The 72,089-nt window shown below is 31.7% G+C and overlaps 2 protein-coding genes and 1 long non-coding RNA gene across 3 annotated transcripts; 2 read left to right on the top strand and 1 right to left on the bottom strand.

Annotated features, from left to right (window-relative positions):
* The first annotated feature begins 2,185 nt into the window (after positions 1-2,185).
* Positions 2,186-4,400, top strand: LOC131607050 (uncharacterized). The gene is made up of 2 exons (XR_009285185.1): positions 2,186-4,101; positions 4,246-4,400. It is a non-coding gene; the product is annotated as an uncharacterized LOC131607050 (long non-coding RNA).
* Positions 4,401-31,700: 27,300 nt separating this feature from the next.
* Positions 31,701-37,932, top strand: LOC131607049 (aldehyde dehydrogenase family 3 member F1-like). Its single transcript, XM_058879099.1, has 10 exons — positions 31,701-32,089; positions 35,431-35,499; positions 35,711-35,807; positions 35,918-36,124; positions 36,275-36,399; positions 36,490-36,594; positions 36,691-36,863; positions 37,036-37,126; positions 37,205-37,354; positions 37,448-37,932. Exons 1-10 carry the CDS (start codon positions 31,901-31,903, stop codon positions 37,709-37,711), a joined length of 1,470 nt encoding a protein of 489 aa, XP_058735082.1. The 5' UTR covers positions 31,701-31,900; the 3' UTR covers positions 37,712-37,932.
* Positions 37,933-63,441: 25,509 nt separating this feature from the next.
* LOC131607048 (extensin-2-like) lies at positions 63,442-64,664 on the bottom strand. The gene has a single exon (XM_058879098.1). The coding sequence runs from the start codon at positions 64,593-64,595 to the stop codon at positions 63,552-63,554; it is 1,044 nt and encodes a 347-aa protein (XP_058735081.1). The 5' UTR covers positions 64,596-64,664; the 3' UTR covers positions 63,442-63,551.
* Between the last annotated feature and the right edge of the window lie 7,425 nt (positions 64,665-72,089).

Genomic DNA, 72,089 nt, shown 5'->3' with positions numbered 1-72,089 from the left:
GACCATTTATAATGAGGGTGTTGAAAAAAGTATTCAATAGTTGAATAGGTGCAATGAGGTGTTGAATAAAGAGTTGAAAGTGATGTGGATAAATGTGTTGAAAACATTCAACATGTTGAATGAGAAAGTGTGGGCCCACGTATATTACTTTGCAAAATTTTATTGGTTGTTGTGATTGTTTAAAATGGTGGGATTGGGTGTTGAATTTTATTAAACAAAATCATTGTAGTTAGTAAAAATTAAATGAGTGTTGAATTACTATGTGGAAGAAAGAGAAGATGATGTGGAGAATAAAAAGTGAAAAAAGAGGGTGTTGAATAATTCAACCATTGTTGATAGCCTAATAACCGAAGGAAAATTGGTAACTTTTCATGACACCCTTAGTTATGTCGCTTCTGTAGCTTAAATGTGGTTTTTGTAGTAGTGTAAAGACATTGGTTCATTAATTCTTTTGGGGTGGTTGTGAGTTATTGTCATTCATTCATATAAAAATAGAGAGTAACTTTTCTATCCATCACAAAAAATTAGGTAGTGTAATTTCAATCAATAAACTCATATCATTATATTATATTTAATTATTTATTTAATAGTTAAAACTTTGAAAATTTTTAATGCACTTTATATAACTCTACCAAACTTTTTTGAGGTGAGTAAATAAAATTTTCTATTAAAATAACATACATCAATGCTACCTTGATAGCACTTTTTTACCAAAATATTTACACCCAAACACTTTTTATCATATTTATATGGTGAATAATATAATTTTTTTTATAAATTATTTTAAAATAAAACACGCTATTTATAAAAAGACATTTCTTTTAATTATTTTTATAGCATAAATATAAGATTTTTCGTTAAACAATTTTATTATCATATTAACCACAACAATGTATGTTATTAATCACATATTTTACTTATAATTTATTAATCAACTTCACTATTTTATTAACTAATAAAATAAATTATACTAACCAAGTTCTGACATTAAATTATGAAATATAAAAATTAGTCTTTACACTTCATTAACTAATTTTATTTTACTACTTATTTTTTTATTTTTAAATTTTGAGAATCTATTAACCAAATTATAAATTATATTAACAATTACCCCATATATATATATATATATATATATATATATATATATATATATATATATATATGAGAATGCCTTTTTTATATGAGAATGTGAGAATGAATTTCAATCATTAAATTTTAAAATAAATGGTGGAGATTATGTGTGAATCCTTTTTTCTCTCTCCTCCATTATTAATATATATATATATATATATATATATATATATATATATATATATATATATATATATATATATATATATATATATATATATATATAGGCATAACCAAAATTGATTTACCGCGTAAGACTACTTTTTGATGTTAGATATTGAATAAACAAGCTATATGTTATATTAAAGAGTTTATTATACCCAATTAACCAACTTTATTTTTCCACTTCAAATTATTGTTTAGGATATGTTTGGTTCAAATGAAAGGGAAAGGAGAAGAGAGATTTTAATGGAGGGAGAGGAGGGTAGGTGAGGTGATGAATTATTTTTTTTTTAATTATATATATGTTTGGTTCCAAAGAGATGAGGAGAAGGGAAGAGGGAGATTTTAATTATAAATATGTTTGGTTCACAAGGGGAGAGAATGAATTTTATTAATAATTTACATTTTTATCCTTATGATCTTATATAAGTTATATGATATTCAAAGGTGAAAAATTCGTAAATATATTTTGGTAATAAAATATGCATAAATAACTAAACACAATTTTTAATGTTGATTGATTATAAAATTATGATTTACCACGTCAAGTTACAAAAATTTAGTATATTTGGTTCAGATAATAACTCTTCGACAACTAAGTGTTGATAACATTTTTTAAATCGTGATGAACCGTCTAACAAAATTACAATGTAATAGACAAATGTAAAATAAAATAGTGGCAATTTTGTAATTAAAATAGAAAAGTTAATTTTAGTGTTAACCAATAACACCAAATTTTTAGAAAAACAGGTAACTAAATAATTAGATTTAAAATAAATAAACTTTAAGGAATATTATACTACCGGATTTTATAAAAAACAAGTATAAAATAAAAAATCACAAAACATGTAAACATAAATTCATACCTGATTTTAAGAAAAATAAATGTGAAAAATATATAAATTTTGTTCTGGCCCTTTGAAAATACTTTTGCTTCCTCGATAACCCGTGCTTCAAACCCAAAACCTCAAACGTGCTCAAAATTGTGAAACCCTTCTCTCTTGATTCATGATTCTGCCTCCTCTATCTTGATTCACGATTCCGCCTCCTCTCTCATTTTCTCTACCAATCAATCAAACACAAAAACCTTCTCGTCACTAGAAACGTGTATGAATCAAAAACCCTTTTGAAACTTGTTTCGAATCACAAATGTGTTCATAATCTCTATTTTAGGAATCATTCATTCTCCAAATCATAATTTGTTGATTAATTTCACTCTTAATTTAGAATTTCTCTCAAATTGATTTCTTGATTTATTCACTCTCAAAATCGGCGCCCCCTTCTTATTGCAATGCATGTTGCGTTGTCGTGTTCAACGAAACAAGTCAGGGAGATCCTCATACGCCGATGTATCATGTTCATCAAAACAAATCAACGAGATCCTTGTGGTATGGACTTTTAGTATTATTATTATTATTAAACTCTCACTCTAATTTTGGGAATTTGGTTTATCTTGTATTTTCTTTGGATATGAAATTGTGTATAATTTTGATTCAAGTTTATAAGATGATAATTATAATTATATACTTTGATGGGTATGAAATTTGATTGCTTAATTGTTTATTTGGTTAGATTTTGTGTATCATTTTGGTTTATCTTTTGATTTTGATTGTTAACAGATGACTACAAATCTAGTAGCATACAACATGAGTCATTTCATAACAGATTGACAGCTTCATAAACATGTTTATGAAATTATTCCTATGCAAAAGTTATTTTATTTACTTGGCATGTTGTGAAGACATGTGTTGACTATTTTAGTACCAATTAACCTTTTTGACATTCAGGTAGAACTGATCTGGTAGTAAAAGAAAAGAAAGCAAACATTGGAACAAAATGATGAGTTATGCTTGCTCAATGCAGAGCGCTTGTGGATAAATATAAATTACGACAATTACAAAATCAATTACCTTAATTAAATTTATCATATCTAAATTAATATCATGTCCTATTTCCTTATCTACTTTGTCAGGAAAGCTGGTGGAATGTTGGAGTTATAATCTTGATGATATTGATCTTTGCAACTACTCCGACATTCATGGATAAATATAATCATTGGAGTTGTATGTCTCTTATTTCTTATGTACCAAGATGTTTCTTTTCACACTAGTAATCACTCTCTTATCTCTATTTACTAAGATTTTATTTCACTGATATGTTAAAAGGGGAGTTTTTTTAACCTGATTTATAAAAGTATTACATATTATTTGGTGCTTTTTTTGTGACACTATATCAAAGATTTTCATTGACAATAAGCTTCCTTCAATATTGCGTCATGTGTTTTTCTTGTTCTTTGCAGCTCTTAGCATAATTACTTTGTCATGGAACTCCATCTCGACTACTTTAATACTGCATCCATGATGCTCTTCGTCCTATCCCTCTTTCTTTTCATGTCCTTGGATATTTTCTTGTATTTTGTCTTTAGGCCATATAGAAATGGTTTAAACTTTAAACAAGGCTATAATGTTTACATTAAGTAATTGCTTCCTTAACATTTAATCTCAATAGTGTTTGAGAATGCATACATACTCTATTGTAGAACATATGCAAAGTGGGAAGTTTGATATTAAGATTTTTTGAATGTTTGATATTTTAAGTGCTCAGTGGAAAGAGCTTAACAGCAGAGGCATCGTTTATTAAAAATGGTATAAATATAAATCTTATATTTTTTTCAGTAGTTTTATTAATTCATTTTTGAGTGAGAATCTTTGCAGCCAAGAATATATAGTAAGATATTCATTGAAGGACATTGATCAAATTTGTAAAAGCTCATTTCCTTTGGGCATGTGTCACCTATTTTATAAGGTTGGATATCACTCATAAACTATGATCTATATATTGTGTTTCTCAATTTGATTCATTTTTTTGTTATTCAACTAGTCTACCTATTGATCTTTTGTTATCTCATACGTCTTGACATCTGGTTTTTTTTCGACGTTTATGTTGCAGGAAAAGGACAATCATTTAAAGCAATGTGGAAAGATGCATCAGCATGTTGGACATCTAAGCATAATAATAAGAAATTATTTTATGTGTGAACCTAAGTGAATGTACTATATTTAGCTTTAACCTTATTAATTGAAGAATTTATCTATTTTGAATTATGTTCGTTGTTGTCCTAGTTTGTTTATACTAGGATGAGCTAGAAACTATAAATCATACTTATCTAATATTTTTCAGTTATGAATTAGCTGTTTCAACATAAACATATATGTATTGTTTGTATTTGTATTCATATTGTTTAATATGTATAATTAATTTATTGTCTAAATTGTAAATTTATGGATACGTTTGGTGGCAATAATGGCCAAAATGTGGTTTTCTTAATTTATGAAACAAAAAAGTAATTTATTAATTAAAAAGTGATTCTTACACCGGTTTTATATTAAAACTCAGTGTTAAAGGAAAGTATTTGACACCTGTTATATTATTAACTGGAATTAAATGTTGGAGTATAATTTAAAATTGGCCTTTATTATAACGGTCCAATTAAATTCAATACCGGTTTAAAATAGGTGTAAAATGGGATTCGTTACACCTGTTTTAAAATAGGTGTTAAAAATTATACTTACAATACCGGTAGATGCAACACCGGTACAAAAACAGGTGTTAAAAGTCTAAAAAATTGGTGTTAAAAGTTCTTTTTGCACTAGTGTGATTTAAAATTTGAGGTAAAAAAATACAATAGAATACATAACAAAATTAGAAAAAAAATAAACATAAATAAAAATAAAAATAAAAAACTTAAAAAACAGTGATTATAATGTCTATTCAGTATAAAAATACAAAATTAATTTGAAGGCGGAAAATAATTATAATAAAGTAATGGAAGCTACTCGAAAAATTACATAAAAGAGAAACATATTAAGATAAAATTGTGGATAATTTAGTAAATGTAAAAGAAATTTAAACAATAAAAATCATATTACCTCACCTCCCTTCCAAATCCCCCCGATTTGGAGGAATATAAAAAGTGTGTTTTTGAGGAATTTAGCTCTCTTCCCCTCCTAAAATTTGAAGTAAACACATTTAATTATAAATATTCTCTCATCTCCCCTCCATCTACCACGAACCAAACACACCCTTAGACTATGTTTGAATATGAAAAAATGAACAGAGTGGAATGGAGCGGAACTGAGTGGAATGAAGTGGAGCGGAGAAGAACGAAATAAATATATCATTCCGTTGTTTGGATATTTCATGATGGAACATAGCAATTTTATCATTCCGCCAAAATTGGAGGGTAAATAAAATGATGGAAAGAGATGTAATGCATTCCTTCAAGTTCCGCTCCATTCCATCTATTTTTAATGAATTCAAACAACGGAACTGAAGTTTATTCCATTCCAATTCATCTCATTTCATTGCATTCCATCAATCCAAACATACCCTTAATGCTAAGACACATATCTACCAAATTACAAATTATATTCACTACTACAAAAAGTGCTTCTAACATCGAATGCAAAATGCATTTTACCTCGACCAAAGAGTCGAGGTAACGAAGAACGTCATGAAAAGTAATGACTTAACAAATCGGTTTTTAAAATACCGAGGTAAAGGTTTATTATGGCATGGGTTCAACCCATAGTTTCTGCATTTTTATTATTTACAAAAACTTGCGCATTTTTATCCTGGTTTATCATAAAAATCGAGGGGTCATTAATTTTAAAAAAAATAAAACTCTTTACAGTATTTACAAAGAATATTACATTAATTATCCATGAAGATCATATGTTGGATCTTCAATTCCTTGATATTCTGGGCAAGATCAAATACTGGGAATCTCTTTTCTCGAAACAAAACAAAAGAGTTTGTTAAAGGATATTCTCTACTAATCATCTTGCATAAATTTGTTTCTGTTGAAAAAAATGGGTAAGATAATTAATATCAATAATTAAAAATATTTTCGATATAAATAAAGATTTAATAAAATAAACCTTGAATCCAGTTGATTTTCTGCTCTTGCAATCCATCGAAGAGAACTTTTCCAAGTTTCTTTATGTTTCAAGTGCTTCATATGTTTCATTTATATTTCTAATTTCGTAAGCGAACTTATATAATGGATGTCCCTTAGGTTTCACGTGGATCACTAATGGTGGATTCTTGAGTGTTGAGAACCTTTATATGGATGATAAAGATTTGTTTAAGGCTGTTGAATGAAAATAGTGAAATAAACACTTAACTATCATCTCAGTTTTAAAACCACCGAGTGGTTAGAGTTAAATAATTTTTTTCCAAAAATGATTACATTGTTTACACAAAATATCAAAAATACATTGTATGCAACAAATCTTTGTAGAATATCAAGATTGTTTACCCATAATATAAAAAATATAGCATGTCCAGGTCCCATACAAGGTGGTAGAGATCTGTCTTGAATGTCAGACATGTCTTCCCCAAGATTAATTATTGATGCTATGGTTATCACTGCTTTCACTAGCGTATATACAATTTGCATGCTTGGAATGCATCCAACTTCTAATAAGGTGTTTGTTCCAAAAGAATGGAAAATATTTTTTAGCACTTGCAATTCATCAGTGAAGAATTTTAGGAATAAATCATAGTTGTTAAAAACCTTAAACAACAAAAACAACACCATTGTTTGAGATGGATTGCAAAAGCTGAAAAAATTATTTTGTTCAAGGTCGAAAAACATTTTTTCCGTTTTGCAATCCATCCTAAAAAAATGATGCATTCAACGGTGGGGCGACTAGAAATAAGATAGTATTAGGATAAAATATGTTCAACAAGTGTTTTATTATTATCGATTAATATTATTATTATCATTAACGCCCTAACTGCTCTGGTATCAGAGCCTAGTTGGTGGTGAATATAGTTTACTTGCATTATATTTTCTTAAAAGAGTTAAAAAAAGAGTTATTTTGAAGATTTTCCTATTTTACTGTTTATTTTCAACCATAACCATGAACTTTGATTTTTAGGGGTACCTGCTGGTAGTGTGTGGTCCAGGTCGTAAGTCATGAGAGGTGAGGCAGTAAAACTGTTGGTTTAGCATACTGTAGTTACCATTAAGAAACAAACAATAAGAGGAAGGTTAGAGATAAAGAGTAAAAGAAAAAACTAAAAGATAACCAGTTTGTGAAAAGCTAGTAACTATTTCTCAAATCATCAAGGCTTTTAGTGAGTTAGGGTGCAGTTCTCGTAGGAACATTAGTAACTGTTCCTTAGTTCTGGCTACCTTAAATAATGATAAAACTGAATTAGATCAAGATACTTTCCAAAACCAAGAATTAGAAATTCAGGAGATGGAAAATAGATTAGTTAACTGGTCTATGCTAGAAATGAAATTAAAAAGATATATATATATATATATATATATATATATATATATATATATATATATATATATATATATATATATATATATATATATATATATATATATTGAATCCGCTGCTTCGGTTAGTAACAAACATGAAACTATTAATTTGTTAAATAAAAAGTTATTAGAAACCCATTATAGAGAAGGTTATCGTTATATCCACCTTGGATTAATTCAGATAGCTTTAAAATCGTTACATAAATTAGGGTTAAACACCCCTATATTGATAGTTTTACGTGACACGAGAATTAAAGACTTCCATAACTCAACTATTGCTATATTTGAATCAAATATTAATGTTGGTCCAACCTATTTTAACTCTCATCCCAATTACTCTATGAGCTTAGCTGATGAATTCACTAAGAACTCATTGGTTTAATATGTTCAAGGTCTAAGTGATAATTTTAATCCTGGAGTTGCTAACATAGATGTTATTAGTAGAATTACCTACAAAGTCTCTAATGTTAATTATGATTTTAAATCACTTAAAACTACTCCAAGGAATGAAACTTGTATTATTGAAGCAAATCTTAGTAGGTCTAATGTTATGACCTTAAAAGATACTAACTTCTTTAGAAATTATAGAAAAATTTCCCCAAGAATGGACATTACAAGACGTGGTTAAATCTGATAATTAAGACTAAGGCCAGAACTATTAGAGATTTTGTTCAAGATATTGATGGATCAGTCAGAATTAGGATGAATAGAAGCCAATCTTATCGCTATCATCAGTCTAGCAGCATTGGGTCGATGTCCAGTGCAAGACATTCAGTTGATTCGACAATTAGGGTTAATCTGGCGGGAGTAAACTTTGCTCCTACCATTCCTCAACTAATATACTCGGAGAGAACCTCTAGGTCACCTTCTCCAACTGAATCACAAATATTAGGTGTAATTACAAAAGATGAACATTTTGTCATAGAGAAAGCTTGGATTAAAGCTGATTTTGAGGCAATATACAATTTAGAGAAGAGAAACTAGTATTTCTCAACTTTCCCTAAAGATCAGACTCAAATGTATTTGCAAAAATTTTATAGGTTTTTAGAAGCACATGAAATTAATATTTATTTCTTTACTTGGTTTGAATTAATGTGTTTAGAAGAAGAGATAAAAAAACCCTTTTGCTGTTAAGATGTACTTAGATGCTAATGCTAGAATAAGTACCGAATGGATGACTTCTAGAAAAGAAATTATAGAGTCAATTCATCCACCTTTAGAAGCTATAAAAATTACTACTTCTAAAGAAAACATAGAAATAAAGGCTTCGCCATTTAAATCTATAGCTAACCCAATAGATCAGAGAAAACACATTAATAACCTTCATAGTCAGATAAATTACTCAAATAAATACTTCACATTGTGTCTCAACAATTAGAAAGAATAGAAAACTCTATCCCTCGACGTAAGGATGTTAAAGGCTATAAATTAGATCCTACCAAACCTATTTATCAATACCATACTCCTTCTAACCAAGAGTTGAAAGGAATGGGTTTAGGTCATGATGCCAATCATAAGATAGAAGAATTAGTTACTAAATTAAAAACTTTAAACATTGGAACTTTTTCCAAAGAGATAAATACTTTATCTCGAGATGAGGAATACAACAACATGGTAAGCAAAATAGGCGGTAGATCCCCAAGACCTAAAACCTGGAACTATTATCCTTGGTCTTTATTTGCTGATGTACAATTTGAAGAAAGACGTAGTTTTATAGAGAATAATTATTTAGCATAATCCATTGCTGAATGGAACATCGATGGTGCGTCCAAACAACAAGTTTTAGATACAATACAGAACATGACAATGGCTGCCACTGCCTTTAAACTCAAAGGGAATTCAGAAAAAAAATACTAAAGAGATATTAGTTATGGGCTTGACAGGACAATTAAAAGAATGGTGCGATAATCTCCTTAGTCCAGAAGATGAACACAAAATAGATTCAACTTTAAAAACATAATCTAACGAAGAGATTTGTGTACAACCCTATTATATGCTATTACCTAGTTCTTTGTAGGAAAGCCTTTAAAGCTCCAACAAAGGGCACACTACAACACGGAAGGCCTACGAAAGCACTTATTTTGGGCTTTAAAAGCGCTGTGAAAGCCAGCGCTGGCGTAGGTAACAAAAGCGCTTCTGAAAGCGCTCTGGTAGACCCCCCCTATAAGAGCGCTTTTCTGGAAAAAGCGCTCTGGTAGACCCCCCCTATAAGAGTGCTTTTTCCAGAAAAGCGCTCTGGTATCCCCCCCTATGAGAGCGCTTTTTCTGGAAAAAGCGCTCTGATAGCCCCCCTATAAGAGCGCTTTTGGAAAAGCGCTTTCGTAGGTTGCGTTTTTTTTTTATTTTTATGCTTTTTTTTAATCTTTGGCAGCGCTTTTACTAAAAAGCGCTTTCGTAGGTGGACCTTTAAGAGCGCTTTTTAAAAGCGATGTCGTTGCTAAATGAGGTATTTTAATGTGCAGCCTGTAATTTAAGCCTCCCAGTCGACCTGTAATATTTTCGACCTGTAATATGTTTTCAACCTGTAATATTTTCGACCTGTAATATATTTTCGACGATATATTTTAAACCATAGGTAGGACAATATATATATACTAATATAATACCATTATAATATCCAAAATTATATATATACATCATTACAAACTAAATCAGTAACATCAACAATATTATACTTCAAATCGACACAAATGCTACATGAAAAGTTGCTGAATATAAAATTGACACAAATTCTCTTTGATTTCTTCCAACTTAAGTCTCGGGTACGAAGCAGCACGGAATTCGTCAAAGTACTACAAAACAAAAACATAATATGAATGATTTAGTTAAATGTAATAAATTATATGAAATTATCTTAAGTTATAAATTCATACCGTGAGCGGAATCTCTAATTGATTCGCCTGAAGGATTTCTTTCATAAACCTCAAAACATAATATCCGCAATCTGAACTGTTTCGCTGTTGCGGACACTACATAGAAAAACAAATAAGATTTTATAGTTGTCTTGTTTTATCAAGTAGCATAAATATTATAAGCAAAATTGTGATAAATAATGTACCTGCACTTTGATCCAAGTAATGTTGTTTGATTTAGTCCGAGATACCTGTGCGTCTCGTTGACTTCGGAACACTTGTATTGATCTAACAAATATATAAAAGCATATGTTTAGATCAATATCACAAATAATTAAATATATAAATATACACGAATATTTAGAACGATCCCACTAACAAATCAATCATTTCCTTCATAGCCGGATAATTGGTCCAATCACCATTTACCGAATTCAGATAATACACCACTTCTCTTATAGGGTTGATAGCAAGCAACAACCAGTGTGCTCTATAAATTAAAACAATAGGTTATATGAAAATTTTGCTATACACAAAAGAAACAAAGATTAGATGAACCAAGAATGACAAACTAACCCTACTGGTCGGGTATTATACGCCCAAAGATGCAGACTTTCTGTATTGCCGGTGGACATGAATCTATCGACTAAGCGCTGTCTAACTGATTCCGGTTCCGAAGCAATTGCCATTCCGCTGCAATGGACGGAAGACACGAAACGGAATCTGTTTGACAATGGAGTCCCGCGCAATACTCTGTCATACAACAACCTTAAATAAAAATATAATAAACATTAGATTATTTTCATTGAAATGTGTAAATAAATTGTGGGACTAATTAAATAATATATCGGATGAGTGAATATTACCGGATGTATGAGTGCATATTACCGACGCCTAGTTGTTCATGCGTAAAAATCTCTTCCAAGTCATCAATTCCAATATTTGACATGAATTCAATACCGAAGACACCTTCATCCATATTGATTTCACGTAAAGCACCATCCTTCAAATCGGACATATCAACAATTGTTCCGAGCGTCGTCTGGTATCGAGGCACAAAAGCACCGCCTTTTTTTGCCGCTGGCTTCGGAGGACCAGTGGGTGGTACGCTACGAACTGGCTGCGTCACTTGTTATGACCCCCGAGCAGATGCCTAAAAATCATATAAGTTAGGTAAAATATAAAATCATGCAGTTTTAGATTCAAATTATATATTAACACTTTAAATGTACCTCTTTTAGTGATGCAACAGACTCCTCCTCCTGTAAAATCCCTTTACCCTTAATTGCGGGTTTTGTAGGAGCAGTCTAAAATTAAAATGTAAAAAATAATTAATAAACGGTGCAGAATTGACATTCGAAAACTAAATGATTCATAATCGTTTTCAATATACCTCATCACTAATGGTAATGAGCTTCGAGGGCCATGCAACAAATGATCCTATTGCATCTCGCAGCAATGTCGTCTCTGAGACCATGTCAGGTACCGGTAGCATCGCATCATGATCTAATACAACATCCACCGATACTTTCAGGTGTCCATCCGGGAGCGGTCTATGGTGAAGTAAATCTCCCAAAGTGTTGTGCACTTTTCCCTTGCCAACTAGGCGATAATTCGGTGACAATAAGTATAGTTGGCAAGATGAAATGCCCTAAACCAATAGTAAATATAAAGTCATTATCATTAATAAAATAGAACAATTTGTAAGGAAAAAAATTTATAATTACCTCGGGAAATTTCCTTTGACAGTTGATACTAGCCTTATCACTAGTTTCTTTCACCGATGAAGTGTTGCACTTTTCTCTCATATACATATCTTTATCTCTTTGCAATTCAGAGACTTGTGCTTACAATTCCTGCAATTTTTGCAACACTTCTTCATTGGTAGGATTTGATCTTCTCCTAGGATGCTTGTAAAAAGAGGTTGGAGTCACACCATGACCCTTACCCCTCACCCGACCGGGATACTCAAGAGCATCTAGTGCTCTACTAAGTACGCTCCTATCATCCTGGTCCTCACCGGTGGATACCGATTGCGACAAGGTCTCCTGTAATTTATTTACATTTCAATAATTATTAGTGGAGATAAAAAATCATTTATATATTAAAAAACATTTGATTTAATTAAAGACACAATGTTATACTTACACATTCAGCATAAACTCTTTGAACATCGGGATCGACAGCTTGATTCTTGCCCACACGAGCTTCCTTCCATAACACATGTACTGGAAATGAGGTTTCCTCACTTTTCGTCTCCTCTAACTATGCATTGACACAAATAAAATCGTCAAATAAAACACATTTAGACAATTAATTAAAACGCATTTCTATTTACTTACAATTTTTTCCTCTAAGCGTGCATATCCCAAACGCCCTTTTTTGTATGGATACGCGGCTTTTGATGCTCTCGCACTATTTGTGGCACTCCTTTTCCGAAAAGATTCATCTCTTTGCTCTACAAACTTAGCCCAATCATTATCATTAATGAACATCTCATACTTTTTTGGACGTCCCGGGGCCTCTTCAAGAACGTTTCCTTCTTTATCCTTAAGATAGCTGTTTGTTAGATAAGCTTTCCACCCTCTATATCTTTTTCCGGCCAAACTAAGAATGAAGCGTTTACGCTCATCTGGTATGGTAAAAGACCTCTGCAAACAAACATACGCATATAGTGTGTTAGTATAAGTAATTTAATCAAATTATCGTCAAGATAATAACAACAACCATATATGATACCTTAAGCTCGTCCCAAATCATGTCTTTTTTCTCGTCCAACTCTTTGCTTTTCAGATTCCATTTAGCTACGGAGACTGGAATATGCAAACGAACAAGTGTACCAATATAGCTTGTCAACTTTGCAGAATTAGGACCAATTGGTTGGTTATCAGAATTCCATTCCAAATTATATATCAATCCTTGGTCTCTATGTCGAATGATTCCCTTCATAAGGGACACACCTCATGCAACTTCTTTTGATGATGTATCCGGAGCATCTATATCTTGTGAGTTTTCTTGTGGCTTATCTTGTGAGTTTTCTTGTGGGTTCTCTTGTGGGTTTTCTTGATTACTAGCCATTGAACCTGTATCAAACAAACTAAAGCACATTAGTACACTATTAATAAGCTAACAATCTATACAAGTCAAATGGAAGTCAAACCATGCATGTACAAGTAAATCGGAATCGAAATCGGTGAAATCAGAATAAGCGTAAAAAAAAGAAAGTTGTCGGAATTGAACGAAATTTACATGGCTATGGTAAAACGTCCTCACGGACTCAAAATTGAAGTCAGTTTTCCGAAATTCAGACCCTAAGCCCGACTTTTGATCACGGACAGAACCAAAACCGATAAAAAAACAGTCCCGAAATGTAAAGATAAGCGAATGAGCAGCTCCGGAATTGTCAAAATAGTATAGTTACATGTAAAGAAGTCGACAAACGGATACATGGTTCAAAAGTTATGTACAAAACGAAAATATGCACCAAATTGAAAATGTATTGTAACAATCGGAATACAAATTGAAAAAACTATACAAATTGAATATATAACAATCGGTACAAATTGAATAACGCACATTAGTCGGAATATGTATACTATTACCTTTTTCACTAATGTCTCTTTCTTTTCTTGGTAGGATTGTGTGCTACGCGTCTCTTAACCACGTGGACGGTTGGATTAATCCAAATACCCTCATTATGATCATTTCTAGTACAAGATTCGTTCTCATCTTGACCGTTTCTTGTACAAGATTCAATGCCAACACCAATATCACCTTGATCTCCAATGTTTTCATCAACTATTTTGTTTGATAAAAGCACTATAGACATAGACCATTTCGTACTTGTCGGATCATTGACATAGAACACTTGTTTAGCTTGAGAGGCTAGAATGAAAGGCTCATCTTTGTACCCCACCCTGTTGAGATCCACTTGCAAAAATCCTGACTTATCCATTCGTATGCCACTATTATTTTCAACCCACTTGCAACCAAATACAGGAATTTGAAACTTTGCGTAATCAAACACCAAAATACGCTCGATAACCCCAAAATATGACAAATTTGCAAATTTTGGATTTAAGTCATTCGCACTTGATATGTGTATTGCTTCAGCTACCAAGGTAACACCACTATTTTGCATAGTACTTTTATCATCCTGTTCTTTGGTATAAAATGTGTATCCATTAATTGCGTATGCGCTATAAGAAAACACAATTATACTTGGACCATAGGCTAAACATCTCAACCTTTCTGTTACTGAAGCAGGATCTGAACGATACTTTGAATAAATTTGTTCCCTAAACCACGGTATGAAACTTCGATTGTGCTCTCGTACTATCCATTTCTCATTTCTATTCGGATTTAAATCTCGGAGAACAACCTTGTGCATTTCAACATACGGCTCAACCTCAATCTCATTGTGCAGAACATACAAGTGCGCTTGATCCCGTTCGACCATTGATACTGTCACAACTTTATTTCCAATTAGCCTTTTTCCTTCTTTTTTTCCGACAATATGAGATTTGGGGAGTCCAATTGATTGAACATTTGACAGATATTCAGTACAAAACTCAACCGCTTCTTCAACAACGTATCGTTTGGCAATACAACTCTCCGGTCGACTTCTGTTTTTCACGTACCCTTTTAATATTTTCATATAACGTTTAGCAGGGTACATCCATCTCATATAAGCTGGTCCGCACAATTGTGTCTCTTTCACAAGATGAACGACTAGATGAACCATTATGTCAAAAAACGAGGGAGGAAAATACATTTCAAGATCACATAAAGTAACAACTATCTCCTTTTGCAATGTTGGTAAGATCGCGGGATCGACCACCTTACTGCAAATTGACCTGAAGAAGAAACACAGCTTAGTTATTGCGCTTCTTACTTTTTCTGGCAGAATAGAACGTATACCTATTGGTAAAAAATGTTCCATTATAACATGGCAATCATGCGTCTTCAAACTCTTTAACTTGAGGTCTTTCATGGACACAAGTCTTCTAATATCTGAAGAGTAGCCTTCTGGAACTTTAACTTCACTGAGGAACTTACACAATGTTTTCTTCTCCTTTCTAGATAGAGTGTAAACAACAGGTGGCAGATATGTTCGTCTTCCTTTCGTCACGGGTCCCAGTTCAGTTCTCATTCACATGTTTACCATGTCCTTCCTTATGTTAAGGTCATCCTTAGACTTTCCTTGTATATTGAGTAACGTACCTATGACGCTGTCAAATACATTTTTTTCAATATGCATAACATCCAGGAAATGTCTTACGTACAACGACTTCCAATATGGAAGTTAAAAAAAATGGACTTCTTCTTCCACCCACCCTTGACAAGTGAATGTGCAAAAGGCTTGCCAAACTGAGTGCTCACATCTTTCACCTTTTCAAAAATTCGATCACCTGACAAAAAAGGCGGGGCTGTACGATGTTCGGCCTTTCCATTGAATGCTTTTCTCCACCCACGGTAGTGATGATTAGAATTTAAGAATCTACGATGGCCGAGAAAGACATTCTTCTGACAAAGCTCCAATCGTGTCGTATCGGTTTCATCTTCACAAACAGGACACGCCTTTTGACCTTTATTGCTGTACCCGGATAGATTTCCGTATGCTGGAAAATCATTAATTGTTCCAAACAACATCGCCCTCAAGTTGAAACTTTCTTTCCTATACCCATCGTAAACCTCCACACCGTTCTCCAACAAAAACTTTAAATCTTCGATTAAGGGTGCCAAGTATACGTCTATGTCATTCCCTGGTTGTTTAGGCCCAGAAATTAGCATAGATAACATCATGTACTTACGCTTCATACATAGCCACGGAGGTAGGTTATAAATCATAAGAATCACAGGCCATGTGCTATGCGAGATACTTTGAATACCATGCGGGTTCATTCCATCAGTAGACAATGACAAGCGAAGGTTTCTTGCTTCTTTTCCAAATTCAAGATAATCAGTATCAACTTTCATCCACTGTGGTGAGTCTGCCGGATGTCGCAACTTCCCATCAATAATTCTTTCATCTGCATTCCAAGTCAAGTGTCTTGAATCCGTTTCACTACGATACATGCATCTAAATCTCAGAATTATAGGAAAATACCATAAGACTTTGGCCGGAGACAACTTTTTCTTATATCGAGGGGCACCACATTTAGGACAATCATTCAACGCTGCATACTCGTTTCGAAACAAAACGCAATCGTTTGGACATGCATGTATCTTATCATAGCTCATGCCAATAGAGGACAACATCTTTTTGGCCTCATACGTTCGATTGGGAAGAACATTATCATCTGGTAGCATATCTTTCATAAGGGCTAATAACTCTGTGAAACTTTTATCCGACCATCCATTGTCCGCCTTTAAGTTGTACAACTTTAACACCGCAGACAATCTTGTGAATTTTGTACAACCCTCATACAACGGTTTCTCTGCATCGCTTACCAACCTCTCGAACATTTTGGGACAATCCTCAAGATCTTCTTCAAGCGCTTCTGCAATCTCTTCGACTCGATCATAATCATATGTGTCTGTGCAATCGTCGTTTGAAGCATACTTCGTATTACACCTCGACTCAACATTCCCGTTACTTTTCTCACCATGCATTGTCCAACATGTATAACTTCTATCAATTCCAAACCGTAGTAAATGCGATGCCAACTTATTCCCGTCAACCTTACCCCCATAACAGCAACCCAAGCAAGGACACGACATTCAAATCGGGTCTTCGGAGTGCGCAACCGCAAACTTAACAAATTCCCATACCCCTTTCTCGTACTCTTTCGACAATCGGTTTGAATTCATCCATGTTTTATCCATGTCTTAATTAAGCTAAACAAATGCTTTTGCTTCCTGGTTTCTCTATCAGGTACTAAGGAATTCTGTCAAGATAAGAAATAGCTATCATCATTATGTCTTGATCAGAATACCTAATGAGATCCTATAAAGTGTGAATAATAGAAATAAATCTTGTCAAACCACTCAAGTCTTGAAATATAATGTAACTACTGGGAATAAGCAACACTTAAGCAATACCTAATGAGATCCTATAGCTTTCATATTGGTTAAGTTGGTAGTTAGCTAAAGATAGGAAGTTACAGTTGTCTCGATTGTTTGAGTCTCTAAAAGAAGACAATACCTTATTTCAGCCTACCCCCAATTTCTTAAAGAAGACATTACCTTATTTCAAGGTAATATAAGTCCACAAACCAAAAAACTGGTTGAGAGACACTAAATTGAAATTAAATAGAACCATAAACAATAAACTATAAGCAGAAAACAACAAACTATAAGCAAGAAAAAAGGGCTAGTAACCTGAGTTGGACTTGATGTGGGAGACGGGTAGGTTTGAATCGGCGTTGTACAAGTAGAAACCAGAGCCTTCAAAGTAACTGTAAAATTAAACATACACGATGCAGTTAAATACACCACTACTAACACAATATAAAAAAAACCCCAATCTAGAACTCAATTATTTAAAATGATATGAAATCAATTATCAATTAGCTAGAAACTACAAACACCCGAATTTACAAAACCGAAATGCTCAAATATGATCTCCAACAAGCAAAATTGGCGACTTCAGAAGGACCATAATGAGTTGATATAGATGTATTGCGTTGATTGGAGCTTGTACCAATTACCTTGACACATATTCTCTTATGGAAAAAATGACTACATTCAGACTTGTCATTGCTTTAACAACCAACAGTTATTGGTTCATCCATTAATTAGACTTTTCAATGCTTTCTTAGATGCAAAATTAGATGAAAATGTTTATATGACAAAACCACCATGAAATTCCCTATCTATAAACCTAGCCAAGTGTACAAGCTAATAAAACCTTTGTACAACTTTAAGCAAGCACAGATGTTCCTGCATATAAGCGTCTTACTTCAATACTAGTAAACACTAATGTTATCTTATAAAAAATCACTAACAAAACAGCCACAATTGCAGCATCTTAAACACCAATAATCAAAAATGAAATTCCATGTACTAAATCCATACAGAATCTGAACTTTCAAACTACATTCCATGTACTACATTCCAATTTCAGCTACAATTTTTGTTTCATAAAAATCTATCAAACTCAAATCAATCTCATTATCACTTAAACAAAATCTGAACTTTCAAACTAAATTGACTCAGTGACTGACTCCTAACCTCTGAACCTAAGCTACTAAATCCATACAAAGAGAAAGAACCTTTACCTGTATGTGTCTCTCGATTAATCGCTTCTTGAACAAAAGCCCAGAGTTGAACAAGCGACGAGCAGAAGCCGTTGAGAAGAAGACGATGAGAACAAGCGAAGATCAGAAGACGATGAGAAGAAGACGATTGAGAACGGAGAATGGTGGCTCACGATTTTCTGAGATGGTGAGTTTTCTGAGTTGAAATGGTGGGCAACGATGGAAACGATGGCACGATGTTTTCTGAGTTGAAATGCTGAGAAAGAGGAATTAGGGATTTCAAAGATTTTCTAAGTTTTCTGTGGGCAGCAATGGCAGAGAAAGAGGAATTAGGGATTTGGAAACAATGAAGCGCGTTTAGTATAATTTGTTTTTAAAAATTTTAATTTTAAAAAAAGGTATGACAGCGCTTTTGAAAAGCGCTTTCGTAACTAAGGCTATACCAGCGCTTTTTAGGATAAAAGCGCTCTTGTACCCCCACCCCCTATAGCAGCGCTTTTGAAAGCGCTTTCATATCCCCCCTATAAGAGCGCTTTTGAAAAGCGCTTTCGTACCCCTGCCTTTACCAGCGCTTTTTGAAAGCGCTTTCGTAACCCCCCTATAAGAGCGCTTTTTTTGCGTGTTTTTTACTTTTGTTTTTAGCGAAACCTATACCAGCGCTTTTTCCTAAAAGCGCTTTCGTAGGGGTGCTGCTAAAAGACAAATTTGGCATAGTGGCAGCAGACCAATTACTAAATCTTTATTGTCCAACCATGTCTGATTATAGGTGGTATAGAGATATGTTTTTTTCTAAACTATGCCTTAGGTCGGATGGTGCAGCATATTAGTGGAAAAAAAAGGTTTATTAGTGGTCTACCTAGGTTATTTGCAGAAAAGGTAAGAATTAATATTAAACAAAATTTTAATGGAACCCTCCCATACCAGTCATTAACCTTAGGAGAATTATAAAGTTATGTTATTAAAACTGGTATACAAATTTGCATAGACTATAAATTACAAAATAAGATAAAAAAATGAAAAAGGCTAATAATAGGCGCGAAATGGGATCATTTTGCAAACAATATGAAGCTACTCCTTTAAGAGCTCCTAGTAACCCAAAGAGTTAAAAAATTGTCAGTAAAGGAAGAAAAAACTTTCATTATCATAAGAAACAATCTTATAAAGAGAATTAAGAATTCTATAAAAAACCTTACAAGAAAAATCATGGTAATTTTTTTAAATAAAAAACACAATAATAAACCTAAACCTAAATATAAAGATATTAAATGTTACAAGTGTTGACGGTTTGGTCATTATGCTAATAAATACAAAGTTCAAGAAAAAATTAATCAACTAAGTAACTTAGACATTTATGAAGAATTAAAAGAAATTTTGATAACTTCTTTGAGTAATATCTTATTAAACTCAGGGGAAGAAATCTCTTTATCCTCTGAAGAATCATCTTATGAGAAAATACATCAAATTAATAATTCAGAAAATTCTGATTCAGATTCTGATGAATGTTTAGGTCTAGATTTATGCAGTTGTGATAATTGTAACAAAAGAATTAATGTTTTAACAAATAATCAAGCTAATATTTTAATAGGAATATTAGACAAAACGGAAGACTCTAAAAGCAAGAATGCTTTCATGAGACAAGTTAAAAATATCATAGACGAGAATGATATTTCTAAAAAGAATATTCATAAAATAGAATTTAAAAATGTTATGGATCTATTTAAGAAACCAGTTGAAAAGGCTGTTTCTATTAAATAGTTACAAGAAGAAATTATTAATTTAAAAAATGAAATTAGAACTCTAAAAACTCAGGATGATGAGATAGAAATTAAAATTTTAGAGTTACAAGGAAATATGATTATTCAAAATCAACTTAATTAAAATTTATTAGCCTCATCTAGTTCAATAAAAAATAATGAAGAAACTATTGTTTTAAATGACGAAGAAGACTATATTAACAAATTAGAAAAATTAATATCACATAAATGGTATAGTAAAATAAATCTAATTGTTAAAGGTAAAACTTATGAATTAACTGCGTTGATAGATTCTGGAGCAGATTTAAACTGCATCCAAAAAGGGTTGATACCAACCCAATATTATGAAAAAAAACTAAAGAATCCTTACGAGGAGCCAATGATAATAAACTACAAGTTTCTTATAAATTATCTAGTGCTAAAATCTGTAAAGATCAAATTTGTTATCGAACCTCTTTTCTTTTAGTAAGAAATATTCATGAGTCCATCATTTTAGAAATCCCTTAACCTAACTTTACTCTACCATTTCACCGTTAATAATAATGCTATAACCACTAACGTCGTAGGGCCCGAAGTTAAATTTGAATTCTTAAAACAACCTAAGATTAGAGATCTCAACTCTGTCTAAAGTAAGGTTATATCGTTTATTAATCAAATTAACAATAAAAGAAAACATATTAATTTTATTAATAAGGAAATACACTATAAAAAGATAGAAGATCAACTTCAATCTCCAAGTATTCAAGAGAAAATTAAAGATATACATAATAAATTTATAAAGGATTTTTTTTTAGAACAACCTAATGCTTTATGGAAAAGAAAAGTGCATACTATTTTTTTGCCACATGAACCTGACTTTAAGGAAGTAAATATCCTTACTAAAGCTAGGCCAATACAAATGAATAAACAACATTTAGATTACTGTAAAAAAGAAATAAAAGATTTCTTAGACAAGGGCTTGACTAGGCCTAGTAAGTCTCCTTGGAGCTGCTCAGCTTTTTATGTTCTTAATGCTTTTGAATTAGAAAGAAGAAGTCCTAGGTTAGTAATAAATTACAACCCTTTAAACAAAACATTACAATGGGTTAGGTATCCCATACCTAATAAAAAGGGTTTGATAAACCGATTACATAATAAAACTATTTTTTTTCAAAGTTTGATCTTAAATCTGGATATTATCAAATACAATTAAAAGAAAAAGATAAATATATAAAACCGCTTTTGTGAGATATTGGATCGAACTCTAGTATGGTCGAAGGGTATCTTATTGGTTTGACAGGATTAAGCATGAAGTCAAAGGTTGTTCACATGCTTGTGTCGAAGATGATAGGGTTGTTAGCATGTTAAATTAGGTTTTAGTGTTTAAACCCTAATTTGTTAAGTTAGCTTGTTTATTAAGTTGGCTTGTGTAATGGGCCTTGTGGAAAAAGCCCATTAGTTAGTATGTTAGGTTTTATTATAAATAGCATACTAGTCTCTCATCATTGCTAAGCTGCAAATCCTAATTTAGGGTGAGAGAGGTTATTTGTTATTCTTGTAAACTTGTAATCTTGTTTTAAGAGAAAGTAAAAGAATAACAGTTATAACCAATTCTTCCCTAATTCCTATTATATTTTGTTCTTGACAACGTTTTTCCACAACAACTTTTATGGTGCCCTTTGGTCACTATGAATGGAATGTCGTGCCTTTAGGATTAAAAAAATGCTCCTTCTGAGTTTCAAAACATTAGAAATACTATATTTAATGATTATTTTCACTTCACCATAATTTATTTAGATAACATATTAGTATTTTTAGATTCTATAAACCAGCATATACTACATATGAACCAATTTTATGAGATAATTAAGGATAAGGTTTTGTATTATCAGAAAAGAACCTTAAAATATTTCAATCTAAGGTAAATTTTTTGGGTTTTGATATTTCCCAGGACATGTATACCCCCATTAGTAGATCTTTAAATTTATTAGTAAATTTCCAGATGAATTAAAAGATAAAACCCAATTGCAAAGATTCTTAAGTTGTATAAATTATGTGACGGTCTTTATACCCAACTTAAGAACCATTTGTATACCATTATTCAAGAGACTTAAGAAGAATCCTCCTTCTTGGGAGGATTCAATGACCAAAAGTGTTTTACAATTAAAGAAAATAGTTAAAAAATTAACATGTTTAGGAATACCTGATCCTAGAGCCAACCTTATTGTTGAAACGGATGCCTCACACATAGGTTTTGGGGGAATCTTAAAACAAATACTTCCGGGCATGGAAAAGGAACAAGTTGTCAGATATTATTCTAGACTTAGAACCCACCTCAATTAAAATATAGTACTATTAAAAAAAGAAATTTTATCCATTCTTTTGTGCATTACAAAATTTTAGGATGATTTGTTTTCAAAAACATTTTTATTAAAAACAGATTGCAAAGCTGCACAAAGTGTTTTACAAAAAGATGTTAAAAATTTAGTTTCAAAACATATTTTTGATAGATGGAAAGAATTTATTTTTTGTTTTGATTTTGAAATCAAGCATATTCAAGGTATTAAAAACTCATTACCAGATTTTCTAACCGGAGAATTTTTACAGGAAAACACGAGTAAAAAATCTGTTGACCTCAGAGATGATTACGGTCCTTCTATTAAAGATAAAAAAGATAAGGAAATAATTTTAGGTTCTTCTTTTATTTCCAAAGTTACCTCCTATTCCTCCTACTCCTCTGACAACTATTAATCCCACTTTATTAACTCATTAGACTTTACCTCTCAAATTACCATCCCATTAACCCTTCAGAAAGCTTCCCCATCTAAATTAGCCTATTATACTCCTCCTCCTTCTTTACCAAAATCAAATTCATTACTAAAGATTTGTCTATACCAATATTACCTTTAGAAACAAATTACGGTACTCCGAATTCGTCGTTATTACAAAATATTTCAAGAATTTTCCCTCTGGGGTTTTTCTTCATTCCTAAAGATCCATCTAAGACTAGAAAATTCTACGAATTTATCTTGGTTGATTCTGAGTCTATTATTCTTAACCAGCAGCAAGTCAGGTTGATAAATCTAAAATTAAGTTCTCTAAATTCAAAATTAATAAGGTTTTATCTCCTTCTGATTAGAAACAACCTCCACCAGAATTGATTTTTTTTTCTAGAACCTTTACTCCACAATATTATTCTTACTTTGATTATAAGGATGCTTGGTTTAATTTTTTGTCTGTTGAACCTTTTAACCACACTTGGTTATATGGTTTAAGAAAGATATTTCATTAAGCTTCCCTAATTGGTTTATTCAGTGGTTCCAAATTGTTGGACCAATTTTAGAAATATTTCTTGATTATGCCTCTAAGGCCTTCAACAATTTAACAAAAAAAAACACTTGTCCTTATTATAATTCTTTATCATGCTTTTGTGTTGTTTATGGAATTACGTGAATTTCATGATAGACCTTTTCAACTGAACTATTAAGGGAACTTCCACTCAATTAGTAAAAAAAATATCTGTTAAATGGTGGTCAAAGTTTAACCCATAATTGCTTTCTCTATCAAGATTAGATACTTGGTTCAAGTCTCATCCTCGTGTTTGTAAAGAATATGCCATCTCCCCAGAAGATACATCTTTCTTGTTAGATCGATCAAAATTACTTGCCTCTTTATCTGCTGCTTCGAGCCATAAAGAATTTTTAAGCAAGATTAAGGAAGCTATGACTGTATTATCTGAAAGTGATAGTGCTTCTAGCACTTGTGAAAATATTAATGAAGATGACTATTATAGAATTATAGACCTTAAATGATTCAGATTCCATAAAGCATTCAATTATTTTGAAGATAAGTTCAAGATAAGATTATGGAGATTACTCTTGTCAGCATTATTTGAAGATAGGATCAATTATATTGAAGATAAAAGAAAAAGGACAACTTCGGCCCCCTTGTTGGCTTTCATTATCTCCCATTCAGACTCACTTTTGAATTATTGACTCTACTTTATTAAAGGTTTTTGTTTTATTTAAATTATTCAGGCCACGTGGGCCATCATCTGTTGTAAAATATTATGCTTAAGTTTATAATAGTTTCCAGTCCGTGTGGATTATTGCCTATAAAAGGATCATTTGTGTGTTGTAATAGGCATTCGAGTTTTTAGTCTCAGAACTTGAATTTCTTGATTTTCCATCCTTTGTAGGTATTTTTGCATAAAAAAATCACGTCTTTCAATATTTTCAACACTTCTTCCGCATCTATCATTATATTTATGTTTACCATTATCTCTAATATTATGTTTATGTTTTACACTATTTTAACCTTTATTATATTTTTCGTCAATATTATTATTATCATTATTTTCACCTTTATTAAATTTTCCATTGATATTATTATTATTCTCATTAACGCCCTAACTGCTCTGGTATTAGAGCCTAGTTGGTGGTGAATATACGCCTTGGAATAAAACTTCAGTTTTTTTTCTGGATGTCGTGAAAGATTCGACATAAAAATCGTTATTTGTTATAGTGATTAACCAAATTTTAATATACCTTTAACAAAATTTGTTTTAGGAAGGGAGAGAGAGAGAGAGGGAGAGATAGATAGATAGATAGATAGAGAGAGAGGGGTGTCAAAATTATAAATATCACTATTCACCGTATTTGTCAGCAGTGCATTTGATGTAGATGTAACATATTGATGTCAAAATAACAATCGACCACAAAATTACAATAAAATTACGAGACAAATAATTGCTGAAGAGAAATCAATCGACCACAAAATTACAATAAAATTACGAGACAAATAATTGATCATCCAAAAAAATAAGATTGCACTTAACTCCTCAACCAACAATTATATTTCATTTTTTAATTTAATATTTTTTCAAAATATATATAATATATCATAAATACTTTTCTTTTTATAAAAATTTAACTATGCACATCAAAAATTGAAGAATCTACCTTTTAAAAAATCACCAAATTTGGGTTATATCCAACAAGTGTGGGATACTATGCTAATCGATAGTAAATTTAAGATGACGGATGTTTATAAGGTACTGTGTAATGATACGCCTCGTGTTAGTTGGAGGAAAATATTCCGTCATAACGTTGCTAGACCGAGGGCCCTGATGACTATGTGGCTTGCTTGTCATGGTAGATTGGCTACGGGACAACGTCTCTTTCGGTATGGGATTGTTTCTGATAATAGGTGTTGTCTTTGTAAGAGTGAGGAGGAGTCTATTAACTATCTACTTTTTATTTGTCCTGAAATAGTTTGTATTTGGGCCAAAATCCTTGCTTGGATTCAGGTTAGTATACTCCGCAAGGGATGCAGAAATTTTATGGTTGAACAAGAATACTAATGGTAAAGGGTGGAGAGCATCCATCCTGAAGCTAGCTGTTGCGGAGACTGTTTATAGCGTGTGGAAATATCGTAACGATATTTGTTTTGGTAATGCAGTTGATAAGGCTAAAATCGTGGATAATATTATAGATATGATTGTTTATAGGGGTTGGTATAGCAGAAATCTCAGGCCACATATAGCAAAGCTGATGGCTTTTTAGCTTTTATCTTCTTTTTGTCTTCCTTGAGGGCTGGATCCGAGCGATCGCCTTGTATTCCATTACTTTTAAATTAATTCAATCTTCATTTGATTAAAAAAAATCACCAAATTTATGTTTAATTCAATGATTATTATTAGGGTTAAATATGTTTTTGGTCCCTATAAAATTATAAAATTTTATTTTTGGTCTCTATTAATAAAATGACATGTTTTGGTCCCCATAAAATTATTATGCACGTAGTTTTAGTCCCTACTATTAAACCGATGTGTACTTTTAAATGATTATTTTACAGAAATGTTTAAAACGTTATAAAAAGTTCCTCGAAAAAAAGGAACTCAAAATTTGATTTCTAAATCTAAATTTACATTACTTTTATCATTATCTTTTGAAATTTAAAAAATTCATATTTAATTCTTCTTATTTTAAAAAATTCTATAATTTGGTACTGAAATATTTTACAATATTTTAAACACGTATGGAAAAATTTATTCAAAAATTTAAAAGTTTAAGGGTAATTAAGCAGTTTTCAAAATTTTAAAAAATAACAGGAACTAAAACTGTTTGCATAAAAATTTTATAGGGACTAAAATATGTCATTTTTTTAATAGAAGTTAAAAATAAAATTTAAGATATTTATAGGGAAAAAAATTACTTAACCCTTATTATTATTCTAAATATATAATTTAAAATAAAATATTATAAATATAAATTGAAAAATAAAAAATATTCTAATTATAATTAAAATTTTAATATAAAAATAAGAGTTTAAAGGTAGTGCATTGACAGTGTAAACAAATTTTACACATACATCCAATCAAAATCCTTACACTTGCCATGTCATATTAATATTTTTAAATTAAAATTGTGTTTTAATTGGATGCTGGTTGACAGTGTAAAAATATTTTACACTGTCAGTGCATATCTCTTTTTCTCTAAAAATAAATTATTCTGAATATATAATTTAATATAAAATATTATAAACATAAATTTGAAAAATAAAATATATTCTAATTATAATTAAAATTTTAATATAAAAATAAATTGTCGAACTCCCGCACAACGCGCAGGTTAAAATCTAATTAGTATTTAAAGGTGTACTATTTATTTTTTATTGAAAAAAATTAACGATGCAAGATAAAGTATATAATTGTGTGAGTTTCCTTAGTCATATTAACATTTCGTAGGTAAAATAAAAAAATCTGTAAAAATCTGTTAAACATATTACATTTATTACATCAAAACTGTTTTGGAAAGTAGTTGAATTTTTTTTCCTGGTGAAATCTAATAGAATTAATAAGGGTACTTGTTTTCTGCCATATAAATTACCTTCCAGTTTCACTTTGACATGTACAGTTCCACATATTGAAACAGAAATTTCAGTTGAAAGTAAGCAGTGACACTATCCATACATTTAACCAATGTCAGTATCACTGTTGCATGATAAGGAGAGGACAACCGCAATTAAATAAGTACCATAACTTCAGAATCTCCATGGAGGTTATGATGAAAGTTGTTACTGAACAACAACAAAATTAATACTGTATACATATAATGGGATAATAAAAACGATTATATATATATATATATATATATATATATATATATATATATATATATATATATATATGATTATATATATATATATATATATATATATATATATATATATATATATATATATATATATATAATCAAATTACACTCGATGAGTTACACTACGAGTTACACTCGTTCAACAATTTCATTTTGAATAATATTTTTTTAAATAAACCGTTAGATTGTAACATAATATCATATAGATCATACCTATGAAATTTGAGATTAATTTATTAACTGGTTGAAAGTTTAAACAGAATGATGTAACAAATAAGACATATGAAAACTAAATTAAAAACCTATTTAATGAAATCCTTATTACATTCGGTATATGATATTAACATAGTTGCTATACCAAATGGTTAGGAGTTAGGACATAGTTGGATTTAATATTAAGAAATATAGATATAAAACACTAACATATAGAAAATGGATTGTAACAAGTTTTCTGGTGAACTTTTGTTCCCTTAATCAATATATTCTTGCTTACAATTTTTTTTTATAGAAAATGGATTTCAATAACCACTTATTAAGATACTTCTTATTTATAGCATAGAAGTCCTTAAAGTACCTTGATATTAAGAATGGTTTGAACATGTTGTAGAAATTTTGAGGTCATATGAGTTGGGTTATTTTGAGGTCATATGATTAAGATGGATATACTAATTGTGTTAATGTAATGCAGTGAAATAGCAAGTTGAAAAAAACATGTGAATGAGAAATGTCATATCTTAAAGGTGTGTATAAGTTGATGTAAAGTAATGCATTATTTCCTTACCATTTTTCTCACTTTCTGCATTGTCTCAGGTTGTACTTAAGCTTTAACAAAATTCAAAGTTGTTATTGTTACTTGCAAGTTTTTTTACATGATAAATGTATTCAAAAGGGAATAAAACTTATTGCAAAAATGTATAGACAGATGAACATTTCAACAGACACATGAACATTTTGAATTTGAAGTGTATAGACAGATAAATACTAAGGGGGTGTATGCATTAAGAAAGAAGAGAAATAAAAAGTATGAAAGAATCAAAGTTTCGGCAGAAAATCAACACAACAACAATGCTATAGCGTAAAACAAAGAAAACATAAGAGAAAGAATCAAGAAACTGGCAGAAGCATTTCATCTAACACTTTGTAAGTAAGATTGAAAGCGAAATTTTCTTCTCCTCGTCGCTTCAACATGTAAGTAATCCTCCAATTCAGATTCATAATTGCTTCTTGTGTATATAATTCAAACCAAAACAAGCTCAGAATCAAAAGCTAAAGTAAAACCGTAATTATGTCAAAATCGCAAAAACGAAGCTTACCGTGTTTAAACTGTAAAACCAACGTTGTAACTTAATCATGAACCAAATTCGAATGCTGTAATGAAACATACACAATAATATAAAGAATTTAGTAAAGTTCATAGTAATATACCCCATCAAAGAGTGACACAACACGATAACTGTTAAAAACATACACAAATGGCAGAGAGACATTTACACTGTTATTGAAATAAAGGAAGTAACTGTAAAAACAAACTATGTAACCATAGATAATATTACAATGAATCTCAAAAGTCATAAAGTTTTGTAAAGATTGAATTTTTCCTCTCATAAACTCGGACTAATAGGTAAAAGTCATGAAAAATCGGTCAAGAATATACTATGTAACCATATACTATTGCAGTGAAGAGAAAAAGTCAGAAAAGTATGAAAAGAAATAATTTTTCCCCTCATAAACTCAGAGTAATTGTTAAAAGGCATGGAAAATCGGTAAACAACAAAGTATGCTACCATATAATATTACAGTTAATATGAAAAGTCTAACAAGTATGTAAACATCCATTTTCTATCTCATAAACTGGGTGTAATAGATTAAAGCCATGAACAATCCTTCTAAAAGGCATGAGAACTCTGTAAAGATAATAAATGGAAGACTTTTTTAAACGAAACAATTTTATGGAGAAAGCCTAAAAAGAGGAACTTAACAAAATATGAATTTTATGAAGAAAAAAGTCAGAAAAGTATGAAAAGTCAAGGATTAATAGTTAAAAGGCAAGGAAAATGGTAAACAACAAAATATGCAGCAATACAACATTACAGTTAATATGAAAAGTCAGAAAAATATTTAAAACATCCATTTTCTATCTCATAAACTGGGTAAACGACATTAGAACTCTGTATGTTAAAGCCATGAACAATCCTTATAAAAGCCATGAACTCTGTATGCATTTTTATGAAGCAAAACTAAATATGAGGAAGAAAGTTAAATGCATTTACAACTGGAAAATAAAGGATGAGGGATGTTACCTTAGATGCAAAGATGAGGAAGAGTCTTACCCGAGTTTTCGATAAAGATGAACACGTTGTGTAGAGAAACAATGAGTAGTTTCAAATGGGTTATGAGAGAGAGAAGTGTTGACAATGTTTGAAAGTGTACGAACCAAAGCTTTGTTATGTTGGAAGGAAATTGAATGAAAAATTATGGATCAATGAGATTTCCAATCCTTGTTTTTAGGTTATATTTTTATATTACTATTATATTCATTTCTTTTTTTTCAATATCCTTTTTTCTCAACATGACAAAACATGGCGTCTCCAATTTAGGTTTATAATGTAAGAATCATAACTTTCAATTCAACCCAATTTTTTAAAAATTGTACCGGGCATCAAACTAGTGAGGATATTGAGTCAGTAGTTTATTGGTCAAACCGTATGACTAAAGTAGATTAAACTGGATAACTCAATTGAATAAACTAGTCTCAACAATTAAATTATAATATTTATTAAATCGGTCGAACCAGATGATTCGGTTTCTAAAAAATATCACTACACTTATAAAATTTTAAATGTTCTGGACTAGCCCAATTGTCTTAATTGGCCCAATCCACTTGTTAGTGTGAAGAAGTCCAATAAACGTTGGCCCACTCTCCGGAGCAAGGAGAGGACAAACCTCCCCCTCGATCGAGCAGGACTCAGCAACAGGTTTCCTACAACACATGACTATCTGAGCACGCTGGACCTCCGTCCCTGCCAACGAATAGTTCCCCCTTGCTCGGCTAACCAAGACCTTTTCCACTCATTTCTATATTTTGGGCTCAAAAATCACGCCCTAGCCCATAAAGAAAGGACGGCCTAGTCCACCACAAAGAGAACATTATAAATAGCCCTGTACTCCTAGAGGGCAAGGTAATCCAAAGTTTACCCAAACTTCATACTTTCTGTTGTACCATTGTTCTCTTTCTTACTTTTGCATCGGAGTATCTTGTAGGTACAACCCCTTTTTTCTCAACCATCAGTGAAGATCAAACCGTCGTTGCTGGCCATCTGTTCCGACACATATCCCGAACATTAAAATATCATAATATTATATGTTCATTTTTTAAATTTAAATTCTAAATAAAATGATCACTCCCAACAAAATAATACAAAATATAAATTTAAATAAATTTTGAAATAGGTTTAATAAAAAACGAGAAAAAATTATTCAAAATAAGTTTTGAATAAAGTCTAATTATATTTTAATTATATATATTTTTTAAAAATTCTAAAAATGACGTCGATTTTTTGAGGAAAGAAGCATCCATTTGACCCGCGGTTTTCCAAAACCGCCGATTCATCGATTTTTATTGATTTTTTACGGTTCCCACATGTTCAATATCATACTTGATCCAACAATCCAACAAAATCGGCGACCCTTCTGATTTCTAATTTGACCGGTCAGTTCAATCCGATTTTTAAAATCCTGTCTCAATCTGTTATTACTTTTATATCTAGAAATTTGGCAGGTATTTAAAACTTAGTCGATAAAAGATAAAGAAAAAAAATAGAAAAGATATTTAATTATATATTACTCCATCCCATAATTAAAAATGGACTAATTGTAGTACTCATCTCCCATCCCCTATTTTTACTTTTTAAGAAAGACAAGTCTATACTCATCTCCCATATTTTTACTTTTTAAGAAAGGCAATTGTAATACTCATTTCCCATCCCATATTTTTACTTCCTTCTCAAATTTCTAACCAAAGGTGCTTCACAAAGTCATAAATAAAGGATAGAAGGTGGGTTCTAGACTTCTAGTTTGGTATTTAATGTTAGTTGTAGGTATCAATATGAAAAGATGTGAGTAGTAATTAATTAACACAGCTAGCTGCATAGTAATGGTTAAAAACATGTGGACAAGAAATAGAATAGGCCCATCTCACTTTTATGAAACCGAACCAGGCAACGAATTTAGTTAGCCAAGAGAGGTATATAAATATGAGAGAATATATTATGATGGTAAGATAGAGTTGTGTTGTGGCCATAACATAACCATTCCAAAGATGGGAAGTGTGGAAAGAGAGATGAAAAATATGAGAGAATATTTTAGGAGTGGAGTAACAAAGGAAGCATCTTGGAGAGAATCACAACTAAAAGGGTTGCGTCGTTTTCTTATAGAAAAAGAGAGTGATATCTTCAAAGCTCTCATGCAAGATTTAGGGAAACATAGAGTTGAAGCTTTTAGAGATGAGGTATGCATGTCTAAACTTTAATTTTTTTTGTCAACTAGTCTATCGGCTAGAATCCGTTCTCTAAAAATAAACAAGTAAAATATCGCAGATTCAAATTTACGAATCTACTGCAACTCATATTTCTATGTAACTATCGATTGATTTAATTTAACATGACAGTTTTTATACCTTTAAAATATATCCGAATAGATATATTTTCATATTTTGTCACTAAAAATTAAGTAAAATGTTTGGTGAACATGCATGTAAGTGCATCCACAGTTTTGAATTTTTAAGTAGGTTTCATGTTTTATTTCTTATTAATTTATATTTTTTTAATGTCAATATATAATAAGTATTACTTTCGAATCTACACCATTCAAGTTTTGTTTTTCATTTGACTTTGATCATATGTTAAAAGATAAATGGATGAGATCTCAATGTAGAAAAATGTATATATTATATAGAGAGTAAGTTATATTTCTTTTATTAATAACTAACTTAAAAGTATATTATATATTTTTTTTATTTTAAAATGTTTGCAAATGAAAAAAAAGAGGGTTTCTACATGTTTTTCCCTCACTTATCTAATTAATATTCATAATTTATTATTTCTTTCACATTAATTATTATTAGAATACTTCAAAAACTAACATGGATAACTTAGTAAAATTGTTATCTTTCCTCTTTCATTTATCATATTTTCTTAATCTTTGTAAATATATTAAATATATATACTTGTGTTCTGCATAGGGGTGACAAACAAGCATACCCATTCCGTTTAAATCTGCATCACAAAAAACTCACAAAAAAATAAGATGCAGTGAGACGAACATAGTTGAAGATGCAGATGTAAAACTTAGGTCCGTCCTAACATAAAATGCGGGTGGGACGGAATGGATCCGAGAACACTGCACATTTTAAGCTTAAAAATGTAAAAATTTATATTAATGTTTGTATGGACAAAATTAGAGGGTGCAAGCGTAAACGTTTGACACACCCCACACTAAAGTATGGACAAAACGAATATACCACGGGATTCGTTTTGCCACCCATATAGTCCTTTCAATTTCTCTTATCACTTAATTTAAATGTTTCAATTGAACACAGGCAAAGTATTCTTTATTCGAAATGATATAATATAAACTATGATAAACTCAAAAAATATGAAAAATTAAAACCATTTTTATTAAATATAAAATAATATATTAATGATAAATGGTGAAATCCCCAAATAAAGTACAAAGGAATAAAACAGATAGCACAAGATATATATCATAAGTGAAGTGCCTAAAAAAACAAACAAATGAAAAAGTAAAGTACATGAACCAAAGCATAATAATTTTGATTAATCCAATAAATTGAGTTATGAAGTAGTTGAAAGAAAGAAGTCAAAGTTTCGTAACTTATAAATTCAATCTACTCTACTATCTACTATCTACTTCTACTATCTACCATATATTAAAAGATTGGCCAAACTCCCTAAATTGCCCTTTCCTCAAAAATAATTTACACTACAAAATGGACATTTTAGTAACTAACAAAATAACCCTTCACCTTTTTATCTTTTGCACCAAGTGTTCCACTCTCATTGGTCCACCAACTTTCTACAACATAATACACTACCTCATTTTCTCTCTCCTTATAAAGTACAATTTCAATTGAAAATATAATATAGTTGCTTAATTATGATTATTATTCATTTATAATTGAATCATTCATTTTAAATTTACATGTTTTTAAATATATTTTATACAATATTAAATAAATTTACATGATATTAGGCTTTAGTTTACGGGTCACTATCAACATAATACATATTTTATTTATTTTTTCAAATGTTATATTTTTTTTATTCTTTTTCTGTCTCATGGATCAATTTTTTTCTTTGCTTAATTATTTAATAATTAAGTTATTTATTTTAAATTTATTTGTATAATGTATTTTTTTAAAAAATTTTAAAAACATAATACACTATCTCATTTTCTTTCTCTTTATAAAGTACAATTTCAATTGAAAATATAATATAGTTGCATATTTATAATTATTATTCATTTATAATTGAATCATTCATTTTAAATTTGCATGTTTTTAAATATATTTAATATAATATTAAATAAATTTACAGATATTATGCTGTAGTTTACGGGTCACTATCAACATAATTCATATTTTATTTATTTTTTCAAATGTTAAAATTCTTTTTATTTTCTTTCCGTCTCATGGATCAATTTTTTTGTTTGTATAATTATTTAATAATTAAGTAATTCATTTTAGATTTATTTGTATAATGTATTTTTTTAATTTTAATAACATAAAAAATGTATTTATCTCACGGGTCACTAGACAATATTTATTTTAATTTAATCAATCATTATTTTAATTCAAGAGACAAAATCTTTATTTTTAAATATTAATTTTTTCTCCATCTCATAATTATATTTTTTTTCTTCTTTGTGTATGATTATTTAATATAAGTAAATCTATATGATTATTGTTCATTTTAAAATAAGTAAATCTTTCAAATTTTGCATTTATATCTAAAATTTTACGTTTGTATTTGATACTATCTATATGATTATTGTTATTTTTTTTATTTCATGATTATTATTTGAAGATTCTAAATTACTACATATTTTTTATTTATTTACATAATATCATAATTAAATTACCCATCCTCAAAATATATATTGTTGCAATTGCAAAGCATTGTCAAATTGACTATGAAAATCTTATTAATAAAAATTTATTCTAATTGTTAATTTTTATTTTATATATACAATTTGGTCAAACTTTTTTACTTCATATTTTTTTGTATCATTCAAAAAATACTACACTATAAATAATGCACCCGTGCGACAGCACGGGTCTCTGACTAGTTTCTAAAACAAGTACAAATATACCGTAAATACTGACATCTTAACCAGATATATATAGTTGATTTATAGCCTATTTTTCATGTGTTGCAATTCTAAGCGCTCAAAGAAAAGTTGCATATAAATTGGACGATTTAAATTCTAATACTAATATTTTTAATTTTTTAATTTTAAAATTAAACATGTTAAATCATAATTCAAATTTTGATCCAACGTATCATAATCATAAATATTGTAAATGCAGTAAAATTCGGACCTAGGGATTTCAATTTCAATTTTTTTCTGTAAAGCCTTTAACTAGGGATAAGCTTTAAGTATGCCACAAATGTGCATGGGACCCTCTACTGCCCTCTGAAAATAAATGTGTGAAATGAGAAAAAAATTGAAATAAATGAGAAAAATCAACTTTTTATTAATTGTATGCACCAAAATAATTGTACTTGATATAATGAATGAACTTTTATTTTTGCAATTTTGTATTTACAGATAGGAACATTGGTGAAGACTTTAAATCTAGCAATAAAGTGTCTGAAAGATTGGATGTCAAGCAAGAATGTAAGATCTTTGCTCTGTTGCCACAAATTTGTCATAATAATTTCAATCAACTATCAGCATACTTTATGAACCATTATGGTCTTAAGTTTTTTTTTTTTTTTAGGCTTTGCGTATATAGCAATTCTATTTTATTATGATTTAACGGTGACAAATATTTTATGAAATTATTTTTAACTACGGTTTAACTGTATCAAAAATTTTTTTGATACAGGCTAACCTACCAGCATTAGCATTGCTAACAAGTGCAGAAATTGTTCATGAGCCTCTTGGTCTTGTCCTCATTATTTCTTCTTGGAATTTCCCATTTGGTAAGTTTGCAAATTCAAACTCTTACCACTGAGCTCGAACTCGTATGCATAATCCGCGCAATATTTGTTTTAGTAGTATAATGATATTATGATACCAAACAAAAACACAGGATTGTCTTTGGAGCCATTGATAGGAGCAATAGCTGCTGGAAACACAGCAGTGTTGAAACCTTCCGAGTTGTCTGCATCATGTTCCTCTTTACTTGCTTCTGGTATTGCTACTTACTTAGATAATAAAGCCATTAAAGTTATTGAAGGGGGACCAGAGGAATCCCAGCTGTTATTACAACAAAAATGGGACAAAATCTTCTTTACAGGTCAACATCTTCATTTAAGTTTTGAGCAGGGTTTTAAATATCTGTTGCGGTGTGCGCGGTCACATATCTTTATTTAAAACTTGATTATGAGTTTGTGATTGTCAAAAATTTCGATGAAGAATTATTTAAAATTTTAAATACTAATATTAGGTAGTGCACGCGTGGGGCGCATTGTGATGTCTGCTGCTGCGACGCACCTGACCCCTGTAACGCTGGAGCTGGGCGGAAAATGCCCTGCAGTTGTGGACTCACTTTCATCTTCTTGGGACTTAGAGGTGATTGAGTTAATTCATTTTAAATTTTATTAAGTTATTATTAATTCTAATTAGTAATGTAGTTAACACTTTCTGGTGATTGATTATAAGGTTACTGTGAAGAGGATTATTGTGGGAAAATATGGGACTTGTGCTGGTCAAGCATGCATAGCAATTGATTATGTTATTGTGGAAAAGAGTTACTGTTCAAAACTGGTAAATCTCTTAAATTTAAGTTTTTAGGTTCACTATTCTTTTGAATATTATATGTATTTCATTAAGCTTAATCTTATTTTATTTTATTTTTATAAGGTGGAATTGATGAAGGTGTGGATCAAGAAAATGTTTGGAGATAACCCAAAACATTCCAATACTATAGCAAGGATAGTTAATAAACAACAGTTAGCTAGATTGAAGAAACTTCTTATTGATCCAAAAGTTAAAGAATCTGTGGTTTATGGTGGCTCAGTGGATGAAGAAAACTTGTAATTAACACCCTCTCTTTCACATATTTTTACTTGCATAATCATCTGACACGACACTGACACTGACAGGTCGACACCAATAATTATTAAAAAAAAACGACATAATCAAATGAATCAATGTCAGTGTCATGTCGATAATAAAGAAATAAATAATGTTCTCAAATATGTGCAGATTTATTGAGCCAACAATCTTGGTGGATCCACCACTTGATGCAGCAATAATGGTAGATGAAGTTTTTGGCCCATTACTTCCAATTATCACTGTAAGTTTCATTTCATGCAAATATAGCCTATATCCCTACCACATCAATTTTTTTCCTCTAAATTAAATTCCTTTGTAGGTGGAGAAAATTGAGGACAGTATTGAATTCATAAGCTCTAGGCCTAAACCTCTTGCCCTTTATGTTTTCACCAAAAACCAAACACTTCAGAACAGAATGATATCCGAAACATCGTCTGGCAGTGTTACTTTCAATGATGCAATTCTACAAGTAATATATAATACTCTATTCTGAGTAAACTTTTTTTTTGCATTACCACTTTATATTAATGTTCGATTCGAATGCATAAATTGTTGTGTACAGTATGCAGCAGATAGTTTACCATTTGGAGGAGTAGGTGCGAGTGGATTCGGCATGTACCATGGAAAATTCTCCTTTGATACATTCAGTCACCAGAAAGCTATTGTTAGAAGAAGTTTCTTAACTGATTTTTGGTATAGGTATCCACCTTGGACAGCAAACAAGTTTCAACTGCTTGAAGTTTCTTACAATTATGATTATCTTGGATTGATCCTTGTTATTCTTGGGTTAAAGAGACCGTCGAAACGACAAATCGTGCCTTGTTAAGTAAAAATTAGCATGCAGAACAATCAATCATCTGCAGTGCATCAAAAGTTCAATTTAACAGAAGACATTTTTATAATATCTAAGTGGCCATAGTCCTATGAGAAATGCTTTATTAGTTAGTGAGAGCTTTATCAAATTAATCAAATGTATGTGTGTAATATGTATCTACATTAATATTTATGTGTCTGCCTATTCAAATTTTATATATTTATGGAAATCAATATCTAAATGTTTATTACATTTATGAAAAGTTGGATTCATTGCAATATGTCGGGTAGAGTTGCTATCACGGTATAAGATTGAAAGTTTGTTGAAAGTGAGATGGAGATCTTGTATTACAGAGCCGTCTTAAGTTTTCCGAGGACATATGTAGGTTAGTTATATGGTTCAACCATGACAAAAGAATTAGAGCTCCTATTTAACTACATTTTAATAGCGACAAATGTTTATGAGGCCCTATTTGTTACGATTTAACTGTGAAAAATTGGAGGTCCTATGCAGTAGCTCGCCTTGCATGCTCTCAAAAATGGCCATGAGTATAAAGTAAGCCAATGAAATCACGAGTTGTAGAAGTAAGAGCTATGTATTCAACTTCTGATGAAGAGTGTAAAACATTAATTTGCTTCTTGGATCACTATGAGATCAAAGATGATAAAATGCAAAATTTTATTGTTAAACGATGAAAACAGAACATGTAGATAAATCAGAGTCACTCAAGGCCTGGAGGTGAATAAGAGAGTCATAGGATATAAAAATGACTATTTCAAGGGCATTTTTGATGTGGCACACAATTGGAAGAACAACATCCTAATGATTGGTTGTTGAATTTTGCATAAATTGGATGAGATGTTGCATTACATAAATCATTCAATGAGGCGACCAAAAATAGTAGGATCGTGAGGATGAACAGATGTATCATAAGGGAGTTTTGAGTCTTTGATCATGAGAGTTGGAGTTGGTTTGGTAGTTAGAAGTCAAAGGTCATCTAAAATATCTAAGACATATCTGTGTTGGCATAGATGAATTTCTTTTGTGGTGACAGAGATTTCAAGACCAAGAAAGAAGAAAATTGGAAAACCACGAATCAGAATGAAGAAAACATGCAGAAGAAAAATCTGAAGAATTAAGGCTGGTTAGGCCCCATGTACAGGCGCTTTATTCGAGAGGGTGGTGCACTGGGCGAGAAAAAAATGGCCAAGGACACATGGAAGACATGCAAGCTTTGCTTGCTAAAGAAGAAAAATTGGTTGGTTAGGATGTTTAAGCAGGGTAGACGCGTTGGGCGAGAAAATAGTGGACCCAGCGCGATGCTCAAAGTTTTGCAAATAAATAGAAGTTTTTAGTTCAGAGCAAAAGGAGTTTCAATGGATCGGAGGAGTACATAATTAGAGTAGGTTCACTCTGCTACATTATGAGGATGAGAAAGGAAGTTTGAAGGCGGAAGCACTGCTCAGGTGACAGAGCAGATCCTGTTTATGAAGTGGACGTCTCTGAAAAGACCAGTTGTTGCACTAACCATGTGTAAGCGTAATTAAATTTTTTATTGTTGGAGTTAGATCTAGTCATTAAATTTATGAACTAAATAAGTCACGATGTTCAATCTAAATCTACTCATGTTGCAATGTCGGTGACTCTGTAATTTTAATGCTTGCTTTATCTTTGCAAGCTAAAACGTGTTTTCATGGTGTGACTTGACATTGAAAGGTGCTTGTCATTACTAGATTTAAGATAATTAATGATTGAGTACCAAGTCTAGACATAGGTATAGACTCAATATCCACACACATTGTAGCAGGATCAATGTGGAGTTTCGCTCCTTTGTGACAGTTGGAACTTAATACTCAGTGTTGGTTAATAGTAATGAATATCTTTCTATTAGGTACTGATCTCACGACATGGAGACTGAAAGAATATACACATATGGGTAACATGTGGTAGTATTATACACTGAGTAAAGAATTTTATTATTGTCTATGGATGTGTGTGATAGATATGTAATGATGAAATCTACCCCTAACAAGCATTCTCACTGTTAACACGGACATCTCCAACTTTACTTTATGTTATTTAGTTTCTTGTCATTTAATTTTTGCGCATCACATCAAAGACAAAATACTTTTCTTACTTAGACTAATAAATCAATACTACTCTGTCTTCGAACCCACTGGTCTCTGTAGATACGATAATTGTAAAACATGCTTTTCCTGCTAACGCAACAATGATAAACAATAGTGAAAACCATAGAACTCTTTCGGGTATACTAGAAAATAACATGCTTAAGAAGATGAAAAAGCTTACAAGTGTTATGGTGTCTTTTGCTAGAAAAGAAACAACAAGGCAACCCATGTTCTAGCAAAAAACGTAAAACACACCAAAAACTCTGAGGATCTACCCGACACCCCCTCCATTGGACTTGACACCCCTACATATTTCATAATTTGGCCATGATACCCTTAATGCAAAAAAAATTCTGAACCCTAAATTCTAAACAACCCTTCCATTGGACTTGGCACTCCCACATGTCCCATACTTTGACCATAATACCCTTATTGCTAAAAAACACAATTTTCACTATTCACAATGTCATTTTCAGGAGTTTTTTAGAAAGCCTAGTTTTCTACCAAAGATTTTTTAGTTTATACCGGATTTTTACAAGTGTTTTTTAATTAAATTTTTGCATATATACCAACAATTTTGATAGAATATTGGATGTTTGGTGAAAAACCATGCTTTTTACCGGACTTTTGAAATTGTTAAGACCAAAACTATAGATTTATAACGACGATTTAGAAACATCGGATAAAATCTAAAATTTTGTTTGCTTTTTATCGACAATTTAAAAATATGTGGCATGCATGCACAAGTTTTTACCAACACTTTCAAAATTGCTGGTAAAAACTCATAAGCATGCTGAATTTTTAGAATTGTCGATATATACATCGGTGTGACCGAATTTTTAAAAAATTCGATAAGTTAATTGTTTTTAGTGAGGATAAGGGGAAGACACATTAGGATTATGTCTAGGTTGAGCGAGAGAGATGTTGTATAAAACTCTGGTGTAGGCGGCAGAGATGACAGAGAATAATTGCAGACTAGGGTGGGTAAAGTAGTCCCCAATGGTTCTCACTGGAGGAGAATTAGCAGTCTCGCAGATAACGTACTCTCCAGCTTAGAGGAGGTAGAGATAGAAAGGCATGGTCATAATGTCAAGCAAAATACTTCCATTATTAATGATGTTAAGTCAACAACTCAGGATGATTTGGAGATTCCTCCTCATGTTGACACGAAGGTTCCGACTATAGTTGATACGAAGGCGCCGACTCATGGTGATCGGAGTTGTGTGTTCACACATATGGAGGGTTATGTGAATGACCTAGTGACCCTACGTTACTCACTAGGTATGTCAATCATGTGGAATTTAGATATGATAGAGAGAGATTGTTAGTTAGGAATTTCGACCATTTATTGAAGAAGGTTTAAGAATTTTATATTCTGGACAAAATAGCTTGAAATGTGGCTTTATAGAAGCTATTTCTTTTTTGGATTTACCTTATGAAGACTTAATACGTCGAAATAAAATACAGCTTCAAGTGCGTAGTTGGAATATTTTTTATGAAGAAGTTTGCTTCGACATCCACGTTGGATGGTTTCAAAAAGGCTTCGAGCGGGAAGGGTTTGAAATTTAAACTTGCGTCTCACTACAACAAATTTATCCTTTAGCAGCGCATCTACGAAAGCGCTTTTGGGAAAAGCGCTGCTATAGGTTGCGCAAAAAACAAAAATAAAAAACAAGGGAAAAAAGCGCTGGCAAGGGGGGGTACGAGAGCGCTTTCTAGAAAGCGCTGGTAAAGGGGGGGGGGGTACTAGAGCGCTTTCTAAAAAGCGCTAGTAAAGGGTGGGTACGAGAGCGCTTTCTAAAAGCGCTGGTATAGGGCACATTAGGTATATGGTACGAAAGCGCTTTTAGGGAAAAAGCACCGGTATAGGTATACCTATGAAAGCGCTTTTGAAAAGCGCTCTCGTAGCTCATTTTAAAATTAAAATTTCTAAAACAAAATTAACAGAACACGCTATTCGCCTTCACTGTTCTTCTCTAAGATTACGAAACCCTCCGCGCTACTGCTACTGTTCATCACTATTTCTCGCCCAAAATCGCCGCTGTAGAGCCCTTTTATCATCTCCTTCTCTTCACTGCAACGACATTCATCCTACAATCATCTCCTTCTCTTCGCCGCCGTAGCTCAGGGCCAAAGTTCTCGCCGCCGTAGCTCAGGGCCAAAGTTCTCGCCGCCGTAGCTCAGGGCCAAATTTCTCGCCGCCGTAACAAATCTTCCCATTCTGCATAGCTGAGTTCGAATCGATTTTGATTTTCACATCGGGTATCTTTGATTTCTAATGAATCTTGTTCGTTTAGCTGGGTTTTGTGCTCGAATTTTGAATACAGTCATTGCAATTGGCGTTAGGGTTTGAACTATAGTGTAATACAAATTGAACAAGCCGTTATTTTCTGCCATATGTGATTGACAATACTGCTAGCATGATTAAGTTCTCAAGACTCTGTCGATGTAAATGTTAGTTCTATATAGAAATTGTGAAAGCCGACAAAGTTGCCCTCTATAGTGCTGAAATGCTAGGCTCAATTTTTTACGAATTTGTTTTTAAAAATTATGATTCAGTTTAGTTATCATTGATATGATAAGCTTGTACGTCTTGAGTTTGAATTAATATGGTTTGTGCTTTTTCTCGTTTATTCTTATAGTTGAATTTTACATTTGGTGCAAGTCTTAGGAAGTTTATAACTCAGCTGCATTTTTCCAATTTTTTTCAGGTGATCAGGTTGTTACCTTCAGTCAAGTTGTGCTGGAAGTTAACTCAGTCGTCGACCGCCACAAACTCTAACAAACTCCATCCAGGGTTTCCTCTTTTCTTTTCTGATTATTCCGCGTAGTGCTCGGCTTAACTAGTGACTGCAATTTGATCATTTTAATGTGCATATAGTTAGTGTAGAAACTTCAAACTGGAAGTATTAGCTCTGTTAATTCGTTAATTTAATAGATTCCACAAAACCTCATTTTGCACATGGTTGTCCGGATTTTTCAATAATAATATTTGCAGTTTAATGATGAGCAAAAGGCAAATGGTGTTATTTTAATCGATTAGTCTCATAGCTAATGAAGGTTAAACTTTCTTCTGATTGACTTTGTATACTCTCCCTGTTTGTCTTTCAGGAGAATTTATCAAATTTTATTTATGCCTAAATCTATTAGGAACTACTAGTTGTGCATTCCTCTTAGTGTAAATATTATTATAAGACACACACTTGTTAATAAGAATAAGAAGTTGGGTTTCCACCTTAAAGTCTTACTTAAATGATGTGAAAGTCTGGTTCCAAATCTAGAGAACGAGGAGTAAAAGAAAACAATAGTTTATTTTATTTTATTACTTTGGTAAAATTTAGTTGGAACTAACTTTCGTTAATAGTGAATTCTATCAACACATGCAACTCTTAGATTCAAAATTTGACGATGACAAAACAAAACTACTAAGAATTAATACCGACTCCGTGACAATGACAACGATAAACTCCACTTAGTTCTCTCACAATAACTTGAAATTAGTTTAATGTCATATTTACAAGAGAAATTGGAATTGATTTGAATTATAGCATGAGTTATTGAGTTTCGTTCTCATTTGTGAATCGATGACCATATTTACCATTGTGTTTACTTAACTTTAAATATTGAGTTTCGTTCTCCGTTGTTTTTACAATGTTGTTATGATTCTTGATGTCAATGTTGTTAATCGTTCGTTAAGCGATGAACTTATAACTTTGCGAATTTTCTATAGGGGTTACTAATTAGTTGTTTTTGTTTAGCTTAATTAAGACATGGATAAAACATGGATGAATTCAAACCGATTGTCGAAAGAGTACGAGAAAGGGGCATGGGAATTCGTTAAGTTTGCGGTTGCGCACTCCGAAGACCCGATTCGAATGCCGTGTCCTTGCTTGGGTTGATGTTATGGGGGTAAGGTTGACGGGAATAAGTTGGCATCGCATTTACTACGGTTTGGAATTGATAGAAGTTATACATGTTGGACAATGCATGGTGAGAAAAGTAACGGGAATGTTGAGTCGAGGTGTAATACGAAGTATGCTTCAAATGAAGATTGCACAGACACATATGATTATGATCGAGTCGAAGAGATTACAGAAGCACTTGAAGAAGATATTGAGGATTGTCCCAAAATGTTCGAGAGGTTGGTAAGCGATGCAGAGAAACCGTTGTATGATGGTTGTACAAAATTCACAAGATTGTCTACGGTGTTAAAGTTGTACAACTTAAAGGCGGACAATGGATGTTCGGATAAAATTTTCACAGAGTTATTAGCCCTTATGAAAGATATGCTACCAGATGATAATGTTCTTCCCAATCGAACGTATGAGGCCAAAAAGATGTTGTCCTCTATTGGCATGAGCTATGATAAGATACATGCATGTCCAAACGATTGTGTTTTGTTTCGAAACGAGTTTGCAGCGTTGAATGAGTGTCCTAAATGCGGTGCCCCTCGATATAAGAAAAAGTTGTCTCCGGCCAAAGTCTTATGGTATTTTCCTATAATTCCGAGATTTAGACGCATGTATCGTAGTGAAACCGATTTAAGACACTTGACTTGGCATGCAGATGAAAGAATTATTGATGGAAAGTTGCGACATCCGGCAGACTCACCACAGTGGATGAAAGTTGATACTGATTATCCTGAATTTGGAAAAGAAGCAAGAAACCTTCGCTTGTCATTGTCTACTGATGGAATGAACCCGCACGGTATTCAAAGTATCTCGCATAGCACATGGCCTGTGATTCTTATGATTTATAACCTACCTCCGAGGCTATGTATGAAGCGTAAGTACATGATGTTATCTATGCTAATTTCTGGGCCTAAACAACCAGGGAATGACATAGACGTATACTTGGCACCCTTAATCGAAGATTTAAAGTTTTTGTGGGAGAACGGTGTGGAGGTTTACGATGGGTATAGGAAAGAAAGTTTCAACTTGAGGGCGATGTTGTTTCGAACAATTAATGATTTTCCATCATACGGAAATCTATTCGGGTACAGCAATAAAGGTCAAAAAGCGTGTCCTGTTTGTGAAGATGAAACCGATACGACATGATTGGATCTTTGTCAGAAGAATGTCTTTCTCGGCCGTCGTAGATTCTTAAATTCTAATCATCACTACCGTGGGTGGAGAAAAGCATTCAATGGAAAGGCCGAACATCATACAGCCCCGCCTTTTTTGCCAGGTGATCAAATTTTTGAAAAGGTGAAAGATGTGAGCACTCAGTTTGGCAAGCCTTTTGCACATTCACTTGTCAAGGGTGGGTGGAAGAAGAAGTCAATTTTTTTTGAACTTCCATATTGGAAGTCGTTGTACGTAAGACATTTCCTGGATGTTATGCCTATTGAAAAAAATGTATTTGACACCGTTATAGGTACGTTACTCAATATACAAGGAAAGTCTAAGGATGACCTTAACATAAGGAAGGACATGGTAAACATGGGAATGAGAACTGAATTGGGACCCGTGACGAAAGGAAGACGAACATATCTGCCACCTGCTGTTTACACTCTATCTAGAAAGGAGAAGAAAACATTGTGTAAGTTCCTCAGTGAAGTTAAAGTTCCAGAAGGCTACTCTTCAGATATTATAAGACTTGTGTCCATGAAAGACCTCAAGTTAAAGAGTTTGAAGACGCATGATTGCCATGTTATAATGGAACATTTTTTACCAATAGGTATACATTCTATTCTGCCAGAAAAAGTAAGAAGCGCAATAACTAAACTGTGTTTTTTCTTCAGGTCAATTTGCAGTAAGGTGATCGATCCCGCGATCTTACCAACATTGCAAAAAGAGATAGTTGTTACTTTATGTGATCTTGAAATGTATTTTCCTCCCTCGTTTTTTGACATAATGGTTCATCTAGTCGTTCACCTTGTCGCAATCGGTATCCACCGGTGAGGACCAGGATGATAGGAGCGTACTTAGTAGAGCACTAGATGCTCCTGAGTATCCCGGTCGGGTGAGGGGTAAAGGTCATGGTGTGACTCCAACCACTTTTTACAAGCATTCTAGGAGAAGAAATCCTTCCAATGAAGAAGTGTTGCAAAAACTGCAGGAATTGCAAGCTCAAGTCTCTGAATTGCAAAGAGATAAAGATATGTATATGAGAGAAAAGTGCAATACTTCATCGGTGAAAGAAACTAGTGATAAAGCTAGTATCAACTGTTGTTATACCCCAAAATTTGCCCACATTTTTTTCAAGAAAACTCCAATCTGAAAATTAAGAAGTCTCATATAATCATGGATTTTTATTTCAAATATCCTGATTTATGAACACTTAGTTTTTAGAATTTTTCTTATACAGTAATTTGGTTTGCAGTTGAATTTATTCTTACGCAAACGCCAAATACTGTTTATTACTTCACACATGTTATTTATTTATTTACAGATAAATAGTAATGACACAATTGGTACAGAGTTAAATCTTTTTGCAGGCGCAGATTCAGGAAGCTCATACTGTACTGGTAACAAGTAGATTATTATTATCTTTTGTTTCCCACTAATTTTGGTACTATATTCCATTATTTTCAAAAATCTTTTCAAAAATATTTTTCAAAAAATCAAATCCTAACTTTATTCTCTACATCTCTCTTTTTTCCCAACACTATCTCCACTTTCTTTCAAATCTTACTTCCACTCAAATTTTCCTTTTGTACGGAATCACATCATTCCCCAACGTCTCTATCCTTCTTTCCATTCTACAAATACCTCTCATTTTCTTTCATAAAATCTCACATCAAATTCTAATTCATCTCTCAAATTTCCACTTCATAATCCATCCTTTCTTCTTCCCCGACAAAATGGCGAAGCGGTGGGAAACGTGTTTTCTTATGGTCATCACCATTGCTACGGTGATCATGTCTTTCTTCTGTCTACATAGCCCGGAACACTGTGGACCTGGGATGCTTATGCTCCCAATCATCTACATGTTGCTATTTGTAGCATGGGTTATCAATCGTCATTTTTAAGATTTGTCGTATTTCTTATTTCTTAAATGTACCGTCTATTCGTCGTACTGTTCAATATAGTATGTAATATTTGTACTGTCAGTATTAAATGTTGTACTATTTGTCATAATATTGCTTAATTACTAAGATAATATTTTGTGTGTTTTCTGCCAGTCAAATATTCCTATTTTTGTGCATTAAATGATTTTCAGGGTTATTATCGGTAATTTTGCCCGCATACCGTAAATATTAGTTATTTATTATGTCTGTGTTTTTAACAAGTCATGTAAATAAACTTTCATTTTTCACATAAAACAAAAACAAAAACAACAAAAAAAGAAAATTAACTTTGACTGTTGATTTTTCACTCTAACTGCTACGCCAATACCTGAACGGTCAGTTGACAGCCAAACTGCTGGCAGTACAATTCTCAGTGTTTTGTACCATCAATCAAATCAATCTTTCACAATTCAAAATTCCAAGATTTTTGTTCTAGAAGTCTTCTGAATATCACGCGATTAGCAGAAACTCAGCACTGCACAAAAATCAGGTACGCTTAACTGTCTCCTACACAAACAGTCCCTAATCAGGGTTTTTCTTGTTTTTACAGGAGCAACAAGTTTTTGAGAGCTCAAATGGATTTCATGCACATCCATATATCTCAAAGTACCATCATACAAATTTTCAAACTTCAATTCATTCAGACGCACTGTCAGCAGCTCAAACAGTCAACAGACGACCCGTTTGACCAAAAAAGTCAACAGACAGTCAAAAATGAAATTTTTTGTCAAAGTCCATATTTTGTCAAAGGATTCATCATTTGATCATTGGATGATCATAATTCATCAAGGAAAGATCAAAAATCAACAAAACCCTAAGATTCAAAATTAGGGTTTTTGCCTGAAAAGTCAACTCAACTTTGACTGATCATAACTCTCTCATCCTTCATCCAAAAAATTCAAACCAAATCTCATCTTGAAGGAAATTCAATTATCTTTCAAATGCCATTGATCCCATGGTCATTGGATTCACCATTTGAAAAATATGATAAAAGACATTACAGGTCATTTTCAAAGTCAACAAAAAGACACTTTTTTCAAAAGGACACACAAGGAGCATCAAAAATCATTTTGACATGAGACCAAAGACATTGGTTAGAGGACTCTTTGAGGTTTCCAAAAAGTGCAAGATCTCCTTCATATGACAAAAATTGAAGGATTTACACCTTGTTGAAGTTGGCTAAATTTTGGGAAAATACATGAAATCAACATTGCTCAAAAATGTATTTTTTCCAAATGGGGCCAAGTTTTCAGCATTCAAACATCATTTCCATGATGTTATGGGCCTCCCACGACCAAGACTAAGCCTACACCATTTTTATTCATTTTTTGCTTGATTTTATCTTATTTTAAGATTAAAATTAAAAGGAAAATGGATGGATAAATGGTAGCTTAACTTCCAAGCATGACTCACCCAAGGAATCTTCATCTTTCTGCAGAGAATTGAAGAGCAAGGCAGGTGCATTGAAGGCAAGGAGACTTGGTCAATAATTCAAAGCTTTTAATATAAAAAATGCAAGAATTCCACAAAGGCAACTAAGATGCTTCTTAGCTTCAATTCTAAGCACTCAATGCTTATAAATAAGCTAGCATAGTTCAGTAACATAAGGAGGACGAATTCAGAAGCATTCATAAGCATAGAGCACCCTTGTAACAACTTGTAATTTTCAAAGAAACTTGGAATTCGAATTTTAAGTTTCAGTCCATTTCAATACAAAATAAATATTCAAACACCTTCCTCAAGCATTACTGAACATATCTCAATCATTTCCAAGTCTTGAAACCTCATAAATCGAGCTACCTAGGCCACGGTTTGTTCAAACTAAAACCGACTTATATCTCATAACTCACGCATATTTAACAAGATGTAGATGCATAATTATGTTTGGTTTGAAGCTCTGGTCGTTTCTGGAGCTTCAATTGGATTTTAATGGCTGTTTGTAGCATATACCATTTTAGGGTTTTCTTAGCTCAAAATTAGGGTTCTTCAATAGGGCCAAAATTAAAGCAAATTAAAGACATGGTTAAATTCAGTGGAACAAGACGAGTTGAATGGTACCATCGCGCCAAATTTATTTGCTTGTTTACCCCTATTCGTTATTTTGCAGAATTAGGGTTCACTTACTATAGCGCTTTTTACAAAAGCGCTGTTAAAGGCCTTGTCTGAAGGTTGAAGACGAAGACGTGTCTTCCTCCCATTGGTTCAGAAGCGCGCGCGTGTTTTTTAAATTTATCTCTAATCAAGTGTTTTGCAGGTGTAACGTGTACCATGTGCCTCAAAGTCTGGACCATCTGATCTTGCTTAACAGCTCATCCAACGCCTCAGAACACGCGTGCACATCATACTCCTTCATTTAATTTCCACATCTGATCAATATCCTTTTATCTCTTATTTTTATTTTAATTTCTTTGTTAAATTAATTAAAAATAGTTTTAAAAATCCAAAAAATACACAAAAAATATTTTTAGACTTCTAAAATAATATATTATTTTCTGAAATAAAAATATTTTATTTTTCTTCAATATTTTACATAATTAATTAGTATATATTTATATATTTGCTTTTTAATTATTCTAACCAATCAAAAAATCATAAAAAAATTGTTCTTCATGTTAAATATTGTTTATATATTATAAACTAATTTTGTACATATTTTGAATAATTTTATCCTTAAGTTGTAATTATTTGTATAATTATTTGCATAATTATGTTTTAATTAACTTAAATCAATTTCAAATCAATTTCAAAAATTCCAAAAAAATTAGTTTTGTTTTAAAATTAATTAACAAATATTTTGTACATATTTTAAGCTTAATTTCTAGGTTTAAATCTATTTTCATCTATTTTCTTCATTTTAATTTAATTAATCATACATTAATTATAATTAAAATAAATCATAAAAAATCCAAAAACATGCCTTTTATTTTCTTGCAATTTAAATTCCTAGATAAATGTATAGGATGTCAAATTCATGTAAATAGGCTAGTTTACATTTCCCGCACAATCGATGTAATAGCGTAGATTTACTTTCCGCACTTTACATTTCCGCATTTTAATTTCCCGCATATATATAAACTGCGTGTATGTCAAAGATAAAATTGAACCGTTAGATCACTAACTTCAAAGATAAATATCTGAATACAATCACAATCACACTTGCACCTCTTAAGGTAAATCCCTTCTCATTCTTTTCAAAATCAAAGTCAAAATTCTACTATTTTGAGTACAAAATCGAACCTTGCGTTTATATCCGGTGAAAGGATAGATTTTTAAAGGAAATAGGATAAAGACCTTATAACTCAGGGTAGACCTCCTAGTTTGCTTGCTCAAATCAAAACAAACAAAATTCTCATACATTGTTGTTTTTCAAAACAAAACTTTCAAAAAAGACAATACTTTGTATACATCCAAACACGGATTATTACAAAGTTAACGTTCTTTTCAAAACATCTTTCGAAAGATAAACAAGCATTTTGTATACATCCACACACGGATCATTACAAAATTCAATTTACAAAAGTATTTGAAACCACATATGAGCATTCTAAAGCAATTGAAAAGTGATCGAAAAATAAGTGAGCTAAGCAAACTTAAGAGCCCATGGATAACCATGGATACAAAGGGTGCTAACACCTTCCCTTTGTATAACCTACCCCCTTACCCAGAATTTCTTAAAGGTCTTTTTTCTGTTTCTTTTATAAACCTTTCCTTAATTGGATAAAATAAAAGGTCGGTGGCGACTCTGTGAATTTTCAAAATGCGAAAGCATTAAGCGATAAAAAGAGTCAGTTCACGTATCTCTACAGAACAGAGGTATGGCCCGGGATTAAAAAACGGAGGTCCACAACTGTCAAAGAAAACTTCCCGAGGTAATTATAAATTTTTTTTTCCTTACAAATTGTTCTATTTTATTAATGATAATGACTTTATATTTACTATTGGTTTAGGGCATTTCATCTTGCCAACTATACTTATCGTTACCGAATTATCGCCTAGTTGGCAAGGGAAAAATGCACAACACTTTGGGAGATTTACTTCACCATAGACCGCTCCCGGATGGACACCTGAAAGTATCAGTTGATGTTGTATTAGATCATGATGTGGTGCTACCGGTACCTGACATGGTCTCAGAGACAACATTGATGCGAGATGCAATAGGGTCATTTGTTGCATGGCCCTCGGAGCTCATTATCATTGGTGATGAGGTATATTGAAAACCATTATGAATCATTTAGTTTTCGAATGTCAATTCTGCACCGTTACGTTAATTATTTTTTACATTTTAATTTTAGACTGCTCCTACAAAACCCGCAATTAAGGGTAAAGGGATTTTACAGGAGGAGGAGTCTGTTGCATCACTAAAAGAGGTACATTTAAGGTGTTAATATATAATTTGAATCTAAAACTGCATGATTTTATGTTTTACCGATTGTTATATGATTTTTAGGCCTCTGCTCGGGGGTCACAACAAGTGACACAGCAAGTTCGTAGCGTACCACCTAAGGGTCCTCCGAAGCAAGCGGCAAAAAAAGGTGGTGCTTTTGTGCCTCGATACCGGATGACGCTCGAAACACTTGTTGATATGTCCGATTTGAAGGATGGTGCTCTCCATGAAATCAATATGGATGAAAGTATCTTTGGTATTGAATTCATGTCACATATTGCAATAGATGACTTGGAAGAGATTTTTACGCATGAACAACTAGGCGTCGCTAATATGCACTCATACATCCGGTAATATTCACTCATCCGATATATTATTTAATTAGTCGAACAATTTATTTACACATTTCAATGAAAATAATCTAATGTTTATTATGTTTTTATTTAAGGTTGTTGTATGACAGAGTGTTGCGCGGGACTGCATTGTCAAACAGATTCCGTTTCGTGTCTTCCGCCCATTGCAGCGGAATGACAATTGCTTCGGAACCGGAGTCAGTTAGACAGCGCTTAGTCGATAGATTCCTGTCCTCCGGCAATACAGAAAGTCTGATTCTTTGGGCGTATAATACCCGACCAGTAGGGTTAGTTTCTCATTCTTGGTTCAACTAATCTTTGTTTCTTTTGCGTAGCGAAATTTTCATATAACCTATTGTTTTAATTTATAGAGCACACTGGTTGTTGCTTGCTATCAACCCTATAAGAGAAGTGGTATATTTTCTGAATTTGGTAGATGGTGAGTGGAGCAATTATCCGGCTATGAAGGAAATCATTGATTTGTAAGTGGGATCGTTCTAAATATTCGTGTATATTTATATATTTAATTATTTGTGAGATTGATCTAAATATATGCTTTTATATTTTTGTTAGATCAATACAAGTGTTCCGAAGTCAACGAGACGCACAGGTATCCCGGACTAAATCAAACAACATTACTTGGATCAAAGTGCAGGTACATTATTTTTCACAATTTTGCTTATAATATTTATGCTACTTGATAAAACAAGACAACTATAAAATCTTATTTGTTTTTCTATGTAGTGTCCGATACAGCGAAACAGTTCAGATTGCGGATACTATGTTTTGAGGTTTATGAAAGAAATCCTTCAAATGAATCAATTAGAGATTCCAATCACGGTATGGATTTATAACTTAATTAGATAACTTCTTATAATTTATTACATTTAACTAAATCATTCATATTATGTTTTTGTTCTGTAGTACTTTGACGAATTCCGTGCTGCTTCTTACACGAGACTTAAGTTGGAAGAAATCAAAGAGGATTTGTGTCAATTTTATATTCATCAGCTATTCATGCAGTAGGATTTGTGTCGATTTGAAGAGAATATTATAGTACTCTAGGATATATGGTTACTAACTTTGTTCATATTGTTGCCAATATTTGAAGTATAATATTGTTGATGTTAGAGATTTAGTTTGTTTGACATAATGATGTATATATATAATTTTGGATATTATAATGGTATTATATTAGTATATATATAGTCCTACCTATGGTTGAAAATATATCGTCGAAAATATATTACAGGTCGAAAATATTACAGGTTGAAAATATATTACAGGTAGAAAATATTACAGGTCGAACTGGGAGGCTGAAATTACAGGTTGCGCTATAAAATAACTCATTTAGCAACGACAACACTTTTAAAAAACGCTCTTAAAGGGCCACCTACTAAAGCGCTTTATTACTAAAAGCGCTGCCTAAGATTTAAAAAAAGAAAAAAAAACGCACCCTAGGAAATCGCTTTTGGGAAAGCGCTCTTATAGGGGGGGCTACAAGAGCGCTTTTTCCAGAAAAAACGCTCTTATAGGGGGTCTACCAGAGCGCTTTTTCTGGAAAAAGCGCTCTTATAGGGGGTCTACCAGAGCGCTTTTCTGGAAAAAATGCTCTTATAGGGGGGCTACCAAAGCGCTTTTCTGGAAAAAGCGCTCTTATAGGGGGGCTACCAGAGCGCTTTTAAAAGCGCTTTCGTTACCTACGCCAGCGCTGGCTTTGGCAACGCTTTAAAGCGCTCTTAAAGCCCAAAAAAAGTGCTCTTATAGGGCTTCCGTGTTGTAGTGTCTGTTCGTCAGAAGAACACGTGGTATCATCAGAAGATCCTTTCGTTTGAAATATCGAACGTGGCACTCATCTGTGTAGAGACCGTTAGGGTCGAATCATTATAAATAGGAATCTTAGGTTTTAAGATTGATGTGTTTTTCACATTGTAGACAAAAATCACTCAAATACTCGAAGTATCGGCGCGAGAGAAAAGAGTTTGTTGATCATGTATGTATGAAAGCACCATTGTTTTCTTTAATCTAAAGTCATTTATAGTTTCATTAATTTTAGTCTTTCGCCATTTACTTTCCTTTATTTTCAGCCAGACTTTTTTACATTTTTGTCAAAACCTTTACTTTCTTACACTTTACAATATTTACAAACCTTTTAGATTCAACTTTTACATTTTACCCAGTACTTTGTAGTCGAAGGTTTATTCTTAATACTTAGACAATACTTAGTTTCTTTTACAAAAGAATCTTGTTCTTATTCATAAATAAAAAATATGACCACTTATAAAATGAACTTAGAGAAAACTAAAACTTTAAGACACGTCATAGGATTAATCTAGTCGATCATATAAGTTACCAAATCACCCAGTTTAAAGGACTAGCGGTTGTTTGTCAGAAATTACTGGTAAGCAGAGATATAATTATTTTATTTAATTTTTTTATTATTGGATAATTGAATATAACAAACTATTTGTTTTATTAATGACATGATTGCACTCCTTTGAAGGTGCCCACTCATAGGTCGAAGTTGAAGAAGTTCTCGTTTATGTCGCAAATGCGAAATAAGGTCAAAATGATAGTCGTTGATGTCGCTTGCTGTCGCTGGTTTAGTGTTCGCGCACCATGCTTGGCTGTTTGAATTAAAGAATTGGATTGATAATACTCTAGTGATTTCTAACTTCCCTATGCTTATTGATGTCCAAATCCTAATTGACTTAGTTATTATTATTGTTTTAAAAATATGGATGAAAAATATCCTAACACAATGTCTTTCTGTATGCTTGTAACTGCACTTTGTTTTGTAATCAATGAATGGTATTGTTTATTGGAAAAAAAAGTATATAAATTCTGTTTTAAAAAATTGTATAAAATATAAACAATTTATATTTTAAAAAAATAAAGAATTTCTCATCGATTGAAACCTAATTAACATAAAAAATGACACACTTTCTAGTTAAAAAAAAAACCTCTGAAGCCCACATAGTATAAAAAATAAAATACAAAACACACAAAACTCCATATGAATTATAAGGGATGTTCATTGGTTCAGGTAAATTCGAACGAAATTAGAATTCAAACCAAACCATAACGTTTGGGTTAGACATTTTTTTCAGTTCGGGCAAGAACCGAACCAAACCAATGAAATTCAATGACAATTGGTTTTGACATCGGATTTTCAATTTTGTACCCGCAAGCCCAATCCAAACCAACCATAATTAATTATCATGAAAAATACTGTCAAGCATTTAACTTCGAAAAGAAAAATAGTAAAATGTCGTATGTGAAAAAGGTATGCTATTTTAATTTGTTAATAGAAAATTGTTAATATAATGTGGTAACTGAACATAGAACTAAGAAACACATTCATTACCATACTAACTCAAGTGACTAGCTACAGATTCAAAATCTTTTATGTTAGATATTTTTTTGATAGATATTGTTAGTCTAATATTTACAATCAACCACTATTATATTGGATTCTAGTGATTTGCTCTGTGTTTTTTGTAACAAGGAGGAAGAGAATTTATCTCATCTTTTGGGTGGTTGCGAGGTCGTGGAGGGTGTGTGGAAGAAGGTTTTCGAGTGGATTGGTCCTATCGATGATTTATCTTTCGAGGATTTCTTTAGGTATCATTTTGCCATGCACAAGGTGAAAGGTTCGGTTATTAGGGCCACAGTAGCGGTAGTTTGGCTAGCTTTGGTGTGGGGAATTTGGTTGGAGAGGAACGCTATCATTTTCAAGCAGGAGTCTTTTAGTTTTGACAATTGTTGGTCCGGGGTGGTTTCTAATTCGTGGAGGTGGCTATGTTCTTTCTATAGGCTAAAGTCTTGATGTAATTTTTACGTTTGGAATATTCTTCCGCTCTCTTGTTTTGAGCAGTAGAAGTTTTCCGCTTTGTAACCTCGGGTGGAACACCCCTTATGCTCCTTAGTAATTCCATTGCCTATTCAAAAAAAAATAATATATTTTTATATTATTATGAAAATTAATTTCAATAAATAAATAATTTTTTAAAAATATTTTTGCATTTTTTTATCCACCCAATCAATCCAACCCAAACCAACCTGTTGTTTCTCGGTTCGGTTCGGTTCAGTTTGGGCTTTATTGCAAAAACTTGCAAATTCATGCCAATTTATTTAATTTTAATCGATTTGAGTATCAGATTCTCTCAAAATCGAACTAAACCGGCATGCGAACACCCCTAATATGAATCGAAGAAAATCCAATGTGTATTCAAGCTGAATCTCTCTTGAAATTGGGCCTATTTAATGAATGATTTTTTTTGGAATACAAAAATATAAGTCCTTCCATTATTATGCCACTCACTTACTTAAATATAAATTTTTTATTTAAATATTTTTGCATTTTTTATTTTCAAAAATAAAATATACATTTTTAGTTATAATAAATAAAATAAAATCGGATTCTCAATAGCACATAATTAAAGTTTAAATCTCAACTAAAAGATATATTTTATTTTAATGTCTGACACCTTTTGAATATAATTAATTCAAATGTAGAAAAATTAATTTAAAAAAAATTATATTACAGTTTTACATTTGAAGTGTTAGCCAATGACAATTTTATCTTTAATCCGATATTACAATGGTTGTTATACTCAGATTCCAGTGCATCTTGGTTCAAGTTCAATTTTTAAATTTAAAAATAAAAATGTATTTAAAAATATCAACCAAATTCAATTTTTAAATTAAAAATAAAATAAAATATATTTTGAAATCTCAACCCGTCAAATTTTTAATTTGTGGATTTTTAGTTTAAGTTTGTTATAAGTGTTAATATACAAAGATAAGTGTATGTTAGAAGTAACACAAATCTATACTAGTCCTGATATTTAGGCATAAAATTAGGAGATTAATGTTTTATGAAAACTTGATCTTATAGTTTTGATAATTACTTGTTAATAATCTATAAATATGGGAACTTTACCTCTCATTTCTTTACTCTTTATTTCTTCACACTCTCTTCTCTATTTTTCTTCAGACTGTTTGCACCACACCACCCACTTCTCTCATTCAAAAAGGTTTCATCTTTTCTTCTTCTTCTTTCCTTTCTATTGTTTATCCATTACTTTGTTTTTATTACATTAGTTAAATATTGGTGAATTGATAAAATTACATTCAATGTAAATTGTTTTTGAAACAACAAACAATTTTACTATTTTATAATTAATTAAATAATTTAAAATTAAATATACGTAACATTGTGATTGGTTTTAGGTACACTACCCAACTTTTTATGATGGATAGAGAAGTTGTCCCCCAAATATTAGGGTTTAGTTCTATTTCAATTTTTGTTTCTTCTTCCTCGCAAAACAAAGTTATATTATAACGTAGCTTCCTCACATTTTCTAATTTCAATTATTTTTATATTTTTCAGTGTGATTTTTTTGATTTAGAAGGATGAATCAACAACTTCATAGAAATAGAATTCGTAATGATTCTAATTTATATCATAGAGAAATCATGGGAGTCACAAATGTTCAAACGCAACATGTTATGAACAATCAAATGATTCCATATATTCCTTATCCGACTCCTAATGCTCCTTATTGGACTTGTGATAGAAACCAACCTATGATGAGTATTCAACCGACATATGCTTATGTCCAAGACAACCACTTTATTCCTTCCGAAAGCAACATCAACATTGTTCCTGTAAGAAGAAATATAATACCTACTCAAAGATGGTTTGATACCAATCTTGAAAGAAATCAATTTAGGCAAAGTATCCAAAATGTATTGCCAGCTTATGATCATGTTCCACTAAGAGAAATAATGCCTACTCAGAGATTGTCTAGTACTAATTTGGAGAGAAATCAACATAGGATACGTACTCGAGATGTCCTGCCAAGTAATGTTTATGTCCAATATGGCCACTATATTCTTCAACATAACAACATCCATCAAGCTCCAATAAGAAGAGACATTATGCCTATCCATAGATGGTCTAACACCAATTTTGAGAGAAGTCAACATAGGCTGAGTACTCGAGATGTCCAAGATGACTACTATATTCTTCGTGGAAATAGTATCAACCAAGCTCCAATAAGAGGAGACAATATACCTACCCGAAGAAGGCATGTCACCAATCTTGGAAGAAATCAACATAGATTGAGTACTCAACATGTATTGTTGGATGAAGCTTATGTCGAAGATGACCACATTATTATTCAAGAAAGCAACATCAACCAAGATCCAATTAGAAGAGACATTGAAGCTACTGAAAGACGTTATCATACCAACCTTGAGAGAATTAGGATTGAAGAAGGATCGAAAGAGTTTGAAGCCATGACATGTTCTATTTGTCTTGTGGAACATTCAATTGGGTCAAAAGCTATTAAGTTGCCTAGTCCATGTTTGCATGTCTTTCATGAAGATTGTATTCTCAAGTGGCTTGATATATCCAACACATGTCCTTTGTGTCGAAGACATGTTTCGTGAAGTTTTTTTTTTGATTATTTTGTAAACTTTTTTTTTTGTAATACTATAGATTAAAATTGATGTTAGAGTTCACATTATTCTTATTGATGTAAAAGTTAATGTAAGTTGTTTTAATTTTTATTCCTTTTTTAAATTCAGATTTTTCTTTTTATTACATTTGAACTTTTATTTGTATATATATTTTTTTTTTTACTATTAATATGTATACGAGATATTACATTTAAAACATCTTATCTCATAAATTATTATTATTTTTAAAACTATTATTATAAACTTAATCACAAACCATCAATAAATATCATGTATTTAAGTTAACAAAATAACTTTATATTATTAATTAATTAGCTTGAAAAAATGTATCGTAAATATTGGAAAGAAATATAATCAACTTTATTCAAAAGTTAAACTTAGATGAGGTAGGAGAATTAAGCAGTCTCGCGGATAACGTACTCTTCAGCTTAGATGAGGTAGAGCTAGAAGGACCTGATCATAATGTCAAGCAAAATACTTCCATTATTGATGATGTTAAAAGTCAACAACTCAGGATGATTTGGAGGTTCCTCCTCATGTTGATACGGAGATTCCAACTATAGTTGATAAAAAGGTGCCGACTCAGGCTGATCGGAGTCGTGTGTTCATACATATGGAGGGTTCCGTGAATGACCTAGTGACCATACCTTACTTACTGGGTATCTCAATCATGTGGAATTTAGATATGACAGAGAGAGATATAATTATTTAATTTTAAGTTCTTTTTTTATTATTGGATAATTGAATATAACAAACTATTTGTTTTATTAATGACATGATTGCACTCCTTTGAAGATGCCCACTCATAGGTTGAAATTGAAAAAGTTCTCGTTCATGTCGCAAATGGAAATGAGGTCAAAACGATTGTCGTTGATGCCGCCCTACTGTCGTTGGTTTAGTGTTTGCGCACCATGCTTGGCTGTTTGGGTTAAAGAATTGGATTGATAATACTCTCTAATTTTCCTATGCTTATTGATGTCCAAATTTTAATTGACTTAGTTATTATTATTGTTTTTAGAATTAGAATGTGGATGAAAAATATCTTAACAGAATGTCTTTCTGTATGCTTGTACCTGCACTTTGTTTTGTAATGAATAAATGGTATTGTTTACTGAAAAAAAATGCATATAAATTATGTTTAAAAAAATTGTATAAAATCTAAATAATTTATATTTTAAAATAATAAAGAATTTCTCCTCGATTGAAACCTAACTAAAATAAAAAATGACACACTTTATAGTTTTAAAAAAAAAAAACCTTTGAAGCTCTCATACTAGAAAAAGTAAAATACAAAACACACAAAAACTCCACATGAATCGAAGAAAATCCAATGTGTAATCTATCTAGAAATTGAGGCCTATTTAATGAATGATTTTTTTTTTTGGAATAAAAACATATAAACCTTTCATTATTTAAATATGTTAACAGTAGACACAAGTATTTCTACGTATTATGCCACTCACTTATTTAAATATTTAAATATAAATTTTTTTATTTAAATATTTTTACATTTTTTATTTTCAAAATAAAATATATATTTTTAGTTATAATAAATAAATTAATCAGATTCTCAATAACAGTTTAAATCTCAACTAAAAGATATATATATATATATATATATATATATATATATATATATATATATATATATATATATATATATATATATATATATATATATATATATATATATATATATATATATATATATATATATATATATATATATATATATATATATATATATATATATATATATATATATATATATATATATATATATATATATATATATATATATATATATATATATATATATATATATATATATATATATATATATATATATATATATATATATATATATATATATATATATATATATATATATATATATATTATTTTAATGTCTGACAGCTTTTGAATTTAATTAATTTAAAAAAATTATATTGCAGTTTTACATTTGAAGTGTTAGCCAAAGATAAATTATCCTATATTACAAATGGTTGTTAAACTCAGATTCCAGTGCATCTCGGTTCAAGTTCAATTTTTAAATTTAAAAATAAAAATAAAAATTTATTTAAAAATATCAATCAAATTCAATTTTTAAATTAAAAATAAATTAAAATAAATTTTGAAATCTCAACCCGTCAAATTTTGAATATGTGGATTTTTAGTTTAAGTTAGTTATAAGTGTTAATATACAAAGATAAGTGTATGTTAGAAGTAACACAAATCTATACTAGTCCTGATATTTAGGCATAAAATTAGGAGATTAATGTTTTATGAAAACTTAGATCTTATAGTTGAGATAATTACTTGTTAATAATCTATAAATATGGGAACTTTACCTCTCATTTCTTTACTCTTTATTTCTTCACACTCTCTTCTTCTCTATTTTTCTTCAGACTGTTTGCACCACATCACCCACTTCTGTCACTCAAAAAGGTTTCATTTTTTTCTTTCTTTCATTTATATTGTTTATCCATTACTCTGTTTTTATTATCATTTGTTAAATATTAGGGTTTATTCTATTTCAATTTTTGTTTCTTCTTCCTCACAAAACAAAGTTTACATTTTTTAATTTTACAATTACCTTCAAATTTTACTCTAATTTTTTTAGAATTTTGTATACAGTATTATATAAAAAAAAAAAACACCAAAAGTTGAAATCTTTTAAATGATAATTAAATATGAAGCTTTCAAGTATAAAAACTTATTTAACAATGACTTTTAATATAATGTAACTTCTTCACATTTTCTAATTTCAATTATTTTTTGTATTTTTCAGTGAAATTTTTTCTATTTAGAAGGATGAATCAACAACTTTATAGAAATATAATTCGTAATGATTCTAATTTATATCATAGAGAAATCATGGGAGTCACAAATGTGCCGCATCATGTTATGAACAATCAAATGATTTCATATGCCCCATATCCGACTCATGATGCTCCTTATTGGATTCGTGATAGAAATCAATCTATGATGAGTATTCAACCGACATATACTTATGTTCAAGATAACCACTTTATTCCTTACGAAAGTAACATTGTTCCCGTAAGAAGAAACATAATACCTACTCAAAGATGGTTTGGTACCAATCTTGAGAGAGATCAATTTAGACAGAGTATCCAAAATATATTGCCAACTTATGATCATATTCCATTAAGAGAAATAATACCTACTCAGAGATTGTCTAGTACTAATTTGGAGAGAAATCAACATACGATAAGTACTCGAGATGTCCAATATGGCCACTATATTCTTCAAGAGAACAATATCAATCAAGCTCCAACAAGAAGAGACATTATACCTACCCATAGACGGCCTTACAACAATTTTGAGAGAAATCAGCATAGGATGAGTACTCAAGATGTATTTCTAACTGGTGTTTATGACCACTTTATTTCTCATGAATATAACATAGATCATGTTCCAATAAGAAGAGACATAATGCCAATCCAAAGATGGTTTGATACCAATCCTGAGAGAAGTCAATCTAGGCAAAGTATTCGAAATGTCTTTCCATCTCATGCTTATGTCCAAGACAACCCTTTTATTTTCCAGGAAAACAACATCAATCAGATTCCAATAAGAAGAGACAATATACCTACCCGAAGAAGGCATGTCACCAATCTTGAAAGAAATCTACATAGATTGAGTACTCAAGATGTATTGTTGGATGAAGCTTATGTCGAAGATGACCACATTAGTATTCAAGAAAGCAACATCAACCAAGATCCAATTAGAAGAGACACTGAAGCTACTAAAAGACATTATCATACCAATCTTGAGAGAATTAGGATTGAAGAAGGATCAAAAGAGTTTGAAGCCATGACATGTTCTATTTGTCTTGTGGAACTTTCAGTTGGGTCAAAAGCTATTAAATTGTCTAGTCCATGTTTGCATGTCTTTCATGAAGATTGTATTCTCAAGTGGCTTGATATATCCAACACATGTCCTTTGTGTCGAAGACATGTTTCGTGAAGTTTTTTTTTTGTTATTTTGTAAACTTCTTTTTTGTAATACTATAGATTAAAATTGATGTTAAAGTTCAACTTATTTTTATTGATGTAAAAGTTAATGTAATTTGTTTTAATTTTTTCCCTTTTTTAAATACAGATTTTTCTTTTTATTACATTTGAACTTTTATTTGTATATCCTGTTTTTCTATATTTTTTTTTTTACTATTAGTGTGTATACGAGATATTACATTTAAAACATCACTTTATTTTTTATTTTTTAAAGGCAAAAAAGAAATTTATTAACTCAAAGAACATAATACACCAAGACCAGGGACTCCCCCATCAAAGAAAATTACACTCCTATTGAAATCTAGCTTAGATAAAACAATGAGTTATTGCTAAACTCATAGAAATTACAATTGGCACGCATAATTTTTCCGATAAACGACCATCTCCAAACAAGAGCTTTACAACTCCACACAACATCTCTTGAGTTCCAAGACGACATCACTTCATCTTATCTCATAAAAAAAATTATGTTAAAACTATTATTATCAACTCAATCTCAAACCATCAATAAATATCATGTATTTAAGATTGCAGCAGGACATGTTGTGTCTGGTTTAGTAGAATTCAGATTACATGCCTTTCTTGACTGAATAATCTCAAAGCTAATATTTCATTTTTGTTAACAGTAGTAAAATGAAGATAACATGGTTTAGGTAAGGTATCATCAACGTATCTCTGTCCTTAACAATCTAGAGATGAATTAATTGAGCTGATTTGATTAAATCCATGATTCAAATTGCATCAATTAATGATTAAGCAAACTCCAACATTTAGCTATGTTGTTATCCATCTTTATTCTCATTGTGATTTCATTTATTACATCAGTTACATATATTTTTCACATTTGTACATTACATATAACTGCATATAGTATTAAGAATTGTATTATTTTTAATCATTGCAAACTCATATGGTATTCGATCACAATTGTGTAATGTTTAAGAACATAATCTCAATGGAGATGATACTCAACTCTTCATTTTATTACTTGATAAGACTAGTGTAGTTGACTAGTGTAGTTATTGTTTGTAGGTTTGATTAAGTGCGTGAAAATTGCATTAAACATGTCCTTAATCTACAGGTAGTTTATTAATTTGTTTTGGTATAGTTTTACTTATTTGGATTCGGTTTATATATATCTTACACATGAATTGTAACTAGTATATGTTTATCGGTGTATACTTTACTTGCTGTGTCGATGTTGGTGATATGAAGGTGAAAGTGAATAAAAAATATGTAAAAATATAAAAAACAACTAAAAAGAAAATAGATGAATATTAACTTATGAATTAACAATATACATGCTCAATTGCATTAGAACCAAAATAAAACTCTTAGTTTAACGTAGAATGTAGACTGTTTTATTAGCAAAAGCTTAAATGTAGATTCAGAACAGCAATGTTTAACATTATTTATTGAAAACAACTTAAATAGCTTTAGTAGAAAGCTTAATACACGGGAGGTGGGTGTGAGTTATAGTGGTATAGTGGAGGTGATGAAGATGGTGGAGATGGTGACTTGTAAATATATGGAGACGGCGGTGATGGTGAAGGAGGTGGCGGTGAGTTGTAGACATATGATGGAGGAGGTGATGGAGATGGTGGAGGAGGAGAATGAGATGGTGGGGGAGGAGACTTGTAAACATACCGGGGTGGCGGAGAGGGAGATGGTGGTGGTGGGGACTTGTACACATATGGAGGGGGTGGTGAATGGGATGGTGGTGGGGGTGACTTGTAGATGTATGGGGGAGGTGGTGAAGGTGATGATGGAGGTGGTGGTGAAGGTGATGATGGAGGTGGTGGTGAAGGAGATGGTGATGGTGAAGGAGGTGGTGGTGAAGTTGATGGTGGGGGTGGAGATGGTGATGGTGAAGGAGGTGGTGGTGAAGTTGATGGTGGGGGTGGAGATGGAGATGGAGATGGTGGTGGTGGTGGTGAAGGTGATGGTGGGGGTGGAGATGGGGATGGTGGTGGTGGTGAAGGTTGTAGTGGTGGTGGTGGTGGTGAGTTGTAGAGATATGGAGGAGGAGGAGGTGAAGAGGATGGAGGTGGTGGTGAGTTGTAAATATATGAATGAAGAGGGGAGGGTGATGGTGGCGGTTGAGAGTTGTAGACAGATGGTGGAGGTGGTGAGTTATAAACATATGTAGGAGGTGAAGGGGATGGAGGTGGTGGTGATGGAGGAGGGGATGGTGAGGGAGATGGTGGAATAGGAGGTGAAGGGGATGGAGGTGGTGGTGATGGAGGAAGGGGTGGTGAGGGTGATGGTGATGGTGGAGGAGGAGGTGAAGTTGATGGAGGTGGTGGTGGTGAGAGAGATGGTGGAGGAGGAGAGTTGTAGATATATGTAGGTAGTGATGACTTATAGGCATATGGTGGTTGGCTTTCATAGTAGGGCTTATCATCATCAGCAGCAACACTGCTAGCAATTATGCAAAATACAATTGCATACATGAGTTGAGGCCATTGCCTCAACCCAACTGAACTTCTCATACTCTCTAACTTTCTGTATTTCTGCACTCAGTTTCTTAGAAGTGTTAGCTAGTTACTGTGATTACTTAAGCTTGCATTGCCACTCTTTATATAGTGTGTTACCCAAGGCATGAATTATAAGAATTCTTAATTTTTCAAGTGCATTATTACAGCCTGTCTTAATATTTTAAATCACATTATTATTTTTTAACCATGGTGGATCCTACACATTCTATTCGAGTTGAGAGTAGGTGATATTGGCAAGGTAATAATGTTGAATGAGTTTCTTTTTTTTGATATGAACAACAAATTAGAGAAGAGAGAAGAAAACTGGCAAGCAAAATTGAGAATCTGAATGTGAAACAGTTTATAAAGTCAAATTAATTCCAAACGTGCAAGAATTTTCTTATGTCATATATGTGTAATTACATTTGGTTATTTCTTCCAAATAGACTCATTTCTTTCAAATAGACATATTTCTTGATAAATGGTAATGTACCATTCGGAATTTTTGCCCTGGCTTAAAATTTCAATTGACTTGGTGTATATATATAGTTATGCGGGTCTGTTTGGCCAGCTCAAAAACTATATTATTTATAAAATGTAGAATTAGACATATTATTATGCTAAACTTTAATTTCGTATAATTTAAAATATTATTATGCTAAAGTTTTTATATATTACCATTTGGTGATATGAGATCAAATCTTATTTTGTATGAAAAAATCACCAAAAATCTTTCAACAAAAATCACCGCCACAATTAATGAAAAGAAACCCCTCAAAGACACTAGTGGTTCATACACCTCTAAAAATAGATGTGTATGTTTTGTGTCGTTATCGGACACTTCCATCGATATTTGTGATTACGTTTAATTTTTTTTAATTTTTATTGGTGTCGCCGTGTTAGTGTCAAGGTCAAATTCAGGTGTCCGTGCTTCATAGTTCTGGCCCAATATTGGATTTGTCATTCAGTTTGAATAAATATAGGAAGCAAAAATCTTTCCAATGTACAATTTCTTCTTTGGTAGATGTTAAACCTGAAGAAATAAATTTATTGTAAGATTTTCAGAAAGCTCTTAACACATAATGCCTGGCTAAAGTTAAGCCATATCTAACTCTCTGACCTAGAACCAAAAGACTTCACTATATATAAAATAAAAGCGATTCAAGAGTTTTAAGTAAAACTATCTCTCAACAAATCCATCTAAAAACATTATACTGATTGAAAATTGCAACATCGCAAGAGACGCATCGCACAAACAATATCATTAGAATCTAACACTGCTACACACTACAAGAAAAATTCATATTAGCTACCAAAATATTGCTACAGTTATATCTTAAAGCTAATTTGAGACTGATTGGATATGCTTTAACTACCAATGAAATTTCTGGCTAATACTTATATTTTTTTAAACCTGTTCTTGATTTACAATATTTTCTTTTACTTTTTTATTTTATTTTCATGTTTGAAGTTAAAAATGATCTAAGAAAAAAACATAAATTTGCAAATAATTTACAATTAAAATTAATTGAATAAAAAATAAAAAAATAACATTTAAAAAAATTTTTTTGAACAAACATTTTCAATTTTACAATCAACATAAAAATTATTTTTAAAAACAATTAAATAATTTATTGATTCAACTTTACAATTTTTTAAAACAAGTTTGTAGAAAAAAAGTATGTATAGAATTTTAATATATATTCTTTTCATTAAAAAAAGAATTGTCCACAATTTTTTTCCACCTATGTGTTTCCTTTGATATCTAGCTCCGTCTCTTCCGCTCCAATCGATCTCGCGTGCATCTCCAATCGACGTCGTATTCATCTCCGATTCACTTCGTCTACATCTCCGATCGACCTCGTCTGCATCTCCAATCGATGTCTCCGTCTGCGATGGACTTCGTCTCATTCTCAATTCGATCTTGTCCCAGTCATATTGATCTATTATCCTCTCTCCATTTCCAAACGATCTTCACATTCTCTCATCCTTGCACCTATTTTCATATGAAACCCTAATCTAGCTGTTTAACATTTATAATTCGTATTTTGTCAATTTCAGATTCTTTCGGTTTTGATTTTTTGTATCCAGTTGAAGAAAAAGTAATTGAAGCTTCAAGAGTCACGAAATGCTCTAAGAGAAGTTGTGAAGCTGCTTGAACAAACCGTTAACAAGTTCCAAACTCAGAGTGTGAGCTTCAAAAAAGGTGACATGGAATTTGAAATCTAATAATGTAAATTATTTATGTTGTATGTTTCTGTTACATTGATGATAGGAAAAATGAAATAACTGATTAGAGCCGCTAATAATGTGTATGATATTGATGATATTATTGAGCATCCATTTATTGTCTGACACGATATCTCTAATGATAATTTGAGGAAATGAAATTAATTGAATAGAATTACTTGTGTTGGTGTCGATGCTTTCTTGAGTCTTGACAGCATACACACTTTCAATTAGAAGTGTTGGTGCTCCATAAGATGTCAATCAGTGGTGGAGCCAGGACCCTAGTTCAGAGGGTGCAATTTTGTAAAATTTTAAATAATTATTTGTATTAATAAAAATATTTTAAAAAATCATATATATATATATATATATATATATATATATATATATATATATATATATATAATTTAAATGATGAAATTGTTGTATTTTAAATTATAAATATTATATTTGCAAGCTAAATGTCTATTAATTGTTTTGACCAACTCGTTGTGGTTTGATGTTGGAACCATGATGTGCTCATTTTTGCGTTTTTAGTAAAATTATGTCTTAGAAAAATTTAAAATAATAACTTAAATAATAAGTTAATAAAAAATATAATAAAAGGAGGTGTGGCTTGATAGAAGAAAATAAATTGCAGTGAAATGAAAGGGCATTAAATAGGTGTAGTTTTACAATTTCTTTTGGTGCAAACCCAAATTTTCAGGGGGTGCAATATCTAATATTCTGGAGTTAAATAGATGTTTAGGTGTAGCTTTACAAAATCCAGGGGGTGCAAATGCACACCCTCACATGTATGTGGATCCGCCCCTGATGACAATAAAAGGTAATTGACCAATAAATTGAAAGAAATGTATGTTTAAACATTGTGCAGAGTCTGCCGATGTGTATACCATAATTCAAGTCCCTATCCTTGGACTTTGGGGATTCAAGCGCATGTCTTATTCAATGTTTTGTTTCTTCTAATTTTTGAAAAAAAATGGTTTCTTTTATGTTTTTATTGATTTTATATCGAATTGAATTTTCTTAATGATTTGCATGAGATACTTTGGATTTTTTTTATGCTTTTCTTTTTTCTGTAGGTTATTATAGCTGCGGATCAAGAGGTGGAAGAGATAATCAAAACTTCAGAGAATCATGAATCTATGGAACTGGAAGCAAGTTCAGTTTAGATAGGTGACAATGTGGTTCTGCAAAAGCTGCTTGTAAGTTGATATATTTGATCTGAAATGTGATTGATTTTAAAAATATCCTTTTGGAATGAGATTTGAATCTTGCAAAAATAGCCCGATACAATGGTATGACTGTCTTCTACACTCTGCCGCTAGAATGGGGCATTTAGAACTTCGTCATATTAATGTGGTAAATATCCGTTTGGATTCTCTAATGACGTCTTCGGCTTAGTGTTGGTACTATTGGCAGCACCTGTGATAGGAACCTGGTTAGATAGGGAATCAAACTGATACTAAAGGATTAAGGAGTATTTGTGTATGAAATTCACTTTAACAAGTGGAAGTACCCTATACCCTATCATGGTAAGTCTTGGTTGTATTTTCTCTCTGATCATTGTTAATATACTTTTTGGGCAACTGTAGGTCAATTTTCCAGCCACTATCAGGTGACTGTTGGATTTTCAACCAAAGAGCACCTCCAGGTTCACCTCTGCCTACTTGGTTGTCACCTGATGTCTAATCAGTGGAAAGCGAATCTCACCACAATCTTGTTTTGCTTCATTAGGTACATGAAAGTCACACGCTACCAACTTGTCTTCATATTTTGGCTGTGCCTCCACAAAACTGCTTGTCAGCCTCTCATAAGTTTATTTTATGTTGCACATTACAATTTATCCATAATTCGAGTAGTAAGTCTAAGTTTTATGGACGCTACTACCTATATATTTTGTTCATGGAGCTTGTTGCTTCAGTCTAAATTTCTTTCTTATGAATGGGAAAATATTTATTATTTGGTAGCCTTAAGAATTGTAGATGGGTCTAATACAATCTTACAAAACCATATTTTAATGGTGAGGATTCGGCTTGTAAAGATGAGGATTACCCTCACTTATTAACATATGATCAAACCATATATTATCTTATGTGGGACTTTGTTCTAGTTAGTATCCTTACTTTGACAATCTATTGATGCATCACTTTTTGTTCCTTTAATTAGCTAGTTCTGTTTCTGGTATTATAGCTTTGTGATTATATTTATTTGCCGTGCTTCATGTGCAGAGTTGAATGTATTTTTTTTCTTAATGTACAGGTTCCTTCCTTGAGTACCAAGGGAGCTGCTTCGTCAGCTTTTGATACTTGTGGAGGGTATTCTTTGGGTGTCTCAGATTAACCCATGTTTGGTTCTGGTGACTAAGTTCCCTCTTCAAGCCATGGGTATGGCCACAAATCTGATCAATTGTATGGTGACGAGAGTTTGGATTATTCTGGATTAGATAGAAGGCAGTATGGAGAACAACCAAGTGGTTACGTCAGTAAGGATTTACCAAGTGATCAAACTGAATGCTATTCTACTGATGTTATTGGATACTGTCATCAAAATCAGGTATTTTTTTACTCCTAGAAAGATATAGTGGTTGCTTTATTAGTTTATCTATAAATTGTAACAAAATTGGTCTGTTTATAAAATGAGAAATCACACATGTATATATAGCAAATTTTCACTACACAAATTTATTACATTATCTCATAATGAAGAATAAAATAAAATAAAAAAGTATATGAACCTCATTAATGGTGCAACGGATTTGGACCTGTTGGAACTAAGCGTTTATCAACACCATACCGTGGATCGATCTCGGTGTGAGTCCGGTGGTGGTGATTCTGATGGTGATGCCGATGATGACGATGGTGATTGTGACGGTTGATAAATGGAGTGAAATCAAATCCAGTTGCTAAGATTTTCCTATTTTTCGAAACCGGAAACTTGTGGTTTCCACTAATACTGGATGTGAAACTGAAAAACATATGAAAGAGTGTGAAGAATAGGAATAGCCAGATTATAAAAGTAAGTAGATGAAAGTGTGAAGAATAAGAATAGAAATAGGAATAACCAATTTGTCAAACTTGATTTTATATATATTGGTATTATCACTAGAATTAGAACAGGTCAATAAATTTGTGACTATAGGCGTACTTAGGTACGAGTATAAATTGTAATATGAAATCAAAATATAAAGTGCGAAAATGTGAATATATTTACATATTTTCTCCTATGTTCATGGTTAAAATACTTCTCATCCTGAAAGCACGCTATTGAAGCATGTTGTATAGTAGTCGCAGTAATAGAGTAGTGTATATGCAGTCAGTTTCAATTATATAGAACCTTTCATAAGAAAATCATAAAACTTAAGAAAATACATGTTGATTAAACAAATACAGTATCAAACCCAAATTATGGGATTATCAATTTAGATATGGCCACAAGGTACTATGCACACTAGTCTGTAGTATAGAAAATTAAATTGCATAAAAGCTTTGATGTGATGCTTTTAGAAGTTCTGATATAACTACATTGGATATTATAGCATATCATATATTGTAGTCTTACCCTTCTGATGGGTTTTTCTGTCTTGTTTTTTTATAAGCTTCCCTTGCTTAATGTCTAAAATTAAAATTTTATTTCTCAGTTGTCAAGAATAGTCGGAAGTAAATACAAAAGCAAGGGCTGATTGGGACTGGTGAATATTATGCATAGAATGATTGGTATTTAGTAAGCAGTCATTAGTTCTAATTTTGGTCCTTGATATATTTTAAAATCAATGCAACTTAAAATCATAGTTGAAAGTATGTCTACTCTTTATGTGAATACATATTATGCTCATAGGATTAGCTTAATTGACAAGTTTGCTGCTTTCAACTTCTTACTTGATGTTTCTCCGTGCCAGGTTATGTGCTGATTTGGAAAAATGGCTCTCGAAGAACTCAACTCAAGATGTGTTTTTCTGTTACAAATGTTCATAGTTGCTTGCATTGTGCTCTAAGCTTAAATGTAAAAGTGCATGGTGTGGGTTGAATATAACTTTAATTGTAGATGCTTTTGACGCATCAGAATGGATAGTCAATGAAGATATATAAATATGAAATTGCTTTTAAGGCGTGTTCTCATTCTAATAATTAAGTATAAGTTTTAATGAATGCTTAATCAAAAATATGAATAATTTTAATTTTTTATTTAAATTAATGCTTAATTATCGACAATTACACTATCATCAAAAATCGTTTGAGACGAATATTTTTTTATAATTTACAGCCTAATTAGATTTTGATTAGAAAATTAAAAATCTAATTTAACCTAATTTAGCTTGAGATTTGCTATGATATTTTTGTGGTAATATAATAGCTGAATAGTTTGGAAACATAAATACAAGACTTGTAATTTGCTACATTTTAGTTGTGATTTAGCTATGAATTATAAAAAATTAGTTTGAATTTTGCTAGAAAATTTCAGTCAAGATAATTAGCCACTCAATCCAAGCTACGACATATATGGTAGCTAATCAGTCTTTAATCTCCAACTAACTATGTCTGATAGAGATTTGCTTCAAATTAACTATCTTTTTTGTCGTAGCTAGTTGTAGATTTTCTTGTAGTGTACAAAACCACACATACACACATAACCTGTTACTATATCGACTATTTAGTCAACCGCTATATCGACTATTTAGTCAACCTAAATAATATTTTTTATTTTAGTGCCTGTATTTTTATTTATTTTTTATTAAAAGATATTTTATTACGGTTCATATTAATAACCGTATGTTAAGGCTTATAGACTTTGAATCTCAACACCAACAAATTTTTTTTATTTACTATTTACTAAGGCTATGTTTGAATATCATGAAATAAACGGAGCGGAGCATAGTGAGATGGAGCGGAATGAAGTGGAGCGGAATGAAAATTTCATTTCATTGTTTGGAAATTTTAGGATGGAACAAGATAAGTTGTTCATTTTGTCCAAATCGAAGGGGAATGAACATAGTGGTAAGTGATGGAATAGAATATAATCCATACCACTTCATTCTGCTCAGTTCCATCTATTTTTAAATTATCAAAACAATAGAATATCATTTTATTACATCTCATTCCGCTCCGCTCCATCCGATTTCATCAATCCAAACAAAGGCTAAAGGTGTAATTGGTTCGGTTTAGACCGGTTTATGGTCAAAAAAATGTTCGAACCAATGATATCTCCATCGGTCTGATTTGGTTCGGCTTTTAGTATTTTTCAAAAATGAAACTGGACCAAACTAACCAATTTGCTTCGGTT

The sequence above is a fragment of the Vicia villosa genome, linkage group LG5 (assembly GCF_029867415.1).
Source record: "Vicia villosa cultivar HV-30 ecotype Madison, WI linkage group LG5, Vvil1.0, whole genome shotgun sequence".
NCBI classification, from domain to species: domain Eukaryota; kingdom Viridiplantae; phylum Streptophyta; class Magnoliopsida; order Fabales; family Fabaceae; genus Vicia; species Vicia villosa.
The sequence above is the reverse complement of the archived record's forward strand: the minus strand, read 5'-3'. Positions and strand labels throughout refer to the sequence as shown.

Bases quoted from the DNA above. Each gene is read 5' to 3' on its own strand.
- LOC131607049 (XM_058879099.1), top strand. From the start codon at position 31,901: ATGGGAAGTGTGGAAAGAGAGATGAAAAATATGAGAGAATATTTTAGG. The intron at 36,400-36,489 runs GTGATTGAGTTA...ATTGATTATAAG, and splicing joins CATCTTCTTGGGACTTAGAG to GTTACTGTGAAGAGGATTAT. The intron at 37,127-37,204 runs GTAAGTTTCATT...ATTCCTTTGTAG, and splicing joins CATTACTTCCAATTATCACT to GTGGAGAAAATTGAGGACAG.
- LOC131607048 (XM_058879098.1), bottom strand. From the start codon at position 64,595: ATGAGAAGTTCAGTTGGGTTGAGGCAATGGCCTCAACTCATGTATGCA.